We start from the raw sequence: 64,782 nt of genomic DNA, 5'->3' as shown, positions 1-64,782 counted from the left end.
CTGCGGGGGGGGGGGGGGGGCAGGGGGGGCATTGCCCCCCCAAACGAGGACGACTGGAACGGTGACTTTTTTACCTGAAGTCGCAGCGACGAACGGGCAGGCAGCGCTGTGGTAGTAAAATCAACAAGGAGGCAGATTCGACTCCGCCCTTCACTTCCCTCCTGCCCTCTCTGCGTCCCGCCCGAAAGGAAATGACATCAGAGGAAGGCGGGACGCAGAGGGCAGGAGGGAAGTGAAGGGCGGAGTCGAACCTGCCTCCTTGTTGATTTTACTACCGCAGCGCTGCCTGCCCTTTCGTCGCTGCGACTTTGGGAGTGGAATGGAAGTGTGAGCCAGCCTATCTCGTCCACTGTAAGTAAGGCAGGCATCACTGTTTCCACTACCCCGCGCAGCCGTCGCCGTTCAGTTAACACAGCAAGCAAACCTGTGACCTGCTGCATCCACGTTGTTTTACAGATACTGCTAAGGGTGAGAGAGGGAAGAAATGCTCTGACGCTGGATAGAAGGGGAAAGGGGATGGACAGAAACAGGATGGGCAGGGGAAGGAGGAGAATTGCTGGACAACAGGGATTGATGGAGGGGACAGGGGAGAGAGGAAATTTGCTGGAGATGGATGGAGGAGAGGGCAGGGGAGAATGGAGAGTTGCTGGATGGAGTGGAGGGCAGGGGAAAGAGGAGAATTGCTGGACACGGATGGATGGAGGGAAAAGGGGAGAGAGGAAATTTGCTGGAGATGGATGGATGGAGGAGAGGGCAGGGGAGAATGGAGAGTTGCTGGATGGAGCGGAGGGCAGGGGAAGGAGGAGAATTGATGGACACGGATGGATGGAGGGAAAAGGGGAGAGAGGAAATTTGCTGGAGATGGATGGATGGAGGAGAGGGCAGGGGAGAATGGAGAGTTGCTGGACGGAGCGGAGGGCAGGGGAAGGACGAGAATTGCTGGACACGAATAGATGGAGGGAAAAGGGGAGAGAGGAAATTTGCTGGAGATGGATGGATGGAGGAGAGGGCAGGGGAGAATGGAGAGTTGCTGGACGGAGCGGAGGGCAGGGAGGAGAATTGCTGGACATGGATAGATGGAGGGAAAAGGGGAGAGAAGAAATTTGCTGGAGATGGATGGATGGAGGAGAGGGCAGGGGAGAATGGAGAGTTGCTGGACGGAGCGGAGGGCAGGGGAAGGAGGAGAATTGCTGGACCTGGATGGATGGAGGGGAAAGCGGAGAGAGGAGAAATGCTGGACATGGATGGAGGGGAAGGAAGACAGAGGAAGTAGATGCACATGGATGGATGAAGGGGAGTGAGGAGAAATGTTGGATATGGATGGAGAGGAAACATGCATTTAAGGGCTGAATCGGAACACTTTGAGGGCAGATACTGAAACTGGAGGAAGGATAGGGAGAGGGCTACAGATGGTAGACTGGACACATAACGACACAGGAGGATGGATGGTGGACATGATGAGTGAAAAAATATCAAATGGAAAGAAAATACTGGGACCAAAGCGAATAGAAGAACAAAATGATCAGACAACAAAGGTAGAAAAAAGTATTTTATTCAGAATTTATTAATTGGAATATGTCAGCTTTTGGAAATGTGCATCTGTGGTATGGGAAAGGGGGTGGGGAAATACTACTGGTGAGGAAGAGGGAGTGCTGGGTAAGGAGGAAGGAAGGAAGGGAGAAAGAGCTGGCTTTTTTGGGAATAACCATAATGTATATGTATGAGATATCTCATACATATTCATTATGGTTATTCCCAAAAAAAGCCAGCTCGTGCTCCCTTCCTTCCTCCATTTTAGCATAATTTGCATATACATATATGCAAATGTGCTAATATGCCCCCCCCCCCCAAATGAAACAGTCAAACTACGCCTATGGCCAAGGTGGTGTACAAGTTACCATTTATCCCCCAAATGTGTATGCTGTATGCCGGCCTCTTTGGTTAGGGATAGGTATTATGCCTGCTGTACCACGTCAAGCCCACATGCCTATTGTCATCCCCTAGACACAGCTTCAGTGTTATCAACCAAATACAGATCTGAATGTTGGACTGTCAGGTGCTGCAGGAAAATGTAAAATCACTCCCACCTTTGTAATTCCCTTATTTGTCCTTTTTGTTCTAGTTAGATTGTAAGCTCTTTTGAGCATGGACTGTCTCTTTATGTCCAGTGTACAGTGCTGCATATGTCTAGTAGCACTATAGAAATGATAAGTAGAAGTAATAGTGTATCCTCAACTCTGGCTCTTTTATTACATGTGCACAATGGTACTCAGGGAAGGGAGTGCCAAGTGTCACCCATTGTAGGTGAGTTAGCTTGTTGTGGCCCTTTCTGCACTTCAATAAAACACTATATTCAGTGTGGTGTCAGCCTCATGGGGCCAAGGCCATTCCGATAGGGTCTTCTTTTTCATACAGCCATGTTTCACATGTGCAGCCACAGATCTGTCAAGTTCACCTGCAACTCATTTGTGTCAGTGTGATTTGTGGATAAAATCCAGACTCACACTGACACAAAAGAGTTGTAGGTAAGCTTAACAGGGCTGGTGCTGCTGCATATGCAAAAGATGGCTGTATGAGACAGAAGACCCTATCGAAATGGCCTTGGCCACATGAGGCTGACACCACACTGAATATAGTGTTTCACTGAAGTGCAGAAAGGGCCACAACAAGCTAACTCTCCCCCACAGTGGGTGACACTTAGCATGTGTGATATGAGGAATATATGGCTGTGACAGTGGAAGAAACCAACTGTAGGTGCACTGTAGGAACCACCAGCCCACTGGGAGCTAGATGTCTCCATATGTCTGGTGTCACAGACTGAGGCCTAAACTTGGTTTATCTGTCATTGGCCAGCTGGACCTGCACTGCAGCAGGCCTGTGATCTCAGGCTGTCAGTCAGAGCAGCAATGTGGTATCGTGGAGTAACAGTGTTGGGGGAACTTTAGGCCAATAGCATTGATAGAAGAGAATATGAATGCTAGTGGCCTAAAGTTTCCCCAACGATGCTAAATTCCTCAACTCCCCGGACCTCACGGCACTGTGTGTCGAGGGGGATTGATGCCGATGCTTCTTTGCCTTCACTAAAAGCCAGTCATCGAGGCTCCTCGGTGCCGACAAGGATGACGCTGAATCCTCCTGTCACCTGTGGGTTGGGTCAGAAACAGGTTGTTCCCAGGTGCTGTGCACAGCCGTTGGTGCTGAGGCAGATGGAGACCCACTCGATGCACAAGTACTCCCAGTGTCTACAGGTCTAACAACCATATGGACTGATGCCAACACAGAAGTCGAGGTTTCGGACTGGGCTCCAAAAATCTTCTCTCGTTGTGCCTCGCTGCAGTGGCCTAGCAAGGGCGGGGCGGTGGGGGCGATCCGTCCCGGGTGCACGCTGCTGGAGGGTGCAGAGAGCATTTCCTGTTCCGGGGCAGAGGGAGCAGGAAGCCAGCGGAGCCGACAGGTGCACGGCTGCTCTCTGCACCCTCCAGCAGCCAAGAATGCATCTGGGGGGGGGGGGGGTGCGCAGCGGCGATCCGCCCCGGGTGGCAGCTGACCTAGGAACACCACTGCCTCTCTGGCCAACTGAATGTTTTTCTTCATGAAAAGACAAAGGACGCAGTTAGGGCTATGATCAGACCCCAAACACTGAAGACACTAAGAACGGGTGTCCTTACCAGAGATGGTCCTATTGCACCAGGAACAGTGCTTAAAGCTACTGAGAAACTTTGGAAGGAGTGGAGTGGAGGAGTGGCCTAGTGGTTAGGGTGGTGGACTTTGGTCCTGGGGAACTGAAGAACTGAGTTCAATTCCCACTTCAGGCACAGGCAGCTCCTTGTGACTCTGGGCAAGTCACTTAACCCTCCATTGCCCCATGTAATGCCATGAGTGGGGAAAGAGCAGGGTACAAATGTAACAAAAAAAAAAGAAACTTCTGTGAGAAAAATCAATTGACTCAATGGTGCCGAAAAAGGGGCAAAGCACCAGAGAAAAAAAATAAAGAGAGAACCCTATTGAAGTCAAGGCCTAAATGCAGCCTACAGGGGACGAAAAGCGCTCAAATAAGCCCTTACCAAACTGGGCTGTGAGGAGCAGAAGAAAAAAAAGGCATCCACTCCCCACCACAGTTAAGAAAAAACAAAAAAAGAACTAATGGTCCTCTTGCTCGGCTGGCGGGAAGACACTTGCACGTGCTCAGTGGAAGCTCTTTTCAGCTTGATATAAGCTCTGGACTGGGCAACATGTGTTGCATTACCCACTTATGAGAATTTTAGGCTTGCTTGTCCTCGGCGAATTCTATTTTATCTACAATTTGAGTGGGCAGAATACAAGAGATGGTTGTCTTGGTTACACCCGCATCCTCTCACGCCAACTTCCTTTCCCTTTCAAAGTCCCAGCGTGCAATGTGCATAACTTCAGCCGCGCTGGAGCTCTCTGATTGGCTATGGATATCTATCTCCAGATTCGGATGGCACAGTGAACTGGCGGGAGGCTCATAATCCCGCCTCCTCGCTCGGAGAAAGTCACTTCCGCCTCTTTACCGCTCAACCAAACTCTGTACATGGCCCCGCCCCTTTTTCCAGTGTCAGGCTTGCATTGGCAGCTCCAGTGCCGAATCTTCAGTCCTTCCTTTGGCTCCTGTTGCCGAGCAGTTTCCGTGTTTCCTGTGATAGGTTAGTTGCGCAGCCTGTTCTGTCACAAGTTTGGTTGTAGTTCAGCGAGGTCGGGCGCTGTAGGGAGAGCTGGAGTTTAGCTCCTGTGTGAGTTCCCACTGAGGGAATACGGCTTCCCGGGCCTGCAGGGAGATGCTGGACTCCCGGGGCCTCGGGCAGCTGGTTGTCCTTCTGCTGTTCTTTGTGCAGCTTTTGGGAGCCGCAGAGTCCAGCCTGCACGAGAAGGTGATTTGGGCTGTTAATGCCGGCGGAGAGGCCCATGTGGACGTGCACGGCATTCACTTCAAGAAGGATCCATTGGAAGGAAGAGTTGGCAGAGGTGAGGTGGAGGGTGGGAAGAGGTGAGAGTGAGGCGAAGGAATTAACAGAGTCCTGTTGGATCGAGGAATGAAGCACAACAAAAAAAGAAATTGTACGCTGCCTGCTAAATTTCCACACATTCTTAGCGGTGTGTACTTCTAGAGCTGAAAACCTGGGGATAAGGGACTATAATTCATATGACAGTTGTCTAAAGTTAAAAGTGTTGCATTCTTTTGGACAACTTCAAGAAGACCTTGGTTTACCACAGATTGCACCGGCCACCTCCCTCCCTGTCTCTTAAAGAGCATTACAAAGGTGTGCGTGCGGAGGTGGAGGATTTCAGAATATGAATAGCTTTCAACAAGAAGTTTATACATACCCCAGAAGAGAGAAGTAGAACAGAATTTTAAATACCCAGCTAGATTATAGTGACTGGCATAAGTTATAGAAGCAAACTCATAATATTTAAAATTTTGTGTGGTGATCAGTGCAACCTATCATATACAACTTTATTTCTGTTCCAAACCGGGATTGCCCCTATTTTCTGGAGAGGGTTTTGTGGTACTGGGTATCTGATGCACATATTTTATTTATTTGTTACATTTGTATCCCACATTTTCTCACCTATTTGCAGGCTCAATGTGGCTTACATTGTACCGATGAGGTGTTTGCCATCTCCGGTATAGAAACAAATACATGGAGTTACTGTGGTCGGATAAGGATCATGTGTTATAGACACATTGGGAATCGTAGAGAGGAAGAGTTATGAATAGTCTGTTACAAGCTTTGGTATCGTTGTGTTGCAGGGTTTATTTATTTATTGCATTTGTATCCCACATTATCCCACCTCTTTGCAGGCTCAATGTGGCTTACAATACATCATGAATAGTGGAAACATTAAAAAAGATACATATTTAGCATTATAGAAGGATCTTGAGTACATGAAAAAGAGAGAACATAATAGTAGTTTAACAAGCAAACATGATATTGATAGAACATACTAGTAGTTTAACAAGCAAATATTGTAAGGCAGCTCTGGATATTTGTATTTGAGTTCATATTTGTTGGTCTTTGTGGTATGCCTTGTTAAAGAGATGGGTTTTCAGTAGTTTGTGGAAGTTTGGTTTGGTTTAGGCACTTATGTTGGGTTGATGGGGTATGCGTTTTTGAACAGGTTGGTTTTTAGTGATTTCCGGAAGTTTAGGTGGTCGTACATTGTTTTCATGGCTTTTGGTAGTTCGTTCCACAGCTGTGTGCTTATGTAGGAGAACCTGGATGCATAGATTGATTTGTATTTGAGTCTTTTGCAGCTTGGGTAGTGAAGATTTAGGTATGTTTGTGATGATCTGATTGTGTTTCTTGTTGGTAGGTCTATGAGGTCTGTCATGTATGCCAGGGCTTCGCCGTAGATAATTTTATGGACCATGTTGCAAATTTTGAAAGCAATACGCTCTTTGGTAGCCAGTGTAGTTTTTCTCGGAGGGGTTTGGCGCTTTCTAATAGCGTTTTTCCAAATATAAGCCTGGCTGCTGTGTTTTGAGCAGTCTGAAGTTTCTTTATGAGTTGTTCTTTGCATCTCGCGTGTATTCCGTTGCAGTAGTCTGCATGGCTTAGTACCATTGATTGCATCAAGCTACGGAATGTTTCCCTCGGGAAGAATGGTTTCACTCGTTTGAGTTTCCACATTGCGTGAACATTTTCTTAGTTGTAGAGTTAACTTAGCTCTCAAGTGTAAGGTTACAGTCAATAGTAACGCCGAGGATTTTCAGGCTGTCTTGAGATTGGGAGGGTGTGGTTTGAGGTATTTATACTAGTTTTTTTTTTTTTTTTGTTACATTTGTACCCCGTGCTTTCCCACTCATGGCAGGCTCAATGCGGCTTACATGGGGCAATGGAGGGTTAAGTGGCTTGCCCAGAGTCACAAGGAGCTGCCTGTGCCTGAAGTGGGAATCGAACTCAGTTCCCCAGGACCAAAGTCCACCACCCTAACCACTAGGCCACTCCTCCAGTTGGTCTGTTCAAATTGTATTGAGATGAGAGGATGAAACAGTGTGTTTTATCTGTATTGCGTTTTAGTTGGAATGCATTCGCCCATGTGTTCATGATGTTTAGGCTGAGTTTGATTTCCTTGGTGATTTGTCAGGTCATGTTTGTAAGGTATGCATATTGTGACATTGTCTGCATAGATGAATGGGTTGAGGCCTTGGTTGGATAGGGCCTTGGCTAGTGGTGTCATCATAAGGTTGAAGAGGGTTGGTGATAGTGGTGACCCTTGAGGTAGTCTGCAGTCGGCCTTCCACGGTGGTGATATGTTTGAATTTGCTTTCACTTGGTATGTCCTAGTGGTTAGGAAGCCCTTGATCCAACTAAGTATGTTTCCTCCAATACTGAAGTAATCTAGGAGCCTTAGTCATATGTTATGGTTTACCATGTTGAATGCACTAGACATGTCGAATTGGAGGAGAAGTATGTTTTTGCCTGTTGCTATTTCCTGCTTGAATGTGGCCAGGAGTGTAATGAGTACTGTTTCAGTGCTATGGAGAGGGCGAAAACCTGATTGTGATTCATGTAAGATTGAGAATTTGTTTATGTAATTACCGAGTTGTTTGGCTACCATGCTTTCCATCAGTTTGACTACTAGTGGGATAGATGCTACTGGGCAGTAGTTGGTGAGTTTGCTTGTCTTTTTCTTTGTGTCTTTGGGAATAGGGGTGAGTAGGATGTTGCCATTTTCCTTAGGGAAGAGACCTTATCAGAGTAAGTAGTTGAAGTGGGATGTATGGTCTGTTATAAAGCGGTCGGGAGCGGATTTTATGGTGATCCTTGTCAGTTCATTATGTGATTGGAGATGTACATTATGGACAGGTTCTCAGATATTTTCCACCCAGTATTGCTAGACTGGTGGGCTGATGTACAGTGGTGTGCATAAATCCTTCATTGCCTTGCAAATGATAAATTACATCTAAAGCAGTAACATATCTATAACTTGAGAAAATACATGCTAGTTATCATTTTGCTGCAAATTGAATTCTGCATTCATTTAAGTCACCATCTTGCACTGTTTGGGTAAACTTGTATGTAGCTTACTAGATGTTAATAGCAAATATGAGCTTGTGTCAAATATAAGGATCAAAGTCAGCCAATCAACAATTATATCTGACCAATCAGAAGTAATAATAATGGCCAATCACATTTAGACTAGCTTGACACAGGAACTATAAATTTCCTCTGATATCAGACACTGGCACATTTCATACTTCGTAGCCAGCATACCAAAAGCCATGAAATCCAAATTTCAGTACTTGTTACAGGAGAACCGAGACAGAATAGTTATTTTTCATGAGCAGTGCTGTATGAGCCCAATAGCATAGCCAGACCTCAATTTTTGGGTGGGCACAACCCACACATTTCCTGTCTGCCTACTACTCCCACCCCCACCACAAAGCAGTAAAAATTAATACCTTGGCTGGTGGGGATCCTCAGGCCCTGCCAGCTGAAGAATCCTCTCTGGAGTAGTTTCTTCCCCCCCCCCCCCCCCCCCCAAAAAAAAAAAGTATTTCTTGCAACAGCAGTACGTGTCCAGACACCGGCACTGCTCCCTTCCCCCGTGCATGCTCAGTTCAATCAGCATCCTTCCATGCATGCATGTGTGGTGGGGGTGACATTTGAACTGAGTATGTGCGAGAGGGAGGTGTGCCGGTGTCAGCAGCTGGAAACAATACTACTGAATGCTCCAGGGATGAGACTGTTCGGGGGGGGGGGGGGGAAACTCCAGAGAGGACTGTTCAGCTGGCAGTGCCTGTGGATCGCCACTAGCTACACTAATGATATATGCAGCCACAGATTTGAGCAGAGAGGCTTCATCAAGAGTAGGGTGCAGTCAAAGTACTGTGATTTAGCTACTACAGAAGAAGATGGAGACTGGATATATAAAGGACAGATACTGCTGTGGGTTACCAAGGAAGACGACTGTCAGGCAGGATCATATTTTGAGAAGGATGGCTCTCACAAATATGAAACTGTTAAGAGAATGCAGAACAAATGTTCAGTTACTGTGAGTTCATGCACTGTAAGAAGATGCCTAGAACTTGGTCTGGGAGGGTAAAAGCCAGGAAGACACCACTACTGACAGTTGAACAAGGAAAAAGATAATTAACTTGGACTGAGAAATATTCATAGTGGAGCAAGGAAATGTGAGAGAAGGTCTTGTTTAGTGACAAAAGTAAATTTTACATCTTGAGAAATTTCCAAGGGTTGATTTCAAACCAGAGTGCCTTTACCTGTCAGCGAGGTATCCCACAAAAATGATCTGGAGTTGTGTGGCAGCAACTGGTGTCAAAGGCTACATACTATGGAAGGGATGATGAATGCAAAGAAATATGTGAAAATCCTAGAGAAATATATATTGCCATCAGCTGATGCCATTTGTTCTTTGGCGGATGACTGTACTCCTTGTCATAGGGCCAAGACGGTTGAATGGAAGAAGAACAAAGTGACAATTGACTGACCTGCTCCATCTCTCTATCTGAATCCCATCGAAATGCTGTGGAACAAGGTGTCAATGGAAATATCCAAATGACAGTCAGTGACTACGCACATGCTTTTGTCACTGACTGCAGCCTTGAGTAGCTTGTCCACTCCATGCCAGAACAATGTCAGCAAGAGTAAAGGCTGGTCAGTCAAGTATTGAATACAATAAATAAAGCATAAATAATCCTTTTCAGGGTTAAATTTAAAATTGAAAGCAAAACTTAAGTAGATATTAAAAACATAATATAAGAATAGCCGTACTTGGTCAGACCAATGGTCAATCTAGCCCAGTATCCTGTTTCCAACAATGGTCAATCCAGGTCTCAAGTACCTGGCAGAAACCGAATTTGTAACAACATTCCATGCTACCAATCCCAGGGTAAGCAGTGGCTTCAAAGTAAAAACCAACTGAGATCCGCTTCATAGTAGACAATATGAGAATACTCAACCACAAATAAGTGAAGAAAAAACACTCAAAATTCAAGGAGGAAAAGATCTCATCATACTGCGGCAATAAATATCAAAAAGACACACTGCGCTTTCCACGACTCTTGTTGCCCACAGTGAAACCAGTAATCATAGATCCCTCCTGAAAAATTATAGTGACATTTTCTAAGCACTACTCATTTAAGTCACATCAAGTACTACTACTACTACTAAACATTTCTAGAGCGTCACTAGGGTTACGCAGCGCTGTACAGTTTAACAAAGAAGGACAGTCCCTGCTCAAAGGAGCTTACAATCTAAAGGACGAAATGTCAAGTTGGGGCAGTCTAGATTTCCTGAATAGAGGTATGGTGGTTAGGTGCCGAAGGCGACATTGAAGAAGTGGGCTTTGAGCAAGGATTTGAAGATGGACAGGGAGGGGAAGTGCTGACAATAAAGCACATAATATACAAAGGCTGAAACTTATCTGAGTAGTGCTGCGTTTGCGTAATCAGTTGCTCCACTCCAGCAGAAAAGCTTAAAGCAGTGCGGTCCTGAAGGACCCATTTTGCATCAGCTTCATCAGTAAACCACACTTGTGGTCATGCTTGTTTTGTGAAATGAGAAAACAAACATCAGTGGCTTCTCCATGTCTGTCTCAATAGCAGACTGTGGACTTTTCCTCCAGGAACGTCTCCCAACCTTTTTTTAAATCCAGATATAGAGCTGTAGGGATGCCAACAGTAGTGTATATTGCAAGTGATGGTATATAATAACCCAGAATGAAAATTAGAACAAAACAACATAAAATATTCAGTTATGCTGCTTCAAAATTTGTTTTAAACTGCTAAAAACAGATTTTGGCCAAGTGATGTAGGACTCATGAGTAGCACTGTAACAACTGTTCCTCAGAAGTACAAACCTTTGGTTTCATAGAAGCTCTTGGCTGACGCATGATAGCTTGAAACATATCCTTAGTATACCACTTTGGAGAAATCAAAACAGGAAGATTGCATCTAAAGAAAAAACTTTAATATTTTATCAAGGGTGAAAGTGAGATTTATTTATTTATTGCATTTGTACCCCACATTATCCCACCTTTTTGCAGGCTCAATGTGGCTTACAGAGTGTTGTAATGATGCAGTCATTACATGATCTTAGATACAGTCGATAATAAGCTAAGGTAGATAATTTAGATGCAGATATTATACACACTCCAGATCTGTTCATATTAGCTTGGCTAGATGTTTTATACCATATTTGTCTTGTCTTGTGAATGATACAGATGGGTACTGAAGAAGGCAGATTAGTTTGGGGCCACTTTACAGTGAGTAATGAACGGGTGTCTTGTGCGTGAAATAACTGAGTTTGGGAAAGTTGTTCTGATAACTGCTGCTCTTTCTTTCACTTGGAACCAGCCTCTGACTATGGTCTGAAGCTGCCAATTCTGCGTGCTAACCCAGAGGATCAGGTCCTGTACCAAACGGAGCGTTATAATGAAGAGAGCTTTGGCTATGAGATCCCAATCAAAGAGGAGGGAGACTACGTCCTAGTGTTAAAATTTGCTGAGGTCTATTTTGCACAGTCTCAGCAGAAGGTGAGTTGATGACATAGACACTGATAGCACAGATAAAAGCTGCGGAGAGGGTACTCCACTAGCCCCTAAGTCTAAAAGTAGTGCCTTGGGAGAGGCGATGCAAGAGAAATTGTATTGTTTATTTTTCAAATTCACCTTTGGCTCTGTTCTATAACTTTTCCCTTGGAAGAAAGGAGCTTTGACTGCAAAAGAAAACCAGTTAGGACAAACTGAAGAATATAGTGAGCAGGAAAAGTAAGATGGTGCACACAACTGGAGTTTTTAGTCACTTTTAACATTACCATGATAACAGGTGGAAGAATACACCCCTAGAAGTTTTTCAGTACTAGAGAAGATGTTATAGAATAACAGTACGTAGGTGGAGGCTTGTGGGTGCCCATACATGTGTGTTTACGAAGGGCCATGTGTGCTAGATCACTCATATATTCTCTTTTCTGTGTCTCTTGAGGTTTTTGATGTACGATTGAATGGCCACACAGTGGTAAAAGATCTGGATATTTTTGATCGTGTGGGACACAGCACAGCACATGATGAGATCATCCCAATGAGCATTAAAAAGGGGAAGCTAAGTGTCCATGGAGAAGTGTCTACCTTTAGTGGAAAGCTCCATGTGGAGTTTGTGAAGGTGAGCACCTGGGTTTTATGTAGCTTGGAGTGGTACTGACTGCCCAAGAGGGATGAAATATTAATATTTGTTTTGAGAGCTCTGGAGGGGCATAATCGAACACGAACGCCCATCTCCATGGGTGTCTATCTCCGAGAATGGGTATGTGAAGGCGAGAATGGGTACGTGAAGGGACGGGACAAACCGTATTTTCGAAAAAAATGGGCGTCCATCTTTTTTCCGATAATACGGTTTGTACCCGGCAAATGCATCGGATTTGAGCTGGGCAGTTTCGTTTTTCAGCGATAATGGAAACCGAAGGCGCCTAGCTCAAAAACGACCAAATCCAAGGCATTGGTTCGTGGGAGGGGCCAGGATTCGTAGTGCACTGGTCCCCCTCACATGCCAGGACACCAACCGGGCACCCTAGGGGGTACTTGTAACAATTTAAAATAAACAGTTAACTACCTCTGAAGTCCATAGCTCCCTTCCTTTGGGTGCTGAGCCCCCCAAACCCACTGCCCACAACTCTATACCATTACTATAGCCCTTATGGTTGAAGGGGGGCACCTAGATGTGGGTTTTGGGGGCGGTTTGGAGCGCTCCCATTTACCACCACAAGTGTGACAGGTGGGCGGGGGGTGGTTTGGAGCGCTCCCATTTACCACCACAAGTGTGACAGGTGGGCGGGGGGATGGGCCTGGGTCCACCTGGCTGAAGTCCACTGCACCCACTAACTACTCCAGGGACCTGCATACTGCTGTGATGGAGCTAGGTATGACATTTGAGGCTGGCAAACAGGCTGGAAAAAAAAGCTGTTAAAGTTGGGTTTTTTTTTGGGTGGGAGGGGGTTAGTGACCACTAGGGGAGTCAGGGGTGGTCATCCCCGATTCCCTCCGGTGGTCATCTGGTCATTTAGGGCACTTTTTTGGGACTTGTTCGTGAAAAAAAGGGTCCAAAAAAGTGACCCAATTTCGCGCTAAAAACGCCTTTCTTTTTTTGATTATCTGCCAAGGACGCCCATCTCTCCTCGGCCGATAAACACGCCTCAGTCCCGCCTTCACCACGCCTCTGACGCCCCCGTCAACTTTGGCCGTTTCCGCGACAGATTGCAGTTGAAGACGCCCAAAATCGGCTTTCGATTATATCGATTTGGACGTCCATGGGAGAAAGTTGCCCATCTCCCGATTTGGGTCGAAATATGGGCGTCTTTCTCTTTCGAAAATAAGCTGGCTGGTGATCTAGGATTGTTCTACACATGGTGGATTAACCAATGGTTACAATAGGCAAGTGCCTATGGGCAGTTGCTTGGCTTTGAGAGTCATACGTTTTACATTATCAATTGTGACACCATTCCATTTTTGTGTATATGTGTTGGGATGGAGGTAGCTGACAGTCCACATGCCTAATGGCAGCTAGGGATATGAATTTGCTGCTGGCTGTACACATTAATGTTTAGGATCCTACCACATTAAGTTAATGTTTAGGATCTTATTAAAACAGCAGAAAATTAATTTAACTCGCACATATATGTGCAATGGAGATACATAAACAAGATTTCCAGAAACCAGTACAAAAAAGGTGTTCCGAAGGATTTCAGCTACCAGTGTTTGAGCAGAGAATAGTGCCTTGTACGTCTTCACACCCTTGAAGATATTTTTACCTCCTATCTGTAAAATACAGTTCAGGATATATAGGGGATAAGAGTTTGTTTACTGATCTATCTAATGTATTGTCAACTAGTGGCTCACAAACCTGTTTTGAGGGACCCCAACCAGTCAGGTTTTCAGGATATCTGCAAAATACCTACTGGACCTGAATGTAACTTGCCTTGAGCTACAAATGAAAAAGGCATTAACCAGATCCTGATAAATGTTAAGTGTGTGTATAATATATATCTCAACTGTACTTGGCCCCTCAGTTCCCTGTTAAGATATTTCATTGTATTGTTCTTTGCTGCTTATTCAAATTTGATCTTATATTCCGTGAAAATCCCCTTTCCAGGGTTCATTGCGGTTTACATTGATAAGGAGCAATTCATGGAGTGAATGTAAGTTACATGGCTATGTTAGAGTGTGGGAGAATAAGGCTATTCTTATTCTGCTGACTTTTATTATATTTCTTACCATATATGGTAGTATTTACATTGCTATAAAACTTGTATATTTTTCTCATACTCTATCTTGGACATCCTATTACTAGGATTTCATTTGCCATCTCCAAGTTTATTGATTTGTATTTATGCTTGTATTTGGTCATTTTAGTATTATGTTGTTTAACAAAATTTTAAGTTTTAGGTCAAGCTATACCTGCTGTACACTGCCTTGAGTGATTTCTTCATAAAGGCGGTTAATAAAACCCAATAAATAAAATACAAATTTATAAGTGCGTGCTCATTGTGGATAACCTGATTGGCTGTGATCCCCCAGGATAAGGTCGGGAACCACTACTGTATATCTTCAATGTGAAAGAATTTTTGAGAAATTCAAAAGGTAATTAAGAGAATTAAGTATTTACATTTTTTTAGCTTTGCAGTTTTATTGCATGAAATTTTATTTTTTGCTTTATTTGTATTTGTTGACATACCTACGGGCTCATTTTCAAAGCACTTAGCCTCCCATAGTTCCATAGAAACCTATGGAACTTAGCCTCCCAAAGTGCTTTGAAAATATGCCTCTTAGTGTACCTGAATATAACTCACCTTGAGCTACTACTTAAAAAGGTGTAAATAAATTACAATGTTGTAATGTAAAATGAGATTGCAATGTTCAGAAATGCTAATAACAAGAACAGTTTACAGATTTTGTATTGTTTAGAGCAGGGGTTCTGAACCCTGCCTTCAGGACACACCTAGCCAGTCAGCTTTTCAGAATACCCACAATGAATATGTGGGTATCCTGAAAAGTTGACTGGCTAGGTGTGTCCCAAGGATGGCGTTCAGAACCCCTAATCTAGAACATTTGATAGGTGGGTTAATAATAATGTCACAAGCACTGACCAGGCATTTTTCCTTTTTGTAGGGCTACTATGATAATCCTAAAGTATGTGCACTGTACATCATGAAAGGAGCAGTAGATGGTGAGTGGTGCTAAAAGAGAGCAGAGGGGTGTTTTATATGTGCATTTGTGAATTGTTAGAGCCCTCTACTCCCTTGGAAATATTGAGAATGTGGAGCCTGATGGGCCCCTTACTGGAGCAGTTTTCAAACATTGCAGGCAGCTGAAGTACCTGCAGACTTGCAGCTATTTTGTCAAAAGCTTCCTTTGAAAATGTGGGGTCAGCTAGGATTATGGGAGCTTCTACACCTGCTTACAAAATGAAATTCTGTATGTAATTTCCTCTTTCCAGTCTGGACAAAAGTTCACTGTTTGATGGCCTCATCGAGACATGCAGTGATGTATGTCTGAAGTTCTCAAAATTACATTCTAAATCTGGACTCCGAGATGGATTTTGATATTCTTGGTACTTCAGAAGCCCCTTACCTTAGCAGTAAACATAATTTTTATCGACATGTTTAATACCTTGCAGATCAGGTGTTTCCCTTATTTTCAATAATTCTCAGCAGGAAGCATTCTGTTTTCTTTATGATTACTAATTGGAGGAGGCAGTGTTTGGCATAGAAAGCAGTTAGTTACACTTAAATCTGGAGCTTTATGCTGCTCAGGGGAGAGAGAGCCAGAAGTAGTTCAAAATATCTTCCTCCTGATAGTGCTGCGAATGTGATACAGTGTGAGACATAGAGTGTGTGTGTGACAGATACCTCCCTCCCCCTCTCTGGTGTCAGGCCCCCCTCTCTCTCTGGTGTCATGCCCCCCCCCCCTCTCTCTCTCTCTCTCTCGTGTCAGGCCTCTCCTTCCCTCTCTCTCTCTGGTGTGGTGCCATGGAGAGCGAGTTGCGAGGGTGTACTTGGTCCACTTGTGTTGTTGTGGTGTCTCGCGTTGCGAGAGAATGAGCGCTGGACCCGTGGAGAGTGGCGCTGGCGGCGGGAAGAGTCTGCCTCAGTGCCGCGTTGGATCAGCTGATCAGCGCTGTGGAGAGCGACTTGCAGGTGGGCAGCGAAAAAGGAGACCCCACGTTGAGGCAGCTGAGCGTTATTGTGCAGGATGCTGTGCTTCAAGGAACTGGACAATCCTATCTTCTTCTAATGTAATAAAACGCACCTCCAATTGACGTTTTGACACGGTTCCCTCTGATAGTTCCACCGCCCTCGACGTTATCACATTTTGACGCGAGGGCAGAGAGAGAGGTGACAGACTTACGATCCCTTACAAACCCTTCACTGAAGCCACGGAGTCAGCTTCAGAATGTTGGAGGTGCGTTTTATTATATTAGATTTCTCTTTTTCTGTCCTTGGGTGCTCTTGCCTTTGTTTTGGATGTCAAGTTTTAGTAAGGGTCTTTATCATGCGATAAGGCCAGTAACACAAAGCACTGATGTGTCTGTGCCACAACATTGTCATTTTTCCTACTCCAGACTAACATGGCTCGCACTCTGGTGCTTATGTTTAAAGAAGGGTTCCAGGATTTGTGTGGGGTTTTTTTGTTTGTTTTTAAACCCCCCCCCCCCCCCCCCCCCCAAAATAAATAAATAAATAAATAAAAGATAAACATACTTTAGCTGGCAACAGCCACTTCTGGATAGCCACTGAGGGTCTGAAGCAGGGTTGTTTAACTCCTCCAGAAAAGTTGAATTAGTAAATGGCTTTTTGCTAGAATTGTGTAAGGAAAAGATGCAGTCATTGATTGCTCATTGCAAAAAGAAAATACAAATCCATTGTCACCTCGGGATAAAACGTATCCAGTGCAAACTACCATAAGTATTGCTATACTGGGACAGGCCAAAGGTCCATTAAGCCCAACATCCTGTTTCTAACAGTGGCCAGTCCAGGTCACAGATACCTGACAAGATCCCAAAAAAGTACAAAACATTTTATACTGCTTATCCCAGAAATAGTGGATTTTCCTCAAGTCCAATTTAATAATGGTGTATGGATTTTATCTTTAGGAAGCCTTCCAAACCTTTTTTAAACCCCACTAAGCTAACCGCCTTTACCACATTCTCTGGCAACGAATTCCAGAGTTTAATTGCATGTTGAGTGAAGAAACATTTTCTATGATTTGTTTTAAATTTACTACTTTGTAGCTTCATTGAATGTCCCCTTTATTTTTGGAAAGAGTAAACAGATGCTTCACGTCTACCCTTTCCACTCCACTCATTATTTTATAGACCTCTATTATATCTACGATCAGCCGACTTTTCTCCAAGCTGAAGAGCCCTAGCTGCTTTAGCCTTTCCTCATAGGAAGTTGTCCCATCTCCTTGATCATTTTCGTCACCCTTCTCTGCACCTTTTTTAATTCCACTATATCTTTTATGTTTCAACAATTTTTGATGATTTAACAAAGAAAGCATCCAACAAGTTCAATATACAATGGATTGAAAACATTAAACAAATCAAGCTAAGCAAAAGCAGGCATTAACCACATCATCAAACGTTTTAATACTTCTCCCTCCCCCCAAATAAGCTATATATTTTAACACTTCTATTGATGGAACATTAAAGCACAATGACATAAAACTCGGGAACCTACCCGTTAAATACACCAACATAATAATAGACCATATGCCCGCCATCATTGATTTACCTATCCAACTCCCCCCCTCCTTCTCCCCCCGATGTCCACAATATTACACTCCTTCAAAGAGCAATACACATCCCGACCCCCCTCCCCTATAACCAACCCACTAACTGATAACTACCCTTCCTGTAGCGCATATCTCCCATATCTCGAAGGGACCTGACTCTTGTGTCCCTTCCGATGCCTTTACCGCTAGCCCATGCTACTACATAGATGTCGTTACCAACGTATTGTACCCCAATCCCCCTCCCACCTCCTACTCCAACTACCGACTCGGAAGAGCTGTGAGTATCGTTCCTAATCTTATAGGTTATTAATAAGGAGACTGCGTCCCTGTGGACTCAACTGCTGCAAGTAGGGATTCCAAAGCTTCAAAAAAAATTGCGTTTATGGGACCCACGTGCCTCCTTAGCCTCCAAGTTGGCCAGAAGATGAACCTGATTCTGCCAGTGCCAAAATGCTAGGGATTCTGCTGATGTCCAATATTGCAAGTTTACTTTTTTAGCAACCAAGCCAAGCTTCCGACACAGCAGAGTGTTATATTTGCTCAAGGGACGAAATGCACCCGTCTTATCTAATAAGAATTGTTCTGCATTTACGTTAAAAAGCACTTAACCCTCCCCCCAAAAGAGTTTGATTCCAGGGCAGAGCCAAAAAGCATGAAAATACGTATGTCTCTGATGTTTACATTTAGGGCAATCTGATTCCCCATTGCCCACCGCATGCACAATATTCACTTTAGTCCAATAGGCACGCATAATTACCCGGAATCCACATTGTCGAAGCCTCGCCTCTATAGTAAGCAATAGGATCTCCCGTAATGTAGCAGTGATATCCCAATCCCCCAATGGCCCTCCCAGATCCTCTTCCCAGTGTGCCCTCAGCCAAGTAAAGGCTCTTTCTGGGGCATCCCTCATCAAGCTCTTCCGAAGACTCGATACCGACAAGCCTCAAAGCTCAATCCCTTGAAAAAACATAGTGTTTGAGTTGCGCATAGGCGAATCGATGATCCCACTTGTTCCTGCAGCCTTTCAAAAGGAATCAACCCTCCTTCTCTCTCCAACACGTGTTCCAAATTATAAATACCCCTTCTTTTTCACTCAGCGAAAATCGGATTCTCCGAGGACAAGCAGGCTGCGTGTTCTCACGACTGGGTTGACGTCCACGGCAGCCCCCACCAACCGGAACAAAAACTTCGCGGGCGTTCCTGCACGCAGGGCACGCCCACCGCGCATGCGCGGCCGTCTTCCCGCCCGTGCGCGACCGTTCCCGCTCAGTTTTTTTTCGATTCCGCGCTGGAGAGAGACGTGTTATTGTCTCTCTCTTTGTCAGCCCCGGAAACCAGGTTGCGGCCTAGCCGCGAGCTTTTTTCTCTTTTCGTGCGCGTTCGCGCTTCTTTTCTTTATTTTCTGTGTTAAAAAAAAAAAGTTTGGTTCTCCCCTCGTCGTCTTTAGCCGCGGGGGCGCCTCCTTGTGGCCGCGCGGTCGTTTACTTTTCAGGTGTGCTTTTCACCGCCACCATCGACGACTTTGACTTCGCCGACGCGATTTTTCCGTCGATGTCCTCGAAGGTCCCGGCAGATCTCGCAAACCGATACCCACGCTTGGTGCCTCCAGTGCCTTGGGCCGGAGCATAATACCAAGACGTGCACCTTGTGTCTCGGCTTGCGGAAGCGGACACAGGTGGCGAGGCAAGTTCGTCGGGACCAGCTTTTTGGAACTTGCGCCGGCCCTTCGACGTCATCGGTGTCAACGGCCGGATCTTCGGTACCGGTACCAATGTCGGCGAAATCGGCACCGACCCCAGGAGCACAGGTAGGGGGGGGGGGGCGCGACCGCGCGGGCAGTCGGCCCCGGCCACTCTCTCTACCCAGGGCCATCGGGACCGAACTCTGTCAGACCCGATCCCTCGAGGCCGGGGGGGTTCTACCTCCTCTTCATCTCTGCCACCGAGCGCCGATGATGGGCACCGAAAGAAGACTAAAAAACATCGTCATTGGTCTCCCTGCCTTTCCCGACAGCGGGCCTTGACGAGTGCCTCCGAGCCATCCTTCCAGGGATTCTGGAAGGGCTGATGCGCCAGACTTTGCCGGCACCGGGGGTGCTTGTGCCCCCGGCGCCGTTGATGGAGGCGCCGGCATGCTCTAGCCCGATGCCGAGGCCTCCGACACCGACGCCGCTTGTGGTGCCGGTGTCGACAGCCACGCAGGTGGAATCCCCGTCGACGTCGATGGAGGGAGCTTCATCCCCGCTGGCATGGGAGTCCACCGCTTGACGCCAAAATCGAGGACATGGTTTCTCGCAGTCGAGACGGGCCCGGTTCAGGTCTGAGCTGCAAGAGCTCATGTCCGACACCGAGGAAGAGGCCTCGTAGGGGGAGGAGGAGGACCCCAGATATTTCTCCTCAGAGGAGTCTGAGGGCCTTCACTCCGACCCCACTCCTTCACCGGAGAGGAAGCTCTCGCCCCCTGAGAGCCTCTCCTTTGCCTCCTTCGTCAGGGACATGTCTATTTGCATTCCCTTCCCCGTGGTTTCTGTGGATGAGCCGAGGGCTGAGATGCTCGAGGTCCTCGACTATCCATCACCACCTAGAGAGTCTTCTACGGTACCGTTGCACAATGTCCTCAAAGAGACACTGCTTCGGAACTGGCTGAAGCCCTTATGTAATCCCACCATCCCCAAGAAAGCGGAGTCCCAATACAGAATCCTCTTTGACCCAGAGTTGATGTGGCCTCAATTGCCTTATGACTCGGCGGACGTGGACTCTGCTCTCAAGAGGGCACGGAGTTCGAAGGATACCGCCTCGGCGCCCCCGGGGCGGGAGTCTCGCACTCTGGACTCGTTTGGGAGGAAGGCCTACCAATCTTCCATGCTTGTGACCCGCATCCAGTCGTACCAGCTCTACACGAGCATTCACATGCGGAACAATGTGAAGCAACTGGCGGACCTGGTCGATAAGCTCCCTCCGGAGCAGTCCAGGCCTTTTCAGGAGGTGGTCAGGCAGCTGAAGGCGTGTAGAAAGTTCCTGTCCAGGGGTATCTATGACACCTGTGATGTGGCATCTCGAGCTGCGGCCCAAGGTATAGTGATGCGCAGACTCTCCTGGCTGCGTGCCTCTGACCTGGACAACCGCACCCAGCAACGACTGGCGGATGTCCCTTGCCAGGGGGATAATATCTTTGGCGAGAAGGTCGAGCAGTTGGTGGACCAACTACACCAGCGGGAAACCGCCCTCGACAAGCTCTCCCACCGGGCGCCTTCAGCATCCACCTCAGCAGGTGGACGTTTTTCCCGGGCCAGGCAGGCTGCACCCTATGCCTACAACAAGCGTAGGTACACCCAGCCGGCTCGAAGGCCTCCTCAGGCACAGGGACAGTCCCAGCGCGCTCGTTCTCGTCAACAGCGTGCGCCTAAGCAGCCCCCTGCGCCTCCACAGCAAAAGTCGGGGACGGGCTTTTGACTGGATCCATGGGAACATAGCCGCCATCAAAGTGTCCGTACCGGACGACCTGCTGGTCGGGGGTAGGTTGAAAGTTTTTCACCAAAGGTGGCCTCTGATAACCTCCGAACAGTGGGTTCTCCAAATAGTGCGGTGCGGATACGCCCTGAATTTGGCCTCCACTCCACCAAATTGCCCACCGGGAGCCCAATCCTTCAGCTCCCATCACAGGCAGGTACTTGCAGAGGAACTCTCCACCCTTCTCAGCGCCAATGCGGTCGAGCCTGTGCCACCAGGGCAGGAAGGGCAGGGATTCTATTCCAGGTACTTCCTTGTGGAAAAGAAAACAGGGGGGATGCGCCCCATCCTAGACCTGAGAGGCCTGAACAAATACCTGATCAAAGAGAAGTTCAGGATGCTTTCCTTAGGCACCCTTCTACCAATGATTCAGAAAGACGATTGGCTATGTTCCCTGGATTTAAAGGACTCTTATACTCACATCCCGATACTGCCAGCTCACAGACAGTATCTCCGATTCCACCTGGGGACACGGCACTTTCAGTATTATGTGCTGCCCTTTGGGCTCGCCTCTGCCCCACGGGTGTTCACAAAGTGCCTCGTGGTGGTCGCAGCGTACCTGCGCAAGCTGGGAGTGCACGTGTTCCCGTATCTCGACGATTGGCTGGTCAAGAACACCTCGGAGGCGGCGGCTCTTCGGTCCATGCAGTGCACTATTCACCTCCTGGAGCTGCTGGGGTTTGTGATAAATTACCCAAAGTCCCATCTCCAACCAGTCCAATCTCTGGAATTCATAGGAGCTCTGCTGAATTCACAGACAGCTCAGGCCTTTCTTCCCGAGGCGAGGGCCCACAACCTCCTGTCCCTCACTTCCCAGACCCTTCCCAGACCAGAGCGTCTCAGTAGGTCACAGCTCGGCAGATGTTGAGACTCCTAGGTCATATGGCCTCCACAGTTCATGTGACTCCCATGGCTCATCTTCACATGAGATCTGCTCAATGGACCCTAGCTTCCCAGTGGTGCCAAGCCACCGGGAATCTAGAAGATGTCATCCGCCTGTCCCTCAGTTGCCGCAATTCGCTGCACTGGTGGACATTTCGGACCAATTTGACTCTGGGACGTTCATTCCAAATTCCGCAGCCCACGAAGGTGCTGACGACGGATGCATCTCGCCTGGGGTGGGGAGCTCATGTCGATGGGCTTCACACCCAGGGACTGTGGTCCCTCCAGGAACAGGATCTGCAGATCAACCTCCTGGAGCTCCGAGTGGTCTGGAACGCACTGAAGGCCTTCAGAGATCGGCTGTCCTATCAAATTATCCAAATTCGGACAGACAATCGGGTTGCAATGTATTACATCAACAAGCAGGGGGGCACCGGATCTCGCCCCCTGTGTCAGGAAGCCGTCGGGATGTGGCGTTGGGCCTGCCAGTTTGGCATGCTTCTTCAAGCCACATACCTGGCAGGTGTAAACAACAGTCTGGCCGACAGACTGAGCAGAGTCATGCAACCGCACGAGTGGTCGCTCCATTCCAGAGTGGTACTCAAGATCTTCCGAGAGTGGGGAACTCTCTCGGTGGACCTTTTCGCCTCTCAGACCAACCGCAAGCTGCCTCTATTCTGTTCCAGACTACAGGCACACGGCAGACTAGCGTCGGATGCCTTTCTCCTCCATTGGGGGACAGGCCTCCTGTATGCTTATCCTCCCATACCTTTGGTGGGGAAGACCTTACTGAAGTTCAAGCAAGACCACGGCACCATGATTCTGATAGCGCCTTTTTGGCCCCATCAGATCTGGTTCCCTCTACTTCTGGAGTTGTCCTCCAAAGAACCGTGGAGATTGGAGTGTTTTCCGACTCTCATTTCGCAGAACGACGGAGCGCTTCTGCACCCCAACCTTCAGTCTCTGGCTCTCACGGCCTGGATGTTGAGGGCGTAGACTTTGCTTCGTTGGGTTTGTCTGAGGGTGTCTCCCGTGTCTTGCTTGCCTCTAGAAAGGATTCCACTAAAAAGAGTTACTTTTTCAAGTGGAGGAGGTTTGTTGTTTGGTGTGAGAGCAAGGCCCTAGAACCTCGCTCTTGTCCTGCACAGAACCTGCTTGAATACCTTCTGCACTTATCAGAGTCTGGCCTCAAGACCAACTCAGTAAGGAATCACCTTAGTGCGATTAGTGCTTACCATCATCGTGTAGAAGGTAAAGCCATCTCTGGAGAGCCTTTAGTTGTTCGATTCATGAGAGGCTTGCTTTTGTCAAGGCCCCCTGTCAAGCCTCCTGCAGTGTCATGGGAACTCAACGTCGTCCTCACCCAGCTGATGAAACCTCCTTTCGAGCCAGTGAATTCCTGCCATCTGAAGTACTTGACCTGGAAGGTCATTTTGTTGGTGGCAGTTACATCAGCTCGTAGAGTCAGTGAGCTGCAAGCCCTGGTAGCTCATGCTCCTTATACCAAATTTCATCATAACAGAGTAGTACTTCGTACTCACCCTAAGTTCCTGCCGAAGGTGATGTCGGAGTTCCATCTTAACCAGTCAATTGTCTTGCCAACATTCTTTCCCAGACCACATACCCGCCCTGCTGAACGTCAGTTGCACACATTGGACTGCAAGCGAGCGTTGGCCTTCTATCTGGAGCGGACACAGCCCCACAGACAGTTTGCCCAATTGTTTATTTCTTTCGACCCCAATAGGAAAGGGGTCGCTGTCGGGAAACGCACCATCTCCAATTGGCTAGCAGATTGCATTTCCTTCACTTACGCCCAGGCTGGGCTGGCTCTTGAGGGTCATGTCACGGCTCATAGTGTTAGAGCCATGGCAGCGTCAGTGGCCCACTTGAAGTCAGCCACTATTGAAGAGATTTACAAGGCTGCGACGTGGTCATCTGTCCACACATTCACATCACATTACTGCCTCCAGCAGGATACCCGACGCGACAGTCGGTTCGGGCAGTCGGTGCTGCAGAATCTGTTTGGGGTTTGAATCCAACTCCACCCTCCAGGACCCGATTTTGTTCTGTTCAGGCTGCACTCTCAGTTAGTTGTTCTTCGTAGGTCAATTTCTGTTATGCCCTCGCCGTTGCAAGGTTCAATTGACCTGGGTTCTTGTTTTGAGTGAGCCTGAGAGCTAGGGATACCCCAGTCGTGAGAACAAGCAGCCTGCTTGTCCTCTGAGAAAGCGAATGATACATACCTGTAGCAGGTGTTCTCCGAGGACAGCAGGCTGATTGTTCTCACCTACCCTCCCTCCTCCCCTTTGGAGTTGCGTTTTTCCTCATTCTTTTGCTTGTCATTCAACTGAGTGGGAACGGTCCCGCACGGGTGGGAAGACGGCCGCGCATGCGCGGTGGGCGTGCCCTGCGTGCGGGACCGCCTGCAAAGTTTTTGTTCCGGTTGGTGGGGGCTGCCGTGGACGTCAACCCAGTCATGAGAACAATCAGCCTGTTGTCCTCGGAGAACACCTGCTACAGGTATGTATCATTCGCTTTATCCATGCATGGTTGAAAAAACTCATTACCCCTAAGAGTGAGTAAATCTGATACCGCCAGGTTGGCTCCCAGTTGCTCCACTAGGAAACACCACATTGCCTGCAACGGTCATAATAACAAACTGCCTTTCAAATGAAGAGGCGTTTGTGCATTAGACAGGTGGAGCAATGAAAAAAAAATTGTAGGGTGCAAAATATTCACTTTCTAATTATGTGGGTGTAAAAGTCTGTGTCTGTCCACACCAATCCCCCAAGTGACGCAATAAGCAAGCTTGGTTGTATTGTTGCAAATTTGGGAGACCCATGCCTCCCCCTGCTCCAATCCCCCACTAGGACTGAAAGGCGCAACTTTGGTTTTTTTCCTCCCTCCAACAAAACCCGCTAAAAAGCCGATACAGGCCCCTCATGTCTCTTTTTGTGATCTTAATCGGCAGTGATTGAAGAACATACAGCCAGCGCAGGAATTGAACCATCTTTATTAGATTCACTCACCCTAACAGGGACAGAGGAAGAGTTTTCCACACTGGTACAGGGATGCCACGTCCATCACCAAGCGAATACCTAAAGGAATTCCCTTCCCACTTTAATGGGAACTCCCCCTTCCAATCTCTCTGAAGCTGCAATGAGGACAGTAAAGCTTCCAATTTGTCAAAATTAATACGAAATCCAGTATAGTCACCATACTCTTGGAATGACTCCAGCAAGGCGGCAAGGGACCCCTTCGGATCTGCTAAATGAACTAAGAGGTCATCAGCAAACGCTGCCACCTTGAAACAGCAAGAACCCACCTGAATACCCCTAATATCAGGATTCGCCATAATGTCCCTAATAAGAGGATCCAATGTCAACACAAACAGGAGGGGTGACAGAGGACACCCCTGTCTAGTACCCCTAAGTACCGCAAATTCTTGGGAGACATGTCCATTCATCAACACTCATGCCTTAGGCGACGAGTACAACGCCTTTATAACTGAGATGAACCGCCCGGTAAACCCATAGATTTGCAGCAATGCAAAAATAAAATCCCAATGCACCCTATCAAAAGCTTTTTCTGCATCAAAACTAACAAGGATGGAATTCATCTCTTTCTGACGCCTATATTCCAATGTCGTAAGTATTTTGCGAATACTCTTGGCCACTGAACGCCCCTGCACAAAACCCAACTGCGCTTCTTGAATAATCCTGGGCAAAACTCGTGCCAAACGATTAGCCATGATTTTTGCCAGTAACTTGGCTTCCATCATTCATAAGTGAAATTGGACGATACGATTCCAGAAGCGTAGGGTCCCGACCTGGCTTAGGCAAGACAATATTAGCCATATCCAAAGATGTTGGTAAAGCTTCTACCTCTACGATCTTATTGAACAAGCTGGGGAGGGGTACCACTTCTCCCACCATGAGCTTATAAAACTCCGCCCTATAACCATCTGGTCCGGGGGCCTTTAACAGGGGGCTATGGGCAATAGCTAAAGCTACCTCATCCTCTTGTATAGGCTTGTTTAACACCTCGCGATCGGTTTGAGTAATTGAAGGCAAAGTCAAACTTTCCAAATATAAAGATCCGGGGAGTCCCTCTTCTTGAGGCGAAGCGTAAAGTCGCCGGTAATAATTATAAAAAATATCCCTTATAGCCTCATCTGCATGGACTCTACTCCCCCCGAAGGGACAAGACCTTTTGGGCCCCCCCCCCCTTCAGACGAACCAAGAGGGCCAGCAGTCTCCCTGTTTTACTGCCATAACGATATAACATATATGTGTAATACACTTGTGATTTGAGAGCTCTTTGATGGACAAGAGAATTCAACGCTGTCTGAAGATCAAGTTGCTGCTGATGTTCACGTGATGGACATGCCCCCCCATTGCTGCCGGGCCTTACATAATTGTGAGCTAAGCCTCAAAATTTCCCTGTCACTCATCTTCCGCACATGGTGAGGGTAACTTATGATCTCACCTCTCAGAACAGTCTTTGCTGCCTCCCAGTGTAATATCGGATCCGCCTCATGGAGTTTATTGTGGGTCTTGTATGCCTTCCAACATGTTAAAAGGCGGTTCTGAAACCCTGGATCCTTGTACAATTCCAACGGGAACCTCCATTGACCCCCCCCTGAGGCAAGGAGCCTCCTATTGACCATTCCAGCTTCACCCAGGCATGGTCTGAGATGACATAAGGGCCTATTTCTGCCTGTTGTATCGTTCCAAAATCTCCCCTGGACATTAAAATATAATCATCCGGGCTTGAGTTGAGTGTGCCCGTGAAAGATGGGTGTAATCTCGCTCCATAGGATGTAGCTCCCTCCATACATCAACCAGATCAAACACTCTACTAATAAGAAGCAGACCCTTGTTAAGATAAGACGCAGCTGCCCCTGGGGAAGGTCTATCCATCTCAGGATCCCAAACAGCATTAAAGTCCCTCATTTCTTAGCTAGGGTGACACCCGGTGATACTGGATCTCCCCCACCCCACCCCTTCCAGCTCCACTGGCCATGTGTGGAATCTTGTGGAGTGTTGTGAGGCTTAACGTTCACTGTTCAGCTGGATTCCTGGTTGGATACAGAACAGCAAGTATATGAATTTATTTCATTTCCAGGGCTGAGCTGGAATGATATCACGGCGACCGAAATGACAGGGACCTGGGGAAAGGAAGAAACGATATGGATCACCTTAAAAAGAGAGGATAGAACCTCTGTACACGTGGGTGTTGTCTACAGACCTCCGAAACAATCGGAGGAACTAGATAAAGACCTGATCGCAGATATTCAAAAGTTGGGAAACGAGAGAGGTGCTGTTGCTGGGAGATTTCAATCTGCCGGATGTAGATTGGAAGGTTCCGTCTGCGGAATCGGAAAGAAGTAGAGAGATCGTGGATGCTTTTCAAAGCGGTTTGCTCAGAAAAATGGTGACAGAACCCACGAGGGAGGGAGCGACGCTGGATCTGGTGCTCACAAATGGGGATAGCTTGTCAAATATCCGAGTGGGTGCCCACCTGGGCAGCAGTGACCATCAAACGGTTTGGTTTGATATTACAGCTAAAGTGGAGAGCGGCTACTCAAAACTCAAAGTTCTGGATTTCAAGCGTGCTGACTTTAGTAAAATGGGGGAATACCTGAGGAAGGAGATGATGGGCTGGGAGGAAATACGAGAAGTGGAAGGACAGTGGTCCAGGCTGAAAGAAGTTATAAATAAGGCCACGAACCTTTATGTAAGGAAAGTAAATAAAAGCAAGAGAAAAAGGAAACTGATATGGTTCTCCAAGCAAGTGGCTGAGAAAATAAAGGCTAAAGAGCTGGCGTTCCAGAAATACACAAAAACTAAAGAAAAGGAACACGAGGAGGAATACAGGATGAAACTGAAAGAAGCCAAGAAAGAGATACGTCTGGCGAAAGCGCAAGCGGAAGAACAAATGGCTAGAAATGTAAGGAGGGGTGACAAAAATTTCTTCAGGTATATAAGTGAAAGGAGAATGACTAAAAAGGGAATTGTGAGACTAAAAGATACTGCGAACCGCTATGTGGATAATGATAAAGAAAAAGCAAATTTGCTAAATAGATTCTTTTGTTCTGTTTTCACAGAAGAAAATCCTGGAGAAGGACCGCGATGGACTGCAAAAAGTATAACTGAGATTGAAGTGGATAGAGCACTGTTCAAGGAAGAGAGTGTGTATGAACAGCTTGAAAAGCTAAAGGTGGATAAAGCCATGGGACCTGATGGGATCCACCCCAGGATATTGAGGGAGCTCAGAGAGGTTCTGGCGGGTCATCTTAAAGATTTGTTTAACATATCCTTGCAGACGGGAGAGGTTCCGAAGGATTGGAGAACGGCGGAGGTGGTCCCTCTTCACAAGAGTGGTGATAGGGAAGAAGCTGGAAACTACAGGCCGGTAAGCCTCACTTCGATTATTGGAAAAGTAATGGAAGCGATGCTGAAGGAAAGGATAGTGAATTTCCTGGAAGCCAATAAGTTGCAAGATCCGAGACAACATGGTTTTACCAAAGGGAAATCATGCCAAACGAATCTCATTGAGTTCTTTGATTGGGTGACAGGAGAATTGAATCAGGGACGAGCTATGGACATAATCTACTTAGATTTCAGCAAAGCTTTTGACACGGTTCCCCACAGCAGGCTCTTAAATAAACTGGAAGGGCTGAAGATAGGACCCAAAGTGGTGAACTGGATTAGGAACTGGTTGACGGACAGAAGCCAGAGGGTGGTGGTGAATGGAATTCGCTCGGAGGAGGGAAAGGTGAGTAGTGGTGTGCCTCAGGGATCGGTGCTGGGACCGATTCTGTTCAATATATTTGTGAGTGACATTGCCAAAGGGTTAGAAGGTAAAGTTTGCCTATTTGCGGATGATACTAAGATCTGCAACAGAGTGGACACCCGGGAGGGAGTGGAAAACATGAAAAAGGATCTGAGGAAGCTAGAAGAATGGTTTAAGGTTTGGCAATTAAAATTCAATGCGAAGAAATGCAAAGTGATGCACTTAGGGAATAGAAACCCTCGGGAGATGTATGTGTTAGGCGGGGAGAATCTGATAGGTACGGACGGGGAGAGGGATCTTGGGGTGATAGTATCTGAGGATCTGAAGGCGACGAAACAGTGTGACAAGGCGGTGGCCGTAGCTAGAAGGTTGTTAGGCTGTATAGAGAGAAGTGTGACCAGCAGAAGAAAGGAGGTGTTGATGCCCCTGTATAAGTCGTTGGTGAGGCCCCACCTAGAGTATTGTGTTCAGTTTTGGAGGCCATACCTTGCGAAGGATGTAAAAAGAATTGAAGCGGTGCAAAGAAAAGCTACGAGAATGGTAAGGGATTTGCGTTACAAGACGTCTGAGCAGAGACTTGATGACCTGAACATGTATACTCTGGAAGAAAGGAGAAACAGGGGTGATATGATACAGACGTTCAAATATTTGAAAAGTATTAATCCGCAAACGAACCTTTTCCGGAGGTGCGAAGGTGGTAGAATGAGAGGACATGAAATGAGATTGAAGGGGTCAGACTCAAGAAAAATGTCAGGAAGTATTTTTTCACGGAGAGAGTAGTGGATGCTTGGAATGCCCTCCCGCGAGAGGTGGTGGAAATGAAAACGGTAACAGAATTCAAACACGCGTGGGATAAACATAAAGGAATCCTATTCAGAAGGAATGGATCCTAAGGAGCTTAGCCGAGATTGGGTGGCAGAGCCAGCCGGTAGTGGGAGGCGAGGATAGTGCTGGGCAGACTTATACGGTCTGTGCCAGAGCCAGTGGTGGGAGGCGGGGCTGGTGGTTGGGAGGCGGGGATAGTGCTGGACAGACTTATACGGTCTGTGCCCTGAAGAGGACAGGTACAAATCAAAGTAGGGTATACACAAAAAGTAGCACATAAGAGTTTGTCTTGTTGGGCAGACTGGATGGACCATGCAGGTCTTTTTCTGCCGTCATTTACTATGTTACTATGAGCTGGTTCTACCTTATGATTGCTGAGTGATCCAACTATCGTGCTTTGTCCCAAATGGAGTTATATCTGGGCTTGGAGGATTTTTCCTCTTGCGGGTTTTGCAAAGTTTAGCAGGCCAGGGTGCCTTCAGGCACCTGGTTCCTGTTTTCCATTCTAGGGCATCGCCCCATGCTGTACAGGTGGATTTCTTCCACGTTTAACAGTCAGCCATTTTCCCCGCCTGCTGAGGTATTCCTCTTGTTTATGATCTTTTTCTCACTTTGTTCGGATGCAGTAAAAAAAGACTCCCAAGAGGCCGACTGGTCTGCTTGTGTGCAGTCCCTGGTGGTATTGGTGCAACTATTGGATAATAGTACCTTGCTGGCTCGGGTCCTCATTCCTTTATGCTGTTTTTTTTTTCTTCTGAGTGGCCTGTCTCAGCTGTCTCCCTTTTCTTGGGTTTTCTGATGTAGCGGACTGCTTCACAGTTTTGGAATTTTTTTTGTATCACGGGTGTTCCTGGGAGGATTTTCTGGTAATAGCCTTCTTTCCTGCTCGGTGGTCCGCCTCGTACTCAGCTGCCTCAATGTCATTCCTTTCGTGACTTTACCCCTTATTTTCCAGTCCTGAGCGCTTTTCATTCCCCTTCAGTTTAAACACTGTACAATTAGTTCATTACTCAAAGTGCACGGAATTTTTCTCTCCTGGCACAGGCGTCATTGCAAGTGCTGCTCAACAGTTAAAACCCTGGACAACCCTTGGTGGCATTTCAGGGTTCTAGGCACTATGGGCATAGGTGCTTTGGTGGCTGTTGCTGTGTCTTGGGATCCTTCTGGGGGGAGGGGGGCTGCATCCTTCTCGAGGGTTTCTTTGTCCCTTGCCGTAGTTGTGTGGTGCCTGCCAGCACTTCTTGGTGTTCCTTAGTAGACTCCTTCCAGCAGTTATCTTTCAGTCCTGGCAATAGACTCTACACCTTCCCTTTGGTTGGTAGACTAACTGCTTTCTTTTGGCAGTCTTCCCTCCTTATTAAGGCTCTCGGCAGTGTACTTCCTGGGGCATGGCCTTCTGGCGGCGGCCTCGGTTTGAGTCATTTCTGGCATTTCCTCTTGTGGGTCAGTTGCCCACATTCATTAGTCTCCCTCCCTCCTTTCTTACTATGCAGTTGAGCTCTTTCACCCCTTAAGGGAGGCTTTTCCCTCACTGCTTTGGAATTCGCGCCTTCTAGTTCTCCAGGGAGGTCCTTCTTGGCCTTCATAAATCTCCTCCTTTGCACTAAGGTGCAGTTTGGTACCTGGGGATAGAGCTCTGCCTTTGGGGCTCCTTCTCCTTTCTGGTTCTGGAGTGGGGTTCCATCTCTAGCGGTAGAGCTGAGTCTCTAGTCTCTCTGCTGAGTACAGCTCCCTTCTAGATGTGCAACAGAGCTGCTGCTTCTTTTATTTCCTGCGGGCTACCTTCGCTGGTTCAGGAGCAGGACTCCCAATAAATATAGCACTCAGCTGCTTCGCTCTAGTGCCTCTTCTGGGTGTGGAGCAGAGCCTCTCCCATGGCTGCAAGCAGTGCTCCTGCTTTGGCCTGTACCATGCAGTCTTTTTTTTTTTTTTTCTTGCTGTAGATCTTCCATATAGAGCCCTGGCCTAGTGGTTATACCTTTGAACTAAATGTTGTTGGTTCAATTCCCACTTACCATTGGGTGAGAAGCTGAGCTCTCTCACTGGGGAGCAGACTGCCTTTGCTGGATGTGGATCAGAGCTCCATCTCTCCCGTCTGATAGGACATTCTTGTTGGGAGATGACGGGTACTTGGAGCCCCATCTCTGGGTCTGGATCACAGATCCATTCTGGAGAGTGGAGCAGCACTTCTCCTTTGGTTGAAGGTGTATTGCCGTCGCTTGTTGGGATCCCAATGTAATTCTGCATATTGAGCTTGTCTCCATGTCTGCGTATACAGCAATGTTCTCATTTTCAGGAAGTGAGGTAGAGATACCGGATGTTGATGAGCACCAAGCAATATGCCTGATTGAGACTAGAGGCTGAATACGAATACAGTCTCCTGATGACGTTATAATGAAACACAGTCAGTGTTGGGACCAGAAGAACTTTTATATTAAATGTTGAGTGGATGAAAATGATGTTTGATACTTCATGATCTCCATACGGCGTGTGGTTCTTCTTAATTGTTTATTGGGATGGATTTTGTTCTTAAGAGCTTGACGATCCCTATGTGTGGGGTTTGCTGAACCTTAGAAGATTCAGAAGACACAAAGGATTTAGAACTATTGAATGATTGTATAGCAGCTTCTTTTGATATGAATCAATTACAACACGAAGAAGAACTTTAGATATGTGAACTATTTTGTATATGCTTCAAAGCCATGGGGGATGGGTCTAATGGTGACATGCTGATTTAACAATTGTGATTATGATTTTGCAATAAAGATTGTAGTTTTAAACAGTGTATGAATGAGTTCTGAATGGTTATATATTTTGTAATTGGTATAAACATTACATTAGTCAGTGGTATTGGTAACATTTCTGAAATTAGAGATTATTTCCCTCTACAGTTTGGCTCATAAATGCTTCTCCAGCAAGGCTCCGTCTCTGCTTGTACAGCGCGACTACAACTCTGGGAGTTGACATGGCTTTGTTTCCTTGTCTACATGAAGAGTACGCCTTGTTGCTGACGACGGGGCGCAACTCTGTTTCTGGATGTAGAGCTCTTCTCTGGAGCTTGAGCCAGAGTCCACCGCTAGTTTGAGTGGAACTTCATCTTTGCTCATGAGGCAGGTCTGTATTTTCCGTTACTTTATCTGCAGTTCAGTGCGGAATTCTATAGGTGATATGTTAATTGCATCCTCCCTGAGGGAGGGTTGAGCTCCTTCTGTCCACAGGACTCTATCTCGTTCGGGGACCTCTTCTATTTCACTATATGACAGTTTGCTCCTTTACAGCAACTAGAGTGTTGACCTGTTTCACCTGTTCAGCATCCTCAGTAAAGGTACCCTGTGAACCTGTGCCTGGTTCTTTCTGTTTTATTCCACTACTAGAGATGACGACGTATAGTGGTGGAGCGGGGTTTCTTCCCTGGTTTAGGGTGAGGAGTTTTTCTCCATGCTCAGTGAATTTATTTTCCTTCGATTCCAGCATGGGTCTTCAGTTGTGGGAGCAGCATGCCTTCTCTCCATAGGCAGCTTCTTGCTTTTTTTTATGCTTCCACTTTACAGCCGTTCATGCATTTCGCTGTGACCTGTTTGGGATACCACTTCTGGTGTCTGTACGTTCTTCTGGGATTCCCAGCATTCCTATATCCTTTTCCCAAACAGATCCTGCTAGGCTACAGACAGTGAGGTGCTGCCTGCACAGTCATTAAAACCTCCCTGCAAACTTAGTTAGTGGAGCCCAATATCGGGAATGTGCTTTTCGAGTACTTCATAGAGCTTACTTCACACAAGAACAATTAGCAAAATTTGGGGGAACACAAAATTCAATATGCTCGCGATGTAAACCGCAGAAAACACATTCTATCACGCATTTTGGAGCTGTGAAGCCATACAGGGCTTCTGGTCCAGAGTGACCACCTATCTGTCAAACCTGCTGTCTTGTGAAATAATAGGAACCCCCTCACAGATGTTACTGGATATATATGGGTCGTTCAGAGGAAATACCTCAGAGGAAACATTATTTTTTCGTAAGGGGTGTCTTCTGGCAAAGAAATGTATACTTCAAAACTGGACTTCAGAGGCAGTACCAGAATTTTGGCACTGGCGGAATATGGTGCACCAGCTGCTGATGTGGGAGGCAAGAGAAGCCAGAGGATCCCCAAAACGAAAAAATCAGTTTTTGAAGATCTGGGGAAAATATATAGATACCCTATCAGCTAAGGGTAAGAGTTTTGTACTTAATGTGCTGTAGACACTATATTGAAGTTGTAGGTGGGTCAATTCCTCTTTAGGGACGATTATGAGTTTTCCGTGGGGAGGGAGAGAATAGGAGGGTCAACAGAGGGGAATTTTGGGGGTGGGGGGAACTGGGAAAGGGGAGGGGGGGGGTTGGAGAAACGGAATAAAAAAGTGAAAGCAGTAGGCCCGAACTGTTTGATGTTTGATTAGAAGGAAATTTCATGACTGGTTGTACGTATTGAATATTTGATGTTGATAAAAGTGTACACTGTTTTCAATAAAAACCGTTGAAACATAAAACCTCCCTGTGGTCCCGTCTTCTCAGTACCTCGATCCGGAGGTCTACCCTCAACATTTTCATGTTCAGGAGGCCTCCATTGAGATAAATGTTCTTCGGGGAGAGGCGGTAGGGTGAGAACCGGGGGAGAAAGAGTGACATCCAGCCCCAAGTCTCTGGGGTCTCCTCCTCCCGAAGCAACAGCAGGGCTCCTCCTGGAGTTCTGGGCAGGGGCTCTTGTGGCAAATCTTTCAATAGACTGCTGCTGGGGTGAAGAGGTTCTGGCCATCAAGGAACCAGCCTTGAGGAAAAGTTTTAATTCAAAGCAGCCAGCGAGAGAGTTCAACCAAGATCAACAGTGTGCCGCCATCTTGACACGCCCCCTCATAAACTGTTTTAAAGTTCTGTCATTTGTAGTTTTTAATATTTTTAAATACTAATGAGTTCATGTAGCTTTCTACCCTTTTGGTTTGTGTAGTTATATGGTCAGATTTAGTGTATTAGAGAGGGTTCTTCATGAGATCCTGGTTGACTGTTACAATGTGATAGTGGAGAGCAGTCAGTGACAGCCCTTGATAGGAAATTGGCAGTACATCAGTGGCCCTAGATTTGAGGTAAAGTTACCTCTTGGTGAGGGCACCCCATCATTGTATGAATACATTTTAGAATTCCCACAAACAGGGCCCTCTCTGGTTTTGACTGCAGAGTAGAAAGCAGCAGATAAGCGCAGCTCCCAAACTCCTACCAACTGGAAGAGGAGAGGAAACTAGACAGATGTTTCCTGGCAGTGGTGGCTCTATGCGCTGTCCCCTCCCCCCCCCCCCCCCCCCCCCCCCAAAAGCTCTGTATTAGGAATCATTAAATTAGTATCCATGATAGGGTCCCTCCTAAATATTTGGGCACTGAACACGTGTCTAGTTTGCCTATGCTTTAATCCTGCCCAGCCCAGTCTGGATTCCTGCTTCTTAGTCCATCTGTGGTTGGGTATGCACAAGCTAGCACTAGCACCCTCTAGAAGCATGGAGTTTAAGGTGGGAAAATGAGTTACAGGCAGAAGAATAGGTCTTGCAGGTGCCAATATCACTTCTCTCCTCCAGTGGTGGCTTACAGGTGGCAATGATCATACATAAATAGTTGCTTGGGAGTGTTTCTGTTCTGTACAATTCTTTCCATCTTTTCTTGTTTTAGAGCTACAGTATTAACCAGTAAACTGTGGGAGAAGGTGGCAGTGACCATTGTTCACTTCCCATGCAGCAAACAAACAACTGGAGGGGGGAGAGGGAGTAGTGAGGAGGACAACGGTCTGGGATGAATTATCATGCAGTGCCTCCTGTAAGGAAGAGAAGCTATGGCCCTGCACAAAAGGGATGGGACTGGGGGTTGAGGTGAAGAGTAACACACACAGACCCAGGATAGGTATGAGAAGCTGCTAAGACAAAGACTGGAGGAGAGGAAATAAGTTGCTCAGCATCTTCAGCTTTATGATCCTGACACAAATCATTGTATGGGTATCTTTAGTCATTTTCCATAAGAAGGTGGTATCAGCCATGTCTGTTTTTTGCTTTTCTTCTTGGTGGCTGTGGGGATATAGGATATAATCCTAGAGAAGCCCATTGTGATTGTGCACCACTTGTTTAATGTGACCAGATTCTCCATCCCTTGTGAGTTGGAGCTAAGCCCATTGTAGCTGCATCTGTGAACATGCAGACCATAGAAAAATTACAGCAGTGGTTATAAACTCAGTCCTGTTGCATGTCCCACCCCATATGGAGATATGGATGAAATGTTGCCATTCCAGAAGTAGAACTGATGGCTATGCCACATTGATCCTTGCACCTAGAATGTATTTGTTCACATCTTATCTATTCCCCTCTTTCCTATTCTATGCAACCCTTGATACTTATCACTACTTGTCTCCCGCCCCCCCCCCCCCCCCCCTAACACCATGGTTTCTTCTTTTAACAGAAGTCCCCAAGCTGCAGCCCTCATCCTGCATTGGAGAAGAAAGAGAAGAAGAGGAGGAGGAAGAATATGAAGATGGCTCCAACAATAAAAAAACAGTTACAAAGAATCGTGTGCAGTCAGGTCCTCGCACCCCAAATCCCTATGCCTCGGACAATAGCAGCCTCATGTTCCCTATCCTGGTGGCCTTTGGTGTCTTCATTCCAACGCTCTTCTGCCTCTGTCGATTGTGAAGAGGACTCTGCCTTAATAGCACTGCCCAGCACCCCAGTGTCGAGATGGGTGGGAAGGGGTGGAAGGCACAGGGTGCAGCTGTGTGGGAAACAGGAGCACCAAACAGGGTAGGCTTTGATTTCTTCATAGTTTTCCTAATTTAAATTTAAAAGACAGCCTCCTTGGCAGCAGAAAGAAAGAGGCGCTATCCCATGCTGCTGTGTCCCTCCTTCCCTGTGAGGGATTCCTGGTAACACTTGAAAGTTACTGTGCTGTGATCCATGCAGATAGCATGCTTGGCACTTTGGGAATAAAAGCATGTGTGGGCTCAGGGAAAGGCAATTCCAGTGAAATATTTAGCACTACTTCCTAAACAAAGCTGGGAAGAATGAGATCACTTGAAAACTTAGTGCCAGCAGAAGGTGCTGTGATCTGTGTAAGGGTCTTGTAACATAGAAAGCAGTGATTTTTAAAATCTGTATAGATGGTTTTAAAAATAAGCAGAGCTGGCATATCCTGGTTTGGGGTGGGGGGGAGGGGAGGGGAGAAATAGACACAGCTCTGCTTTAGTGCCAGCAGACCTAGTTTGCCCTGACCTAGATCTGTAGGTTTCAAGGATGTTGGGGGCATGTTGCTAGTGGAATTTCTGACTTACAAAATTACTTCTCTCCTGACTTTATTGAATCCTCCTGTCTTTCTTACCTATTTTCTTCTCTCCTTAGAGCCGACTTTTTTTTTTTTTTTTTTTTTTTTTTTTAACTTTCCCGTAGTCCCATAAAGCTCTTGAATGCAGACTCTGCCCTTCCTGCGGAATCTTGTGCTGCAGGCCAGGAGTTACTCCAAACCTTTACCCAGGTGCTGACCTTCAGTCTGAAAGTGTGTGTATTGTGTAAGGTAGCTGTGGATGCAGGCCTTAGTACCTAGAAGGAGGTACAGTGCAGTATCTCCAGCAGGTAAAGCACTGAGGTTTTCAACAATTCATTTAAATGGGGTAAAATACCTACAATTATTTTTAGTCTGCCAACATTAATGGCAAAATGGGAGGAAAGAAGTGGAGGGGTTCACTGATGCATTGGCTAGAGGTTAAGAGGAATGATACCTTGTGACAGGTCCTCTACTGATGTGCTGTGTCTCAATTGGGACCCAACCCACTGCCTCACTGAATAGCAGTGAAAGATTCTCCTTTACTAGCAGCCACTGGCTGAAAAATCAGTCTTCACTGTTACATGATTTAACTTGAAAACCATCAATCTAATTCTGATCCTCTCTACAGAAGGCAGGCAAAAAAAAAAAAAAAAGTCTCTGCTTCCTATAGCCAGTTCTGCAGCAGTGAAAATATCCTTCCCAACTCCTGCATATGTCAGTCAATTCAGAGTTGCTAAATTAGTGCTTTCTGTGGCTATACATAGTCTATTTGAATTTCTTTTGATTGTGTGAGATGGATCATCAGAACAAAAACTTGTTTGACAGAAAATAGAGATTCCTAATGTTCTTTCTGAAAGACTACAGTTATGGGAAATTTAGAACCTAATGACTACTGATGTACCCCTAAGCAGATCTCTTGTGATTTCTATTTCTTGTTCCAAATTCCATTGCATTCAGCCAGAACTGCAGTGACTTCACAAATTGGGAGGTATAGCATGGCTGGTGCTGTGTACTGCTAAAATGTGGGTTACTGTAGCTGTAGATGCAATGTGTACTCTGCTGTAGGATGTGGGTATCTGTATTAGAACTGCCTGACGTTCATCACTGTGAAGTATGGGCACATGCAGTGTGGCAGCCTGGTGGTTTATGCCTTTGTGGGATGCAGAAGCATAGACATATGTTGCTTAGGAAGAAATTCTAAGTAGAATATATACTGCAGTCTCTTTTGGACAAACATGTAAGGTAAAGAAATTTAAATGGCCAACAAACTGCCAAGTGGCTTAATGGGGAATAGAGGCACTCTCCCGAACTCTTTATAGGTTCAAGTTGGTGCTGCTTCTAATTTAGTCTAAAAAAAGACTTCTGAAAGGATTATGAATGGGTCTGCACTCAGCAGAAGCCCTGGGAAATATTTGGATAATATGAAATTCAGGTGTTGGAGTTACATTCCTTAAAGAACCTTTGCTGAGGCCTTAAAATGTTGGCATTATGGTCGCCTATAATTAAAATTTGTTTCAGGAGTTCTGTTAATTGCAGTTGGGAAAAAGTCAGCTGCTCTCTCAAAAGTTTTCACTGCTCAGTTTAATAGAAGTTCTGTTTCTTATTTCAGTGGTTATAGCTTTCTTATTTTTAATTATTTTATTGAAGAAAAAAGTTTACAGTGCTTTACCCCCAAAGATGTATTACAAATGTTCAGTTACTGCAAATTAAACAGAGACTAAGCACAGAGGGAGAATCCTGTGAGTACTGCTGTGCTCTGTCCAAGTGAAAGAAACCCCACTGTAATTTGAGTAGTTCAGGGAAGAGATATGACAATGTATATAGAAAAAAGGAAGTTGTGATTGTGGGTTTTTTTTTTTTAATTTTTTTTTTAATGGGTTTCTTTTTCTCTCTCAGAACCCTCTCCATTGTTTGGCAGGCACTGCCGTAGTGGCTGTGCTCTTCGTCCCTCTATTTACCTCCTGATGGTTAGGTTCAGGTTTCCAAACCTTTCATATCATTTGGCCAAACTTTATTTTAAATTTGAACTGATATGTTGGCTTGGAACAATTTTCATTTAACTTATGTTTGCTTAGATGCAGTGCTTGAGAGCAGAGAGTGAAGACTGGGCTACATAAAGTTCCACCCCCCCCCAAAAAAAAAAAAAAAAGAAGAAATAAAGCATTCAGAGTTGAGGAGCATGGCTGGGGAAAAGGAGATTCTGAGACTTCGGGAATGTACAGGGTCTTAGGGGCTGGAGATTTTCGTTTTATTTTGGTACATGTAGCTGGTTTCTCATTTTCCCAAGATGATTTGCTTAAATGGGTAATCTGTAAGAAAAGGTACTGTCTGGGAATTAAAACCAGCAATTTATTAAAGAAAAATAAAGAAATTATATTGTCATTTAAATGGTGTGCTGTTTTTATTTAAAAACAAAACTGTAAACTTCTTATTTGAAGATGCAAGAGTAGCCAGACCTCTGAGGAATGCTCTCACAGTGCAACATATTAATTTCTTCTGGCTGAGATAAAGGTGGAATAAAAATAATAAATTATACTGGGTAAAATTTTATTTTTGCCCAAGATGGTTGTTTTGGCTGCCATAAAGAACCTGCAGTTGTACCACTCTGGCTTGTCACATTTACGCAATAAATGATGGCAGATAAAATCCTCACTGCCAATCCAGTTTCCCCAACATAGTGGCCAGAGCCAGCCACCCGTATTCAAACACACTGGTCATCGTCTTCACCATGCCAACCATATAGGCAGACAAACATGATGGGAGTCTTGGTTTTATATCAATATTACTTCAAAACATAAACTTTTCTACAGAGTATCAGAATTGCTTCTACTGGAAAACTGTAGAATACAGTATCAGTTGCTCATAGATTCTCTTAAAAACAAAAGGAGGAAAAGACCCAGGTGCTCAAGAGGTGCATAAATGAACGGGGCGCCCAAGTTTTCCTGAGGGCGTCCTTGCGAAGGGGCGGGGAAACCCGTATTATCGAAACAAGATGGGCGCCCATCTTTCGTTTCGATAATACGGTCGGGGACGCCCAAATTTTAACATTTAGGTCGACCTTAGAGATGGTCGTCCACGGTTTTCAGCGATAATGGAAACGGACGACGCCCATCTCAGAAACAACCAAATCCAAGCCATTTGGTTGTGAGAGGAGCCAGCATTCGTAGTGCACTGGTCCCCACTGACATGCCAGGACACCAACTGGACACCCTAGGGGGCACTGCAGTGGACTTCAGAAATTGCTCCCTTACCTTGGGTGCTGAGCCCCCCAAAACCCACTCCCCACAACTGTACACCACTACCATAGCCCTTAGGGATGAAGGGGGGCACCTACATATGGGTACAGTGGGTTTCTGGTGGGTTTTGAAGGGCTCACATTTACCATCACAAGTGTAACAGGTAGGGTGGGATGGGCTTGGCTCCGTCTGCCTGAAGTGCACAGCAGTACCCACTAAAACTGCTCCAGGGACCTACATACTGCTGTCAGGGAGCTGGGTATGACATTTGAGGCTGGCAAAAAAAAAAAAATTTTTTTTTTTAGCGTGGGAGGGGGTTAGTGACCACTGGGAGAGTAAGGGGAGGTCATCCCCGATTCCCTCCGGAGGTCATCTAGTCAGTTCAGGCACCTTTTTGAGGCTTGGTCGCAAGAAAAAATGGACCAAGTAAAGTCGGCCAAGTGCCGTTGGGGACGCCCTTTTTTCCATTATCGGCTGATGAAGCCACAGTCCCGCCTTCATTACGCTTCCGACACGCCCCCGTGAACTTTGGTATCCCCGCGACAGAAAGCAGTTGAGGATGCCCAAAATCGGCTTTCGATTTATGCCGATTTGGGTGACCCTGGGAGAAGGACACCCATCTTCCAATTTGTGTCGAAAGATGGGCGCCCTTCTTTTTCGAAAATAAGCCTGCAAGTGAACTTGTCACTAAAACCTCATTAATTATATTTTTGTACTTTTTTGTGCTCAAAAAATCATATTGTGCTCATCCATACATATGAACAGTGAGATGATGCAAACTTATAAGAAAAACAAAAATGTATATATAGAGTGATTTAACTTCTCATTTAATCCAGCTGCAAACTCCCGACGGGGACCCGTTTCACCCTCCAGCTTTTTCAAGGGAGATAATGGAAGCGCTCTGAAAACACACACTTCATATCACAAAACATCTATCAGCAACTTAAAAAAACAGATGGTATAGTTCATTCAAAACATCTATCAGCAACATAATCTTAAAGAATGTTTGAGTCCTACAGATTTACCAGCTGCATCACCTTTGGTTTCTACAACCAGCGGGGGTCACTTTAAATGTGGCGAATGCAGCATTTGTGATATGACTTTGGATTGTGAGGAATTTATCAATCCAGTTGATCAGAAAGTGTATCAGTTGAACTCTAAAACCAATTTGTCAATCGGCCTATGTGGTATATATTATGAAATGTCTTGCAATAAATTTTGTGTGGGGAAGACTATGAGGAAGTTACAAGTTCGGGTCAATGAGCATAAATCATGTTTATCCCAAAGTAAAGTAGGAGCACCGCTGGTTTCCCACTGCAAGTTAAGTCACACTTTTCAAGATTTTCAGTGTTTTGTAGTGCAACAAGTTAAAGCACCTGGGCGCAGTGGGGACCATGACCACTTGCTGAGACAGTGTGAGCAATGCTGGATCCATTCTCTCCAGACCCTTGAGCCAAGGGTTTTAAATACAATGATCGAATGGGCAGAATTTTTGTAAGGTTTCGAGTTGGATATGTATTTGTCCTGAGGAGTTCTCTGTAGTATCAGTTCCTGTGAGTTGATTGGTACATTGTGTTTATAGGCGTCTTTTATATATATGGAGGCGCCATCTTTAAACTGTGTTCTGCAATTATGTCCTGAGGAAGAAGACAAGTTTTGAATGAATTATACCATCTGTTTTTTAGGTTGCTGATAGATGTTTTGTAATATGAAGTGTGTTTCTTTTTAGAGTGGTTATTATTATTATTTGTAGCATTTGTATCCCACATTTTCCCACCAATTTGCAGGCTCAATGTGGCTTACATTTGCCGTAATGGCTGTTGCCATTTCCGGGTAGCAGAATTACAAATGGTATTGCATTAAGGTGCAAACGTACTTGGTAACATACATGTTTCCAGTTGCAATTAGTTGCTTAAATTTGGTTATGAGAGTGGTTATTACTGTTTCAGTGCTATGGTTAGATCGAAATCCTGACTGATTCATGTAGTATTGTGAATTTGTTTAGGTAGTCGGTGAGTTGTTTGGTTACCATACTTTCCATTAGATTTATTGTCAGGGGGATGGATGCTACTGGTCGCTAGTTGGTTGTGTCATTTAATTTCTTCTTTAGGTCTTTGGGTATGGGTGTAAGTAATATATTTCCTTTGTCCTTGGGGAAAAGTCCGTGTTGCAGCATGTAGTTAGGTGTGATGTAAGGTCTGTGATGAAGCGCTTGGGGGCGAACCTTATTAGGTTACTGGGGCAAATATTCAGTTTAGAATGGGTTTTGGAAAATTTGTTCAGTGCTTGAATGATTGTTTCTTCTGTTAATAGATCGAATTCATTCCAGATTCGGTTTTCTGGGTATTCACCGGGAGTAGGGTCCAGGCAATCCATAAATTTTTCATGTTCAGTGGTGTTGTGTGGTAGTGTGAATTGAAGTTTTATAATTTTCTCATTGAAGTATTTGGCCAGTTGATCTGCTGATGGGGGGTGTCTGTGCTGTCTGTGGTCACCGGAATGGTGTCTATTAGTTTATTCACAAGTTGGTAGAGTTTATATGCGTCTTTGTAGTCTGGTCCTATTTTGGTTTTGTAGTAAGCTCTTTTGGTTTGTCTTATTGTGTATTTGTATTTTCTTTGCATTTGTTTCCACGCTTTGAGTGTATGGTCATTTTTTCATTTTTTGCCATGTGCGCTCGAGTCTCCTGACTTGTGTTTTTAGTTTTTTCAGTTCTTCGTTGAACCAAGGTATTGAGCTGTGTCTTCGTGTGGTTCTTGTTTGTAGTGGTGCAATTTCGTCTAGTATGTTCCTGCATCTGTCGTCCCAATTTTGGAGATAGTGTTTGGAATCTGTTTGTGCTATCCAATCGTTTTTGTAGATCTGTTGCCAGAATGTAGCAGGATCAATTTGTCCTCTAGTGGTGTAGGTTGTGCATTCTTGCTTGGGGTGCGTGTCTTTTGTTCGCCATTGTAGGGCTACGTTTAGTTTGTGGTGGTCTGATCATGGAATGGCCGTCCATTTTGTATCTGTTAGTGTAAAGTTTGAATCTAAGGGTAATTTGTATGTGATGAGGTCAATTGTATGTCCTTTGATATGTGTAGATTGCATATTAGGCAAGTTAAGGTCCCATAGTTGTAGGAAGTCTTTGCAATCACGTGCATTGGTTGCACTAGGGGGGTCTTCCAGGTTCCATTATCTCTCTTGAAAAAGCCAGAGGGCGAAACGCACCCCCCCCCTTCCGGCAGGAGTTTTGCAGCTGGATTAAATGAGAAGCTAAGTCACTCTATATATACATTTTTGTTTTTCTTATGTTTGCATCATCTCACTGTTCATATGTATGGATTAGCACAATATTATTTTTTGAACACACAAAAGTACAAATATATATTTTAAGAGGTTTTGGCCAATGATGATATAATGGCCTGTTGAGTGCTGAAATATGTCAGTGACAAGTTCACTTGAACACCTGGGCCTTTTGTTTTTAAAAGAGCATCTATGAGCAACTTATATTGTATTCTACAGTTTTATGTCTATATCATCCCCAAGTATTACAGTATTCAGCTTACCAATCAAGATGTCTTCCCCTCCCCCTGAGCTGTACAGTACCCTCGCAGTACAAAGGGGTTCATTTTCAAAGCATTTAGCCTTACAAAGTTCCATAGGTTACTATACAACTTATTTTCGAAGGAGATCGCCGGCCATCTTCCGACACAAATTGGGAGATGGCCAGTGATCTCCTGAAGCCGGCCAAATCGGAATAATCGAAAGCCGATTTTGGCCGGCTTTAGCCATCACGGGGCCGGCGAAACTTCATGGGGGCGTGTCAGCACGGTAGCGAAGGCAGGATGGGGGTGTGCGTTGAGATGGCTGGCTTCGCCCGATAATCGAGAAAAGAAAGCCGGCCTTGAGCATTTCGCCGGCTTCACTTGGTCCCTTTTTTTCCAGGTCCAAGTCCCCCAGAAGTGCCCGAACTGACCAGATGACCGGAGGGAATCAGGGATCACTGACTCCCCCAGTGGTCACCAACCCCCTCTCACCCTCAAAAAAACAACTTTAAAAACTTTTTGCCAGCCTCAAATGTCATACTCAGGTCCATCACAGCAGTATACAGGTCCCTGGAGCAGTTTTAGTGGGTGCAGTGGACTTCAGGCAGATGGACCCAGGCCCACCCCCCCCCCCCACCTGTTACACTTGTGGTGGAAAATGGGAGCCCTTCAAAACTCACCCGAAACCCACTGTACCCACCTGTAGGTGCCCTCCTTCACCCCTTAGAGCTATGGTAGTGGTGTATAGTTGTGGGGAGTGGGTTTTTTTTTTTTTTGGGGGGGGGTTGGGGGGCTCAGCACCCAAGGTAAGGGAGCTATGCACCTGGGAGCTATTTTAATTTTTTTTTCTTTTTAGAAGTGCCCCTTAGGGTGCCCGGTTGGTGTCCTGTCATGTAAAGGGGACCAGTGCACTACGAATCCTGGCCCCTTCCATGACCAAATGCCTTGGATTTGGTCGGGTTTGAGATGGCTGGCTTTGGTTTCCATTATGGGCAAAAACCGAGGCTGGCCATCTCAAACCCGGCCATCTCTGACATTTGGGCGGCCCCAACCGTATTATCGAAAAAAAGATGGCCAGCCATCTTTTTCGAAAATACGGTTGGCTTTGCGGCGCTGGCCCCGGAGTTGGCCGGCCATGGAGATGGGCTTCCCCGTTCGAAAATGCCCCTCTGGGGCTCATTTTCAAAGCACATAGCCTTGCAAAGTTCCATAGAAACCTATGGGACTTTTGTAAGTCTAAGTGCTTTGAAAATAAGCCTCAAAGTGACCTACAGCACTGCTGGCCGAAGCTTCACCTGTCTTTTGCAGAAATCTTCCCAACATAACACCTCAACAACTATGTTGTATTTCTCTCTGTATGTAGGCATCCCTGTGTCTATCACATGTGTCTTTTAATTCACTCACTGTTTTTTGAATCTGCCACCTCTCCTGGAAGGGCATCCACTACCCTCTCTGAGAAAAAGTATTTCCTGATGTTACTCCTAAGTCTACTTCCCTGTAACTTCCTGTAGAGGTTCTGCCCCTACATCTCTTGAAGAGGAGATTTCAATATACCAGTGCAGATGGAAGGGGGGGGGGGGGGGGGTGGTGATACAGGGAAATGATCCAGTGTTGTTTCAAACTTTAGAGGCTTTATCATTTGGTCAGATTGTGCGCTCTTCTATGCATTCTGCTGGTAATATTTTAGACTTATTTTTTTCTTCGAAGTTAAAACAAGAACTTAGTTCCCAGTTATTAAGTTTGTGGGTTGGTCAGACCATGCAATCATTTCATTTTCCCTGTGTGTTGCTGGTGGTGCCATTTAAAAAGATATTTGTCCTAGGAAAGTTCAGGTGAAGAGTAATTTTGAACTAGGTGAATTGAAGGTGTGGATGCCTATGGTGAATTTAGATCAGAATTCCTTGGATGAGTTGGTGGAAGATTGGTACTCTACCCTTGGATCGGCATTGGATGTTGTGAAGCCAATAAAAAATGTGCTTTTTAGGGAGGGTTATAGACTCGTTAAACAGGTGAGGAAAGAATTATGTGAGTTTCACTGGCAAAGAACTAGAGATGTTGATTTTGATAGTTACAAGTTTTATTTGTCTTTGTACTTTAAATTGATGGTACTTATTCATACAATTTGCTTTGTGTAGACCTAAGGAACTATTTCGTACAGTGAAACAATTGCTACAAGGACATGTGAGTGGTGGTACTGCAGGTGAGAGTCCAGATCCAGTAGCATTTGCTGATTTTTCTATTGCAAAAGATGGAGAGGTTAGATTTGTTATTGGAACTCAGTACAATCACTGGTTTGAATGATGATGAGATTTGTGTTGAGGTTTGGACCAATTTTAGCTTGGTTTCAGAAATGGAGGTGGCTAGTATTGTGGCTTCTCTGATGCCTACAAAATCTCTGGTGGATTCTTGTTCAGCAGTGGTCATATAAGTACATAAGTATTGCCATACTGGGAAAGACCAAAGGTCCATCGAGCCCAGCATCCTGTTTCCAACAGTGGCTAATCCCAAATACCCGGCAAGATCCCAAAAATGTACAAAACATTTTATACTGCTTATCCCAGAAATAGTGGATTTTCCCCAAGTCCCTTTAATAACGGATCTATGGACTTTTCCTGTAGGAAGCCATCCAAACCTTTTTTAAACTCCGCTAAGCTAACCGCCTTTACCACATTCTCTGGCAACGAATTCCAGAGTTTATTTACACGTTGAGTGAAGCAAAAGGTTTCTCAGATTCGTTTTAAATTTACTACATTGTGGCTTCATCGCATGCCTCCTAGTCCTAGTATTTTTGGAAAGCATGAACAGACGCTTCACATCTACCTGTTCAACTCCACTCATTATTTTATAGACCTCTATCATATCTCCCTTCAGCCGCCTTTTCTCCAAGCTGAAGAGCCCCAGCCGCTTTAGCCTTTCCTCATAGGGAAGTCGTCCTATCCCGTTTTATCATTTTTGTCACCCTTCTCTGCACCTTTTCTAATTCCACTATATCTTTTTTGAGATGCGGCGACCAGAATTGAACACAATATTCGAGATGCGGTCGCACCATGGAGCAATACAAAGGCATTATAACATCCTCATTTTTGTTTTCCATTCCTTTTCTAATACATAGTAACATAGTAGATGACGGCAGAAAAAGACCTGCACGGTCCATCCAGTCTGCCCAACAAGATAAACTCATATGTGCTACTTTTTGTGTATACCTTACCTTGATTTGTACCTGTCCTTTTCAGGGCACAGACTGTATAAGTCTGCCCAGCACTATCCCTGCCTCCCAACCACCAGTCCCGTCTCCCACCACCAGCTCTGGCACAGACCGTATAAATCTGCCCAGCACCATCCCCGCCTCCCGCCACCGGCTCTGCCACCCAATCTCGGCTAATACCTAACATTCTAGTTGCTTTCTTAGCCACAGCAGCACACTGAGCAGAAGGTTTCAACGTATCATCAATGACGACACCTAGATCCCTTTCTTGGTCCATGACTCCTAACGTGGAACCTTGCATGACATAGCTATATTTCGGGTTCCTCTTTCCCACATGCATCACTGCACTTGCTCACATTAAATGTCATCTGCTATTTAGACGCCCAGTCTCCCAGTCTCGTAAGGTCCGCTTGTAATTTTTCACAATCCTCCCGCGATTTAACGACTTTGAATAATTTTGTGTCATCAGCAAATTTAATTACCTCATTTATAAATATGTTAAAAAGCAGCGGTCCCAGCACAGAGCCCTGGGGAACCCCACTAACTACCTTCTCCATTGAGAATACTGACCATTTAACCCTACTCTCTGTTTTCTATCTTTTGACCAGTTTTTAATCCACAATAGAACACTACCTCCTATCCCATGACTCTCCAATTTCCTCTGGAGTCTTTCATGAGATACTTTGTCAAACGCCTTCTGAAAATCCAGATACACAATAACAACTGGCACACCTTTATCCACATGTTTGTTCACCCTTTCAAAGAAATGTAGTAAATTGGTGAGGCAAGATTTCCCTTCACTAAATCCATGTTGACCTTGTCTCATTAATCCATGCTTTTGAATATGCTCTGTAATTTTTTTCTTAATAATAATCTCTACCATTTTGCCAGGCACCGACGTCAGACTCACCGGTCTATAATTTCCCAGATCTCCTCTGGAACCTTTTTTAAAAATCGGCGTTACATTGGCCACCCTCCAATCTTCCGGTACCAATCTCGATTTTAAGGATAAATTACATATGTCTAACAATAGCACCGCAAGCTCATTTTTCAGTTCTATCAGTACTCTGGGATGAATACCATCCGGTCCAGGAGATTTGCTACTCTTCATTTTGTAGAACTGCCCCATTACATCCTCCAGGTTTACAGAGAATTCATTAAGTTTCTCCGACTCGTCAGATTCTAATACCATTTCCGGCACCGGTATCCCACCCAAATCTTCCTCGGTGAAGACCGAAGCAAAGAATTCATTTATTTTCTCCGTTACGGCTTTGTCTTCCCTGATCGCCCTTTTTACTCCTTGGTCATCTAGTGGTACAACTGATTCTTTTGCCGGCTTCCTGCTTTTAATATACCTAAAAAAAAATTTTACTATGTGTTTTTGCCTCCAACACAATCTTTTTTTCGAAGTCCCTCTTAGCTTTGCATTTGACTTGACATTCCTTGATTGTGAATCTTTAGCTTTGGCATGGTTCCTGAGAAGTGCAAGATATCTACAGTGAAACCTCCCTTAAAAGGGGATTTAATGGATGTGTCTGAATTAGGTAACTATAGGGCAATTTCAGTTGTTCCTGTAGTATGAAAGGTAATTGAAAAAAGTAGTTTTCCATCAATTGGTTGAGTTTGTGGATATGGTAAAGTGCCTGGATGATCATCAGTATTGTTTGAGACCTTATTATTGTCCTGTTTTTAGATGTGTTGAGGCAGGGGATTGATTGAGGGTCTGACGTTTTGTTTCTTTGGCTGTGTCCTCTGCGTTTGACACAGTAGACATCCAATCTGCTGTTTAAATTGAAGAGGATTAGAATTGGTGGAGTTGTGTGGGATTGGTTTGTTACTTTTTTGAAGGGACATGATGCAGGTTGTCAGTAGGGGGGAGATATTCTCTATGTTACCAACCTCTAAGGGGGTACCGTAGGGCTCTGCTCTTTCTTCCTTGCTATTCAACATCTATGTGGCCTCCTTAAGAGCAGTTTTTAGGGGTAGGCAGATTGAGTACAGGGTTTATGTTGATGACATCCAATTTTCTTTCCAGTGAAGGGAGGTTTATGTGGTCTGATTGCACAATTGACTGTCAGCTGTTAAAAGATGGATATGTTCAAATAGACTTATTTTGATTTTTAGTAAAACTGAAGTGATGTTTATTGGGAATGATGAGGAGTTGTTACATCGTAGATTAGTGAGGTTGGGTGGGTCTGAATTGCTAGTGAAAGACAGAGTGTGTGAGTTAGGTGTGATTTTGGATCCATAATTGTCCATGCAGGATCAAGTAATGCAAGTGGTTAGATCTATGTCTTTCCAGATTCATTTATTGTCTAGAGTGAAACTGATGTTATTGAAATGTGATTTTCGGTCAGTGGTACAGAGTATAGTGATTTCTAGTATTGATTTCTGCAATGTGTTCTATTTGGGGCTGTAGAAATCTAAGATGCAGGCATTGCAGACGATACAGAATGCTTCAGCTCGATTGTTAGCAGGTGCATCTCAATTTGAACATGTATCCCCGATCCTTCGTTCATTGCACTGGCTGCCAGTATACTCTTGAATGCAGTATAAGGTGGCACATTTGATTCACCAGGTATTATACTCGGATTGTGTCCCATGGTATCTTAAGGATGTGATTCGAGTGTATCAGCCGTCAAGATCATTGTGGTCAGAAAATTTAAAATTGATAGGTAATACTAAATTGCATTTAGTACAATATGCTGACACCCAAAATAATTTACCTGGTTACAGTGGCGTACCTAGGGTAGTTGACACCTGGGGCCGGTCATTTTTTAACACCCCCCCCCCCCAAAAAAAAAAAAAAAAATCCAGTACTAGGCATGCCGAGAATACAAAACACTCAGGACCTTTAGAGCAATTCTACCATACCATAAGCAGTCATTTCTACGAGTCACACAAGGAAAAGGAAAGCATCTTAAACACTACAGTGAGCACTAGAACATCAATTCACCTATTGTAAAACGAAACCAGACAGAATAGTACAGATCGTAGATCCTGCACAGTCAATGCCAACTGAAAGCCATGTCTTTTTCACAAACACAGATACACCCTAATCCACTATAGCATAAGTAATCATAAACTTTCTATTTAGACAAAAAATAAACTGAACCCCCAATGCCAGACTCTGCATACAATGCAACACCACAGAAACAGAAACTGTCCCCTAGTACTGTGCAAAATATAACAGCAGATGTAAATTTGAAAAAAACTAACAAGTACCAATCACCACTTTACAAATTAACAAATAGAAATAAAACAAATATAGAAAGTAAAATAATACCATTTTATTGGACTAATACCTTTAGCTTTCAGAGGCCAAAACCTCCGTCCTCGGGTCAGTACAGTATAGTGCTGTTACAGTATCCTATCCTGACCTGAGGAAGGGGGTTTTGTTCTCTGAAAGTTAGTCAAAATGTATTAAAATTAGTCCAATAAAAAGATTACCTTGTTTACATGTTTTATTATAAACATTTATTAACACAGCTACAATACTACTTTATCCTAAAACAAAAATATATATTTTATTTACAGTTTGTTGTCTCTGGTTTCTGCTTTCCTCATCTTCTTTTCACCATCTTCCTTCCATCCAGCATCTGTCTTCGTTCTCTGCCATCCAGTGTCAGCCCTCTCTGCTGTCCCCTCCATCTATTGTCTGCCCTCTCACCCTGCCCCTTCCATTCACATCTGCCCTCTATCTCTGCCCCTTCCATTCACTGTCTGCCCTTTCCCTTCCATCCACTCCACTGTCTGCCCTTTCTCTCTGCCCCTTCAATCCACCATTTGCCCTCCCTCTCCCATCCATCCAGGGTCTGCCCTCCCTCTCGCTCCCCCTTCCATCTAGGATCTGTCCCCTCTCTCTCTGCCCCTTTTTTCAGCCCCCAGTTCCAGTCCCCTTCTCCCCTCCCCTTCTCCTGTCTGTGACCTCCACCCCAGTCCTCTTCTCCCCTCTGAACACCCCCACCCCAGTCCCCTTCTCCCCTCCCCGTCTCCCATCTGAGATCCCCAGTCCCCTTCTCCCCTCCCCTTCCTTCTCCCGTCTGAGATCCCCACTCCAGTCCCCTTCTCCCCTCCCCTTCTCCTGTCTGTGACCCTCACCCCAGTCCTCTTCTCCCCTCTGAACAACCCCACCCCAGTCCCCTTCTCCCCTCCCCTTTTCCCCTCTGAACACCCCCACCCGAGTCCCTTTCGCCCCTCTCCTTCCCCACCTCAGTCCCGTTCTCACTACTGTCTGAACCGGCGACGCAGCATCGCAGGCAGCGCCTCGTCTGCCCTGCTTGTAAAAATCAAATCTCCTTCTCCTCGTCTTGACGTCTTGACGTGGACTCGGGCCTTCCAATCAATCACTATGTCCCACCCGCCCTCGCGGAATTTACCTTAGAGGAGGGCGGGACATAGTGATTGATTGGAAGGCCCGAGTCGACGTCAAGACGAGGAGAAGGAGATTTTATTTTTTCACAAGCAGGGCAGGCGAGGCGCTGCCTGCGACGCTGCTTTGCCAATTTTTGTTTAAAGGAGGCGGCGGGAACGGAGCACCCCCCACCCACTGGCACCCGTGGCGGACCGCCCCCACTACCCCCCCCCCCCCCCTTGGTACGCCACTGTCTGGTTACCTGAGATGGTGTAGCAGCAGGGCTCAAGTTTGTTAATTTCTGAAGATGTATTTGTTTGAAGATGTATTTGTTTGAACACGCATGGAATTCATGCTTCTGGCTGTCTTAGGAGAGATGTTTGTAAGTTTTTGAATATTTGTTTTATTGTGTATGTTGATTTGTAATCCACCTGGTTGTAGACAGAATATACATTTTAAAATAAATAAAATATTAATAACTTTCAAGTACTTAAATGTCTGTATCATATCACCTCTCTCCTTTTCTCTAATGTATACATAAGAATATAAGAGTAGCCATACTGTGTCAGACCAGTGGTCCATCTAACCCAGTATCCTGTTTTCCAAGCCAGGTCACAAGTACCTGGCAGAAACCCAATTAGCAGCAACGTTCCATGCTACCAAACCTGGGGCAAGTAGTTGCTTCCCCACGTCTGTCTCAATAGCAGACTGTGGATGTTTCCTCCAGGAATTTGTCCAAACCTTTTATAAACCCATATACGCTAACTGCTGTTACCACATCCTCAGGCAATGAGTTCCAGAGCTTAACTATTGAGTGAAAAAATATTTCCTCCTAATTGTTTTAAAAATATTTCCATGCAATTTCCTCGAGTGTCCCCTAGTCTTTGTACTTTTGGAACAAATAAAAAATCGATTTACTTCTACTTGTTCTACACCACTCAGGATTTTGCAGACCTCAATCATAATTCCCCTCATCTGTCTCTTTCCAAGCTGAGGAACCCCAACCTCTTTAGCCTTTCCTCATATGAGAGGAGTTCCATCCCCTTTATCATTTTGGTCGATCTTCTTGGAACCTTTTCTAATTCCGCTATATCTTTTTTGAGATACAGCGACCAGAACGGAATGCAATACTCAAGGTGTGGTCGCACCATAAAGCGATACAAAGGCATTATAGTGTTTTCAGTCTTATTCACCATTGCTTTCCTAATAATTTCTAGCATCCTGTTTGCTTTTTTGGCCGCCGCCGCACACTGAGCAGAAGATTTCAATGTATTACCTACAACAACACCTAGATCTTTTTCTTGAGTACTTACCCCCAAGGTGGACCCTAGCATCAGGTAACTATGATTCAGATTATTCTTTCCAATGTGGATCACCTTGCATTTGTCCACATTAAATTTCATCTGCCATTTGGATGCTCAGTTTTCCAATTGCCTAAGGCCTTCCTGCAATATTTCACAGTCCACATGTGTTTTAACAACCTTGACTAGTTTTGTATTATCTATAAATTTAATCACCTCACTCGTTCTGATTTCCATATCATTTATAAATATGTTAATTAGCACCGGTCCCAATACAGATCCCTGTGGCACTCCACTGTTCACCCTCCTCTATTGAGAGAAATTACCATTTAACCCTACCCTCCATTTTCTGTCCAATAACCAATTCCTAATCCACACCAGAACCTTGCTTCCTATCCAGTGACTCTTTAATTTTCTCAGGAATCCCTCATGAGGAACTTTATCAAAAGCTTTCTGAATACCTAGATACACTACATTAACCGGCTCACCTTTATCTGCATGTTCATTCATTCCTTCAAAGAAATTAAGCAAATTTGTGAGGCAAGACTTCTCTCGGCTGAGCCCATGCTGACTCTGTCCCATTAAACTATGTTTGTCTATGTGTTTTGTAATTTTATTCTTTATAATAGTTTCAACTATTTTGCCTTGCACCAACGTTAGACTTACTGGTCTGTAATTTCATGGATCACCCCCTAGAACCCTTTTTAAAAATTGGCATCACATTTGCCACCCTCCAAACTTCAGGTACTGTGGACGATTTTAACGACAGGTTACATATTACTAACAACAGATCAGCAATTTCATGCTAGAGTTCTTTGCGTACCCTTGGATGTATGCCATCCGGTTCAGGTGATTTACTACTCTTTAATTTGTCAATTTGGCTCAGTACATCTTCCAGGTTCACCGAGATTTCTTTCAGTTCCTCTGCATCATCACCCTTGAAAACCATTTCTGGTACAGGCAGATCTCTTACATCTTCTTCCATAAAGACCGAAGCAAAGAATTCATTCAGTTTCTCCACTATGGCCTTGTCTTCCCTGAGCACCCCTTTTGCTCCTTCGTGATCTAACGGTTCCATGGATTCCTTTACAGGCTTTCTGCTTCTGATGTACCTGAGAAAGTTGTTACTGTGAGTTTTAGACTCTGCAGTAAGTTTCTCTTCATATTCTTTTATCCTTCTTTATTAATGCTTTTCATTTGACTTGTAAGTGCTTATGTTGCTTCTTACTTTCTTCATTTGGATCCCTTTTCCATTCTTTGAAGGACAATCTTTTGGCTGTAATAGCCTCTTTTACTTTGCCTTTTAACCATGCTGGCTGTCTTCTCTTTGCAATGCGTGGAATGCATCTGGACTGGTCTTCCAAGATGGTATTTTTGAATAATATCCGCGCTTGATTTAGTGTCCCACTTTAGCAGCCGATCCTTTTAGTTTCTTTTTAACCATTTCCTCATTTTATTATAGTCACTCTTTTGAAAAATTAAATGCAGCTATAGTAGATTTCCTTGGCGGGTTCATCCCAGATAGTAACTCAAACTTGATCATGTTATGATCATTGTTTCTCAGAGGATCCAAAACTACCACCTCTCGCACTGTGCTCTGCATGCCACCAAGTTCTCCAGTGCACATATTCAAGTCCTCCAGTCTCTTCTCATACGTCTTATGGCACAAACCCTGTACTATTTTTGTCACCTTCCTCTGAACCACCGTAAATCTTTTTATGTACTTGAGGAGGTACAGCCTCCAAAATTGGACATAGTACATCATGACTTGTACAGGGGGTATCAACACCACGTTTCTTCTGCTAGTTATGCCTCTTTTTATGCAACCTAGCATACTTTGGGCAACAGCCACTTCCTTGTCACATTGTTTTGCCACCTTGAGATCATCAGACACTATCACCCTAAGGCAGTTGATAAGCCTGTCCCTATAATTTTTGCATTCAAGACTGCTTACTAATTTTGTAGCCACCCTCTGGACCGACTCCATCCTGTTTATATCTTTCCATAGGTGTGGTCTCCAGAACTACACGCAGTACTCCAAATGGGGCCTCACTAGAGACTTATACATCAGCACTATCACCTCCTTTTTCCTGCTGGTCATGCCTCTCTTTATGCACCCAAGCATCCTTCTGGCTTTGACCGTCGCTTTTTCTACCTGTTTGGAAACTTTAAGGTCATTAGACACAATCACCCCCAAGTCCCGGCCTTCCTTCGTACACTAAAGCACTTCACCTCCTATACTGTACCATTACCTCGCATTCTTGTGACCCAAGTGCATGACCCTTCATTTTTTGGGATTAAACCTGAGTTGCCAAATAAACAAGCAATTCAAGTCTACCTGTTCCACTCCACTCAGTATTTTATAGACCTCTTATCATATTTCCTCTCAGCCATCTCTTCTCTGAGCTGAAGTCATCCCATCCCCTTTATCATTTTTGTCATCCTTATCTAACTTTTTTTTAATTCTGCTATATCTTTTGTGAGATGTGACCAGAATTACACCCAGTCTTTGAGGTGTGGTTGCACTATGGAGCTATACAAAGGCAGTATAACATTCTCATTTTTGTTTTCTGTTCCTTTCCTAATAATTCCTAACATTCTCTTTGCTTTCTTAGCCACCACTGCACACTAAGCAGAGGGTTTCAACATATCATCAATGACACCTGATCCTTTTCCTGGGTAGTGACTCTTAGGCCCAGATGCACTAAACCTTAACGACCCTTTAATGAAGAAATTTTCAACCGTAGCATGCATTAAAGGCCATTTTCCGACGACGCTAGCAGCTAATGAAAACGGAATGCAAACGAGTAACTACCATTGAAATGTGGACAGTCTGGGATGCACTAACCATACCGATGATTGCACCGAATCATTTACCGTGATAAATTTAACGTTAGGTCAGAGCTGTCGTTAAGGCCTGAGCTGTCATCTCCTCGCTTCCCCCTGCAGCATAAAAATCCATGCTGGCATGTTTAAAAACAAAAGTGAGATAAAAAACACAAACACATGACTCCCCGCTTCCCTCTGCATAAAATAGAAAATGAAAACAAAATCAAAAAAGGATCGGGAGGGGGCAAAGGTGCTCGTCAGGAGCGTCCTGTATGGACGGCCTTGCCCCCCCCCTCGAGGTCCCCGCTGCTCCTCGCTTCCCCCTGTATTAAATAAAAAATCAAAACAAAAATCAAAAGTTTAGCAGCCCCGGCCCCCCTCCCTTCCTCTCTCTTTCTCCTCCCACAGCCCCGCCCCCCTGAGGTCGTCGCCGCCACTCCCCCCCTCCACCGGACCCCACCTCCACCTTACCGGGCCCACGCAGCGCCTCTCACCTCTGTGTGAAGGCGCTGCACGGGCAAGAAGACCATCTGATCACCGCGAGTCTTCAGGACGTCTCTCCTTCCCTGAGCTGGGCCCGCCCCCGTCTGATGTAAGTAACCTACATAGTAAAATGGGGGAATACCTGAGGAAGGAGCTGATGGGCTGAGAGGACGTATGAGAAATGAAAGGGCAGTGGTCTGAAAGAAACTATAAATAGGGCCACAAACCTTTATGTAAGGAGAGTAAATAGAAGCAAGAGAAAAAGGAAACCAATATGGTTCTCCAAGCAAGTGGCTGAGAAAATAAAGGCTAAAGAGTTGGTGTTCCAGAAATACAGAAAAACTCAAGAAGACGGAGAGGAATACCGGATGAAACTGAAGGAAGTCAAGAGAGAGATACGTCTGGCAAAAGCGCAAGAACAAATGGCTAGAAAGGTAAGGAGGGGTGACAAAAATTTCTTCAGGTATATTAGTGAAAGGAAAATGACTAAAAAGGGAATTGTGAGACTGAAAGATGCTGCGAACCGCTATGTAGATAATGATGAAGAAAAGGCAAATTTGCTAAATACTTTTTTTCTGTTTTCAGAGAAGAAAATCCTGGAGACGGACCATGATGGACTGGCAAAAGTAGATATGAGTGTGGAGTGGATATAGCACCGTTCACAGAAGAGAGTGTGTATGAACAACTAGGAAACCTAAAGGTGGACAAAGCCATGGGACCGGACGGGATCCACCCCAGGATATTGAGGGAGCTCAGAGAGGTTCTGGCGGGTCCTCTTAAAGATTTGTTTAATAAATCCTTGGAGACGGGAGAGGTTCCGTGCGATTGGAGAACAGCAGAGGTGGTCCCTCTTCACAAAAGTGGCGATAGGGAAGAAGCTGGAAACTACAGGCCAGTAAGCCTCACTTGTGTTATTGGAAAAGTAATGGAAGCGATGCTGAAGGACAGGATAGTGAATTTCCTGGAAGCCAATAAGTTGCAAGATCCGAAACAACATGGTTTTACCAAAGGGAAATCGTGTCAAACGAATCTCATTGAATTCTTTGACTGGGTGACTGGAGAATTGAATCAAGGACGTGCTATAGACGTAATCTACTTAGATGTCAGCAAAGCTTTTGACACGGTTCCCCACAGGAGGCTCTTGAATAAACTGGACAGGCTGAAGATAGGACCTGAAGTGGTTAACTGGATTAGGAACTGGTTGACGGACAGAAGCCAGAGGGTGGTGGTTAATGGAATTCACTCGGAGGAGGGAAAGGTGAGTAGTGGAGTGCCTCAGGGATCGGTGCTGGGGCCAATTCTGTTCAATATATTTGTGAGTGACATTGCTGAAGGGTTAGAAAGTAAAGTTTGCCTTTTTGCAGACGATACTAAGATTTGCAACAGAGAGGGAGTGGAAAACATGAAAAGGGATCTGCAGAAGCTAGAAGAATGGTCTAAGGTTTGGCAATTAAAATTCAATGCGAAGAAATGCAAAGTGATGCACTTAGGGAGTAGAAATCCACGGGAGACATATGTGTTAGGCGGGGAGAGTCTGATAGATACGGACGGGGAGAGGGATCTTGGGGTGATAGTATCTGAGGATCTGAAGGCGACGAAACAGTGTGACAAGGCGGTGGCCGTAGTGAGAAGGTTGCTAGGCTGTATAGAGAGAGGTGTGACCAGCAGAAGAAAAGAGGTTTTAATGCCCCTGTATAAGTCATTGGTGAGGCCCCACCTGGAGTATTGTGTTCAGTTTTGGAGGCCATACCTTGCTAAGGATGTAAAAAGAATTGAAGCGGTGCAAAGAAAAGCTACGAGAATGGTATGGGATTTGCGATACAAGACGTATGAGGAGAGACTTGCTGACCTGAACATGTATACCCTGGAGGAAAGGAGAAACAGGGGTGATATGATACAGACGTTCAAATATTTGAAAGGTATTAATCTGCAAATGAACCTTTTCTGTAGATGGGAAGGCGGTAGAACTAGAGGACATGATATGAGATTGAAGGGGGGCAGACTCAAGAAAAATGTCAGGTATTTTTTTCACGGAGAGAGGTAGATACTTGGAATGCCCTCCCGCGGGAGGTGGTGGAGATGAAAACGGTAGCAGAATTCAAGCATGCATGGGAGAAACAAAGGAATCCTGTTCAGAAGGAATGGATCCTCAGAAGCTTAGCTGAGATTGGGAGGTGGGGCTGGTGTTTGGGAGGCGGGGCTAGTGCTGGGCAAGACTTCTGCGGTCTGTGCCCTGAAAATAGCAGATACAAATCAAGGTAAGGTATACACAAGAAGTAACACATATGAGTTTATTTTGTTGGGCAGACTAGATGGACCGTGCAGGTCTTTTTCTGCCGTCATCTACTATGTTACTATGTTACATTGTAGGGAAAGTATTGGGTTAATCATTTTTTACATATACAAGCTTCTGGACAAGAAGCACTGTAGTTCTTAGACATGCTTTTGGCTAGCTTATAACACATGTTTATCCAAGCTTAGAAGGTATGATACAGCTGCATGTAAATAAAAGTACAAGAATGTACTAATTGTATGGGTCATGAAGTTCATCCAAAAGGAAGTTACTGTGAAAATGAAAAGTAATGATGCAGGTACAGGATGAGGTAAGACATGGAGAAATGTAGATGGGAAACTGGGCAGATAGACCACATAAGGGAATAGATAATTGTACAGACAGGATAGGAATTGATCTAATGGTGAAAGAAAGTATATAATAACAGGGGAATTTGTATAGAGTTAGACAACCTCCTGCTTGTGTGTTGGATTTATCTCCTGTGTGCTGGATTAATCTCCTGGATGTTGTCTCCTTGCAAGTAATAAAGCTGCTTTAACTGCTTTAAACCTGACTTGGTCTCGTGGTGTTCGTGAATATTGGTAAAATTCTTTTAACACACATAGCTACAGATATTTTGGATTCCTCTTTCCCACATGCATTGCTTTGCACTGCTCACGTTAAGTGTCATCCGCCATTGGGATTCCCAGTCTCGTAAGGTCCTCTTGCAATTTTTCACAATCCTCTTGCGATTTAACAACATTAAATAACTACAGTATGTGTCATCAGCAAATGTAACTACCTCACTAGTTATTCCTATCTCTAGATCTTTTGTAAATATGTTAAAAGCAGCGATCCCACATAAGGTAGAGAGGTAAGATGGCGGCTTGAAGGGAGCACTGAGAAGCTGTCCTGAACCTGCCTACCTTAATTTCTTTGGAACGCTAAAATTTCTTCATTCCCATGCCTAAGAGGAGGGCCAGACAGCGCGCTGGTTCTGCAGCACCAGTCATGCCAACAGCGGGTTCTTTGGACTGCTTCTTCTCTCCAGGCACACTGTCGGGATCTACTTCTTCGTTGCTGGAAAGTGCGGGGAGAGGTTTGCCGCACTCCCAGCCAGAAGCTCAGACAACGCTGTCCCGAGACATGGATAGCTCCTCCCAGGCTGGCGGACACGCTGAGAAGGGACCAGGAGACCCTTAGCTCTCAAGAGATACTAGAGCTTCCTGGCACAGGAACCAGCTCGGGGAGTGTACCGCCGAATGCTGCCACATAGAAAGTTGCGGCTCAACGGGAAGAGACGGCTCTCGAGGAAAACAACTTGATGAAGGAGACATAGCCCTCAAAGGAACCTTTAGCTTACTTTGGCTCTTTAAGTAAGTCTTTCCTACCAAAACAAACAGATGTTATTACCTTAGATGCCATTTGGGAGGCCCTTATGGGCTTAGAAACCTCCTTTTCACAAAAACTTTTGTCTTTAACTCAACAATCTCAAACTTCATTAGAACAACTACCAATATTAGAAAATAAAATGTTAACTATGGACAAAATGGTAGGGACTAACACAAAGGATATACATTCTCTTCAACAAATTCAGCTAAACTTGATAAAGGAGAATATGACTCTTCAGAACAAAATTGAAACTTTAGTCAATGTTTTAGATCCTTGCTGGCTTTCCAATCAATTTTCCTAAACAGGTTTCAATAACTTTCAAAATATATCTTTCTGAAACCTTGAAGTTGCCAGAACAAGTTTATCCTCCAATTTCAAAAATGTATTACTTGTTACCCTATACAAAAAAGGAAACGGATCAAGTAGTTGAAGGGACTGAAGTACCCTTTGGGAATTTAACACAGATATTAGAAGATGATAATTTAGGAGTAGTGCCAGCAACACTTATAGGACTGAAACAATTTTTTCTTAATAGAGATCAACTCTTTCTGAAATGTAAAGTTAGAATGTTTCCGCATGTTTCTAAAGCAACCCAAAAGAGGCGTCAAGAGTTTCTTAAACTACGTCCAAGAGTAATACAATTGGGTGGTCTTTTCTGGTTGAATTTCCCCTGTAAATGTGTATTGAAACTGAACTCAGTCAAATATGTATTTTTTGCTCCTAAACAATTAAGTTTTTTTTTTGGGATTATAAGACAGCTGTGACTCATTCAACACAACTAAGAGTAGTAATTACATTGACTCTGTAATTTAATAATTAAGTCATCCTGGAATCTACCTGAATATAATATGTAAACCGCTTTGAATGTAGTTGCAAAAAACCACAGAAAGGCAGTATATCAAGTCCCATTTCCCGTTCCTTTCCCTCCCTTTCTAGCCTCATATTTCTTTAATGAAGAACGATTCTTTAAATTTCCACTGATATGTGATGCCTCCCTTATTTGTGGACTAAAGATCTTTAAAAGGTTTATAGTTCTTAAATGTTGCTTTTTGAATAGTAATACTTAACTTTTCTGTATCAAGAATGTATTCTTGAATTAATTTGTAAACTTCTTAATAAGCACCGATCTCTGCGGAACCCCACTGTCTACTCTTTTCCATCACTTTTTTTTTTTACTCTGTTTATTAAGACATAATGTGCACAAACGTATAACAATACACAATGGTCACCAGTATATGAACAAAAAACAAAACAAAAACTAGAACAGATACAAACAACTAATGCTAGATACAGTGCTAGGCAACCTTTTACCCATTCACAATGTGCACAACATGTTATTTTTTACAAGGCATATAAGATACTGAACCAAATTAGGAATAAACACACACATTCATCTATACAAAACATCCATGCAAGCGCTTGGTACACAGCTGTGTAAATCCTATGAGAGACAGCAAGAAAAGTAGAAAACAGGGTAAAGGATAATGTATATAAACTTGTTTAGGTAGTACAGAAATGTGATGGAGTAATCAATTCCACAGCAACTTATAATTCACCCATTCTGGTTTTGATTTAGGATAGTATGTTAGCAATTCAAAAGCTGCCACATTAGTTAATCTGGAGATCCACTTCTGGAAAGGAGGAGGTGTATGGGAAGCCCAAAACTGTAATATAGTTTTCTTTTAACCAACAGAATGGCTATGTCTAGAACTTTCATTGCTTCTGTGGGGATATTCTGATCAACAAAAGAGCTTGGTAGTTCCATTCTAAAGATGTTTGGAGAATCTTTTCCAATAAAGCAATATGGACAATTCTGAGATTTCTAAGAAAGTGTGAAGGGATGTTCCCTACTGTGTATGACATCTACTACAGAGATCATCTGTCCACAGACCTAAGTGGGCCCCCTTTCTCTAATCATGTATATTCTGTGTAATATCTTTAGTGTATTCATAGATTCCCTGAAACTGATTCCTAATATCCATTTTAAGCTCTTTAGATCATACAGAGGCCAATAGCTGGAAAGTTTTATCTCCATATATATCTCTGCCCAATCTCCTCTCAACCTATACCTGAGCCAGTACACAAAGTGTTGTAATAATGTCTTAATTATATACATACTGATAATAGTGGGTAGTTAGAAATCTGTCTTTGCTGCAGCTGGGCAAAATATAGAAACTGCCCCCCCTCCACCTCAGCACATCTCCAATGGTAAGAGCCCCTATTTCCACCTAGCTTTTAAACGGACTCCTCTCTGCCCCCCCCCCCCAAAAAAAAAAAAAAAAACACCTGGTAAAAAGTCTGGCTTGTGGATTGTTAAAAAGGGTCACTCTACATTTTTTTTATTTTCCAGAGCCCGCCACCATTTCCAAGCCTGTTGGCATGTTGGAGTCCTCACCTATACCATGAACCCTAGAAAGAAAAGAAAATGGGGAGATAACAATCTGGGAGGGGAATATCTTGAGGTCCCATGAGAATTTTAAAATTAAAAAAAAAGCTTGAGGGAGTCATGTGATGCTAGGTGAAGGGAAGGTCGCCGCTTGTTAGAGCTCCGAGACCCCTCGTAGAACAACTTCCCCTAGCGCCGCACACATCAGCAGAGAACCCACGAAATCGAGCCAGAAGGGCACAGGAAACTTCTCCGGTGTGGGCAAAGGTTGGCTGGCTGAGATTCGGGTCGGAATGGCCGCAAAAATCAGCCGGAAAGACAGCACACACAGCCGCACGGGCGAAAACAAAATGGCGGAGATTGGCGCGTCGAGCGAATCGGTGAGTTCCGCCTGGGCAGCAGAGATAGCCGCAGAAGTCTCAACCTTATTAGAGGCATCAGTCGATAAAAAAACTGCAGAAAATCTCAGATCAAATAGTGCAAATGGACGGTAAAGTGGAGGAGTGGCCTAGTGGTTAGGGTGGTGGACTTTGGTCCTGGGGAACTCAGGAACTGAGTTCAATTCCCAGCACAGGCAGCTCCTTGTGACTCTGGGCAAGTCACTTAACCCTCCATTGCCCCATGTAAGCCGCATTGAGCCTGCCATGAGTGGGAAAGCGCGGGGTACAAATGTAAAAAAAAAAAAAAAAAAAAAGCTTACGCACAGATTTGACTGGGTTCCAGCAGAGACTGTCGGACGTGGAAGATCAGTGCCAGCAATGTGAAAGCAAGCAAGAGCAAATGCAGGAGCAACTGGGCAAACTGGAAGCTAAAGTAGAAGATCTAGAAAACAGATCACGCCGAAATAATTTAAGGCTGGTGGGGCTGCCGGAGTCTATACGTGAGGTAGAGCTGCGGGAGTTCCTTGAAACATGGCTGCCCAAGACGCTAAACTTACCCGGGCTGGAGAAGGAATTAAAAATCGAGCGAGCGCACCGGCTGGGCCGCACTGGACAGGACTTAGAGAGGCCACGTGTAATAATATGTAAAATTCTCAACTATACCCACAAACAAGAAATACTGCGAGCATGGAGAGCGAGAGGCAAAGTGCAGTATGATACCCGCAATGTCCTTTGTTTTCAAGATTTCTCAGCCGCAGTGGCGGCCCAGCGTAGGCAATTTGTGGAAGTGTGCAAGAGCCTGTATGAAAAAAAAGCTAACTTCGCTCTGATGTTCCCAGCCAAACTCAGAATTCAGTACAAGGGCAAACAACACTTCTTCAGCTCACATGTGGAGGCCTTGCACTTTGCTAATAAAATGGAGCAGAGACCGGAGGAAGAGAGCGAGGTCGCAAGGATCAGCAGCCCACGGGATCCCTGAAAAGGAGGCGAATTAGGCCCGGTTGGATTAAGTCCAGAGGCAACAAGTAGACATGAAAGCAGAGGAAGATAGAGTGGACATTGAATACATGCAAGTTGGTGTGACTGTTCAGTAAGGACTGTAAAATAAATATAGAATCCTTGGGTACATGCAGGTACTTTCTCGGCCCATGGAGGGCTTTCCATCTAAGTTTCCTGTACCAAGGGCCGTGTCTATATTTAAGTATAACAGATGTTAATTTAAGGTTAATGTTATATATGCTAGGAAGCAGGACTGTGTAATGTTAGCAGTTCATAATTAATAGGGGGAGAAATATAATAATCTGGAGGTCTGCGCTAGGGGGAAGAGGGGGGGGCATGACTCATTCTCTAGCGAGAACTACAGGACAAGAGAGGAAGGAGTTCAGAGGTGGTGGGAGGGAAGGGGGGAGGGGGAACAATGGAAAGGGGATGTGGGAGGATGTGAACCTTTAGTGTTCACTCTGGTGGATCCTCTTCTACTTCTATCCCTCTGCCTGTCGGCGTACCTCAGGGTTCTGTTCTTGGCCTCCTCCTCTTTTCTATCTACACTTCTTCCCTTGGTTCAATAATCTCATCCCATGGCTTTTCCTACCATCTCTATGCTGATGACTCCCAAATCTACCTTTCTACCCCTGATATCTCACCTTGCATCCAAACCAAAGTTTCAGCGTGCTTGTCTGACATTGCTGTCTGGATGTCTCAATGCCATCTGAAATTAAATATGACCAAAACCGAGCTTCTCATTTCCCCCCCCCCCCCCAAACCCACCTCCCCGCTCCCCCCATTTTCTATTTCTGTTGATGGCTCTCTCATTCTCCCTGTGTCCTCAGCTCGAAACCTTGGGGTCATCTTTGACTCTTCTCTCTCCTTCTCTGCTCATATCCAGCAGATTGCCAAGACCTGTCGTTTCTTTCTTTACAACATCCGTAAAATCCGCCCCTTTCTTTCCGAGCACTCTACCAAAACCCTCATCCACACCCTTGTCACCTCTTGTTTAGACTACTGCAATCTGCTTCTTGCTGGCCTCCCACTTAGTCACCTCTCCCCTCTCCAGTCGGTTCAAAACTCTACTGCCCGTCTCGTCTTCCGCCAGGGTCGCTTTACTCATACTACCCCTCTCCTCAAGACCCTTCACTGGCTCCCTATCCGTTTTCGCATCCTGTTCAAACTTCTTCTACTAACCTATAAATGTACTCACTCTGCTGCTCCCCAGTATCTCTCCACACTCGTCCTTCCCTACACCCCTTCCCGTGCACTCCGCTCCATGGATAAATCCTTCTTATCTGTTCCCTTCTCCACTACTGCCAACTCAAGA

The 64,782-nt window shown here is 45.1% G+C and overlaps 1 protein-coding gene across 1 annotated transcript; it reads left to right on the top strand.

Moving 5' to 3' along the window:
- The first annotated feature begins 4,685 nt into the window (after positions 1-4,685).
- On the top strand, positions 4,686-39,236 carry MLEC (malectin). The gene is made up of 5 exons (XM_030217990.1): positions 4,686-4,983; positions 11,339-11,517; positions 11,966-12,142; positions 15,142-15,199; positions 36,249-39,236. The coding sequence occupies exons 1-5, from the start codon at positions 4,797-4,799 to the stop codon at positions 36,476-36,478; spliced, it is 831 nt and encodes a 276-aa protein (XP_030073850.1). The 5' UTR covers positions 4,686-4,796; the 3' UTR covers positions 36,479-39,236.
- The last annotated feature ends 25,546 nt before the right edge of the window (positions 39,237-64,782 follow it).

This window comes from Microcaecilia unicolor, chromosome 11 (genome assembly GCF_901765095.1).
Source record: "Microcaecilia unicolor chromosome 11, aMicUni1.1, whole genome shotgun sequence".
NCBI classification, from domain to species: Eukaryota; Metazoa; Chordata; class Amphibia; order Gymnophiona; family Siphonopidae; genus Microcaecilia; species Microcaecilia unicolor.
Note: the sequence above shows the minus strand (reverse complement) of the source record. Positions and strands in the feature narration are given on the sequence as shown.

Excerpts from the sequence above, each read along its gene's own strand:
- MLEC (XM_030217990.1), top strand. The coding sequence starts at position 4,797 with ATGCTGGACTCCCGGGGCCTCGGGCAGCTGGTTGTCCTTCTGCTGTTC. Across the intron at positions 4,984-11,338 it reads GGAAGGAAGAGTTGGCAGAG|CCTCTGACTATGGTCTGAAG; the intron begins GTGAGGTGGAGG and ends ACTTGGAACCAG. Across the intron at positions 15,200-36,248 it reads CATGAAAGGAGCAGTAGATG|AAGTCCCCAAGCTGCAGCCC; the intron begins GTGAGTGGTGCT and ends TTCTTTTAACAG.